Below are 72,089 nucleotides of genomic sequence, written 5' to 3' on the forward strand. Positions count from 1 at the left end.
ATAATCAACCTTAATTTGGTCCACGATCCAAATTCGACATGAATCGGGTCTACGATCCAAATTCGATCAGAATCAGGTCCACAATCCAAATTTTACCAGAATTGGGTCTACGATCCATATTCTATCCAAACCAATTTGTTCGGGTCTATGAGTCATATTTGATACTAACTGGGTCTACGATCCATATTCAACTTCAACAGAATCCATAATCGTCCAATTTACCCTAATTGAGTCCATTATCCATCATTCATCGATCTAAATTGAAACCACTGCTCACAATGGACCCCAATGTGGTCAACCATCATCTGATCGATCATAATCGAATCATCTATCCTTCAATCGACCTCAACCGGGTCTACTACCCACGATTAATCCAAATCGGATCCACCATCTATGATTAACCTCACTTGGGCCAACAATCATCCAATCGACCCCAATCGGGTCTACTATTTACAATCGACTCAATCGGATTAACTATCCACGCTTGATCCCAATGAGGTCAACAATCTTTCGATCGACCATAATCAAGTCTATTATCTCTTATATCAATCCAAATCGAATCTACTATCTCTAAAATTGAGCCTAATTAGGTTTACTACCTTTCAAGTTGAGCCTCGGTAGGTTTACTATCATTTATCAATCCCATTCAAGTTTTCCACCTTTTATCAAATCACAATGGATCCCAATTTGGTCCACAATCGTTCGATCGACCTAAATGAGGTCAACTATCCTTCAGTCGACCCCAAACGATTCACTATCTTTCATCGATCCTAATCGGATTCACGTTCCATGATTAACCCTAATCGAGTCCACTACCATTCGATCGACCATAATTGGATTCATTATCCTTCGATCGACTTTAATGAGGTCAATTATTCTTCAATGGACCCTAACGCGGTCAAATATCATTCATTTGTCTTTAATAGATTCAACTAATTACGATCAACCTCAATCGTGTTCGTCATTATTTGATTAATATTAATCAAGTTCATTATCATTCATCAACCCTGATCGAACTCTCCATTTTTTATAACATTTTTCTTATAAAACACTTTAAAATTTTGAAGAAGTACTTGTAAGGGTCATAAAAACCTGAACACTTCATCCTCCAACTCAATGTTGATGTTAGTGTAGACATGAGATGTTCGCCATGAACCTTAATGTTACATTATTTGGAGTTGCCACCATTCTTTTTTGAAAATGAGTGTGAATTGGTACTCGAAATGATTTTGAAATTATTTTTACATTGTAGTGACTCTCACACATAGAAATGACGTGATCTAGGTAAGGAGGTCCGATTAGAGAATGGGGAAGGTATTAGGCACCCCATCCTCTCCACCATAGGTGATTACCTTGCTTGGCCATTCTTTTTGTAAAAAATTAAGAATATGAATAAAAATACATGAGAATGCATGCTAGAGGTAGTGTGTGCATTGAGTAAAATATTCCCTTAGACAAGGGGTTTTAATTTCAATGTGGCATTAGGGGCATCCTATGGAAAATGATGACCCATATAACTATATTATTTTTATGGACATGAATATTGGTTTTGAGCTATTAGAGAGACTCCATGATGGAGTTCCTTTGAGGTCACAACCTTGATGCATGTATACATGGCTAAAAACTTAGTATTTCACCCCATCAAAAGGGTGACACATTTTTTCATCATTGCCATGCATATATAAGTATGTGCATTGTGTCCAACATGATGCATGAGATTAAGAAAAATATGACCTCACCCCCACCCTTTTAATCGAACCTTAGTTCAACCTACCGAAGGTAGGAGAGGGTGTACATTACATCTTAAGATTTCTACAAAGAAATGAAAGTAGAGGGATAGAAGAAGAAAATGCAAGCTCTAAAAATAAACTACATCTTAACCCACTTTGTCACTTGATGCTTTGGAATGAACTTGATTCTTGAGATGGTTTTGAGAGTGGAGTGCTTGGGTTTAGAGTAGATGGTTAGAGAGAGTAGGATTTTGGTTGGAGGTTGAGGTTGGATGAGGGTTCTTTGAGTTAGAAAGTTGGGTTGAGAGAGAGTTGGAGAAATGAGTAGAAAATTTTGTAAAGTTTGGGGTAGAGGAATAGGGGCTTGAGAGTTTGAATTATTCATAGAAAGTGAGGCTATTCATAGAGTTTTTGAAAAAAATTTGGGGATAAAGTGGTCCAACCCAAAAAATAAAGAGAATGGACATGAGGTTTAGGTTATTTCTTTTAGATTTTTTATTTGTATGAGGGTAAAGATGATATTTGTGAAGAAACCTAAAATCATTTTTTGATATTTGATTTTTTGGTAAATAAAGGTGAAAAAACAAAAAATACTTTTGAGATGGTGAATAGGGGAGTAACATGTGTAAATGTGAAGTGGTACATGAAAAGTAGACATTAGTTCAATTGTAAATAACTCATAAAATAAAAATGAATGTATATTTTTTAAATTGACTAATGGGAGAACAAAAATACTTTTGAGAAGGTGAATAGGGGAGTGATATGTGTAAATGTGAAGAGGTAAGTGAAAAGTAGACCTTGGTTCATTTGTAAATAACTCATAAAACAAAGGGTAGATGTATATTTTTGAAATGAGCTAGTGAGAGAGCCCCATGTATGTATTTGAAGATTCTCACCTTCTGAATGTATGATTGGAAGTTCTCTTAACTTTATGGAATTTTTATCAAAAATCAAATAATCTTTTTGGTTTGACTACATTTTTTGAAAAGTTTATTCTTGGATTTTCACAAGAGGGAGTTGACTCTTCAATTAGATAAAGCATTGGGTATTGGGGGCTTATGGGAGATCAACATATGTCACATTTTGAGGAGATGTGAGAGAGTGGGCTTAGAATGGGCTTAGGGAATGGACTTTTTTTTTTATAGATAATGGGTATTAAGGCTATGGACTTTGTTTATGGATAATGGATTTGGAGATAGGTTAAGGTCTTAGGGTGACTTGGCTTGATTAGGATATGGGCTTTGTGTATAGACTTGGATTAAGGTATGGGTGATGGATATGGATTTAGAGTGGATTAGGGACAAGGTTGAACATATAAAACTATATGACAATATGCATGTATGTATGTATGCATGAGAATGATGTCAAGTGGCAATACGGGCCCGTTGAGAGGCTTAAGTTTTTAATTGAAATCAATTTGAAAAAATTTAGATTTTTCTAACGGGTTCGTGCAAATTGGGGTGTCTATAGTTAGTTCTGTGTTAATGAACTTATTTCTTTTTCAAACTTTTTCAGCTCCATATTGATGCTAACTCTGCAATGATGCAAGCTCCGTGCTGATAAACGTTTTACAACATCTATTTTTACAAGATTTTTCAGCTCTCTACCGATGAACTCGTTTCTTTTTCAAAACTTTTCTAGCTCCGTGCTAATGAACTTTTCACTCTTTAAAACCTTTCTAGCTCGCACCGATACCAATTCTGGACTGATAAACCTCCAACTTCGTGTTGATGCCAACTCTATGTTGATGAACTTATCATTTTTTCAAGCATTCCAATTCTGTGTTGATGCTAGTCCCATGATGATAATCTTTTCACATCCATTCCTAGGAATATTTATTGAATATTCATCCTTAAGAAGGTATTAATTTAGAATGTCCATATTTCAAATAAATAAAAAAGAATTTCAAATTTTTTTAAAAAAAATTAGTCACATCAATTCTTGAGAATATTTATCGGATATTTGTCCTCAGGAAAGTATTCATTTAGAATGACCATCTTTCAAAAAAAAAAAATGCATTCTCTTCTTGGAAATATTTATCAGACATTCGTCATCCAGAAGGTACTAATTTAGAATGTCTATTTTTCAAAAAAAAAATTTTTAAAGATTTCAAAAAAAGAGGATCACATTCTTTCTTGAAAATATTTATCGAACATTCATTTTTAGGAAGGTATTAATTTAGAATGTTCATCTTTAAAAAAAATACATTCCATTCCTAAGAATATTTATCGAACCATTGTCCTCATGAAGGGTATTAATTTAGAAGGTCCATTTAAAAAAATGAAATATATATATATATATATATATATATATATATATATATATAAAATAAAAATATTTGAAAAATATCTTTAAATTATGAGCTTCATGACTATAAAAAGATTTCAAAATCAAAGAATGACATGAGTGTCCAGTTAAAAATTGAAGAGTTAGACTCGATTCGATTAAATAACGAAAGATGACCCAAAAACTTGAAGATTATTTTTATAATCCATTTCAACCCCTTTTTACTCCTGACATGCATGAGCATAAATTGTGAATGACAAAATAGTAAAACTTTTTTTTGTCTAAAGTGGGGCATTTCCTAGATTTCTCAATCACAAGACATTCAAAAATCTTATTCATCCATCAAAAGTCTTCATTTTAAAAGTACTAAATTTGATTTCAACCAACCACTTCTACCTTAATGTTCAATTTTCAAGTATAACTCGCAACTTGAAAAGAAATTCATGTCAACGATGTACTAATTTGTTCTTCCTTGAACACCTTTTTTGCATGACTTATCTAAGAAGAGAATGAAAAATATATGTGCCGATTTGGGGACAAGTCAAAATGAACAATCCCAAGGATCTTTGAAAAGCATATCGAAAAGGATTAACAAGAAAAGAAGAGCGTCAAAAAAATACTGAAAAGAAAAGCAAATCAACGAAAATCCAAAAAAATGGTTCGACCTTTGTTCAAGGAGGTCTTAAGAAAAAATTCCAGTCCAATCACAAAGTACTAGTCACAGCAATTTACAAAGTATTTAATCTTGAACTGAAAAACATCAAATACCGTGGAAGATATTATTTTGAAAAAAATCAAATCTCAAAATGAAGAGATACCTTCTTTCTATTATCTTAACATAGCTACCACTAGTTAACCCACTTGAGCCTTCATCATCCTTAAATTACCTAGAACTGGGGCATGCCACCTCACACTGGGGCAATTTTGAAAAAGTAAAATAAAAAGAAAAAAAAAATCTCATTCACAGTGACTCGAATCAAAGTCAACGAATAGTTAAAAGCATCATTCATCCTAGAATTCATCAAATCTAAGATTCTAAATGAGCCTTGCGCCACGAAATTGAGGAATTTATAAGACAAACCCTATTAGATCTTGTGCTTGGGTAGTCATTTTTCATTAATCACCCAATTTCATCAAATCCAAAATTTCAAACGAGATCCGTGTCACGAAATCAAGGAATTCAATGAGGCTAAACCTTGTCAAATCTCATGCTTAGGAAGTCGTCTTCTAAATCCACCATCCCACTTGACGCTCTAAAACATGCATAAACAAGCTTTTTCTACCTCACACAAAAAGATATGTAGTTTCTCTCTCACAAAAAAACAAAAAAAAAAAAAGAATAAAAGACAAACCTCCGGTTTAATCTACCTATTATATCAAATCCCATTTTCAAATCTATACCATTTTCTAAAAAAGAATTGTGACAACTCCAAATCCAAGTAGAAATTAAGTTTTCAACAAAAATCTCATGTCTACAAGGTCCTTTAAAGTTTTTTGGCGTGTCAATAAAATTTCCCTATTACAAATAGATTAGATTGGGATTTGGACTGGAGTGGGCTGGAAGGCTATGTGGTTAGTGGGCTGACCATGCTATCTATGTGCACTCACAACCATAGGCACATGCACCAGGTGCTCCTAAAGTTATGGGAATATTCACGCAATTTACAATGAAAATGAATGTTTGTGTTGATTGGTATATAAGTAAATGGGGAATGTTATTGTCAAATGTTTAATGGGGAACGTTATAATCCTCTAATACTTTGTTTTTCCAATAAAACCCTTAGTTGTTTTGTTTTTTAGTGATAAAAGTGAGGTTATTTTAATACTTATGTAATGACATTTTTTTGTAAATATCAATGCTATCATTGGTATTTTTATAAAAGTATTTAAAATTATTTAATATGAAAGGATCAAAATATCCTTATCTTTTTTTTCCTTTTTTTTTTAATAAGGAAAACATATATTTAATATCTAAATGATCAAAATATATTTATCTTTGTCACTAAAAACTAAGACTACTAAGAGTATTATGGAAAAAGAAAAGTATTGGAAGTTACTGACACCCCAATGAAGCATTGGATGCTTGTATGTGCATATATATGATTGGGGCGTTATTAGTTGTTATAATGCTTTTTACAATGTTTTGATGCCATCCATTTTACAAGATTCGATGACATCCGACAGTATTGAAAAAATTGGACGGCATTGTAGAAAAACACTATATCAAATAGTTGTCCCTTGATCTTGACACCCACACACAAGCCTTCTCTAACATTTATTTTTTCCCCGAGAAATTGACAATACAATATAACCTTACAATAAAATCATTATTTAAAGGTAATTTATGTATGATACTTTTATAATAATTCCTAAAATATTTATTTAAATTCATAATATTACCAAACTAAATCTCCTTCCCACTAACTATATCTATCCATGTGTCTAATTTTTCTCCATTCCTTAAAAAATGGTTATATTTTGTTTGATTCCTTCAAAACGTCATAATTTTCAATCATTAAGTTGGTCAACATTTTAAATATTATACTTAAAAAGTCATTTTAGGATCTTTATGATTGCACCTACATTTTACTCATAATATTAGAATCTTGGTTAATTATGACCAACAACGATTTATAAAAAAGTAATATATTTAATTTTACCTTTTCATTTACCATTTAATAAATAATTATAATTTTTCCAGCTGTTTGGAAGTGAACTCTATAACTTTCCAAGAAGTTGCCAAATGGGTGTTCAATAATATCCATCATTCAAAAGGCCAAGTTGAGTGTTTGAAGACAATGTTGACCACAAAAAGGGATACTTAGAAGTAGTGGACTGTAAGGAAAGTTTTTATCACCAAAGATTTACTCAATCATTGTACAGTTTCACTAGAAAGATGTAACTTTTTTATACGAAAGATCTTGGCTAGAAAAACCTTATTTTCCTATGAAAACACAAATGAGAAATTAGTAAAGTTACTACATAGCTTGAGACAAACTTTAAGATAATTTTATTTAAAGTCTAAGGGTGTTGTTAACATGTGCCCTAAGGGCACACTTCAAGATGCATTAAATACACCTCAAAAATAAATTTTACTACCTAAAATGCCCTCAAAAACTAAATTTATAATCAAAAAAATATCTTCAAATGGTTATTTCCAAGGTGTATTTAATGCATCTTGTTAACAAAACCCAAAGTCTAATATGTAATTATTGATTATGATTTAAGACAGATCCTATAGATATAAGTATGTATTTTAACATTAGTAGGAATAGATATATAATGTCATTCAACTCATATGTGGTAATGACATTGTTTTTGTTGACCAAAAATAATATCTAGAAGATTTGGCATAAAGGATATGCATGAAGTCTCATATATCTTTTAGATTAAAAAATCACATTGAATTATTCATAAGTTGTCTTGTTTTAATATGCTCAAGAGAAATTCCATTCTTAAGAAGAGAAAATGCTAGAATTAATGTCAATACTATATAGTTGGTAGTTAAACTACGGAAGAAATCACTTCATTATCACCATAACCTTTTTGTGATCTTTTAATGAGAATAAAAAATTTATAATCCTTTTCATTTGTAATGAAGTAATTGCTCATTATTGAATCAGTTGCTTATTTAATGAATTCATTCGCTACTATGTGCTTATCAGTTTTTGCTACACTATCTCGGTTGTGTTGTTTATGTACATAAAAAATAAAAATAAAATACTTGTTTTTATAAGAAAACGATCGCTATAACATTATAGCGACTATTTTAGCTACAGTATCATAGTGATTGCTATCATAACATGCATCTATATCGTCTTCACAAATACACAACTTTCCAACCAATCATTGTATCACCGTTTCTTAAATAAAATTATGCTAAAATCATCAAATCTTTCCCTTCAAAATATATTGTGGGTGCTATTTTATTCCAACGAGATCTAAACATTCCTATGATTTTTTTATTTTTTATTTTTTATTTTAAATATTGGGTTATGTGCTAAGAAATAGGATAAAACCCTTATTTCAAATAAATGGAGCCCACACTTATTTATGATTTTGAAAAATAGCAAAACATTAAAATCCCCTATTATAATATGAGCATGTAATTGAAAACGTTTTTCACAAATAACTAATTCTTATATTTAGGTTGTTGTTTCACAAAGAATACTGTAATTGTTTTTACATGAATAAACATATAAATTATATTATATTTAAAAAATATATCCCATATGAGAGCTTTTTACTAGCATATAACCAACCTAAACACCATTACTTATAACATTTTGAAAACTAAGAAAAAAAATAAAATCTCTCTTTCTTTCAAGAGTGAATAATGAAAGATATTGTTCAAGAGATACTTTGGCACTCTTGAAAATTTAGGTTATTCATGAGATAATTTTAAACCGTATTTCAAAAACGCAAGAATTGAACTAATTTTAAGGCCACAAGTAGTAAAAGTATGTGGACTCGATAGAGTTGCTAAACAAAAGTTGAACTTATACCGACGAAAACCAACTTTATCTAGAGGCTTGAATTTTTTATACCCAAAGAGGCCGTTTGTAAATAATTGATATTAAATAAAGAGAACTTCTATTAATTACCATCCTAAGATGTGAGCTAATTCTTTGGTGATTTACTTATGAATTGAGGTGGCGTTAGCAAAATTTGGTGAGGCAATCGAATCACTCCAAATAAATGGTAGTAGAAGGAAAGGAGGGGAGGGGCATTGGAGTGGTCCCATATAAATATGCCCCATGTGATGGGACAAAGTGAGGGTTGTAGTACTGACCTTATAAAGTTAAGGTAGCGTTCAAAGACAGAAGTCATCACAATACTTAAAAACCTTTTGCAACCGTGTGAAAATGACTGAACTTTGATAAAATTCCACATCTCAGATCCAAACAAAACCTTCTTTCACACACCGATATGGGTTGTTGTGCCACACCATTTTCTTGTACCTTTCGATTTAATTAGAAAAGCTGTGTAGGTGAGTCAAACACAATGGCCCACCACCTTTTTGACCCATCTCTTGTGTTGTTGATAAGATTCTTATAATCATATAATGTGTATGTGGCTTGCATTTATTCCCAACTTTGAAAGAACTCAAATCTGATTCAGTCTTTCAAAATTAATTATGTTTGTAGAATTTACAATGGTAAAATCATTATGGTAGAGATAATTAATGCTGGAATTTTCGGTAAGACACACTTAATTAATTATCTCTCTCTCTCTCTCTCTCTAACTCCCACCATCAATCATTTCTCTTCTTCAACAATTAATTAATTCTCATCGTCAAATAACTAATTACATTTGTGATTGCCAAATATCATTATCTTAATTGATTATTTATTGGGTGACTCATCCAAAAAATAAAAAACACATGAACCTGACCTACATACACAAAATCCAATGGTCAAGACTCAAGATTTACTCTCGAGATATGTATCGCCAAGATATGTTGTGGTTTTACAAGAGTAACTGGAACCTCACCCTAACCCTAACCCTAGATAATTATGCCCGTAATTGATTATGACAATGTTTACCCAATGTCCTCAAACTTGGGAGTTTAAGAACTACTTTTCTCGAAGACCATCAATCAATTTCCACCTTGATTTTATTCATAGTAGTTGTAACAAACTAATGCACAAGTAGAAGTGTTTCTGTTGCAGCTTTAAAACTTGGCATTGTAATCAATCAGTACACATCTGATGGGATTAGGGAATCCTAATAACATTGAATGATCAACCTGAAAAATCTACAAATTTGATAATAAAGATGGATAAGGTTATTAACAGATAGTGGATCCAAAGCTGACCTAATAGCTTATTGGATCATTCTAGTTCGTAATCCCAGGCCCAATGTCTCTTGATCTTTCCACGTGAATAAAAAGCATAGCTTCTTGATGTTTGCTATTTCACAAAAGGTATCTTTGCATGATTTGGCATTCTTCATTAGAACGAACCTATTCTTAGGCTCAATGCAATGTCAAGTCGTTTTTCCCATAAAAATTAATTGTCTTGGACTAAGAATTATTTCTTTTCTCTCATTCATTTATAAAATAAAATAATAGAGAGAAAAAAAAAAAAAACATAGTAATTAATCAACTCGTATGTAGAAGAAGTGGCAATCTTGTCACCATAACCCACGGTTGAAGGGGAAAAAAATCTAGGGCTTTTTGGCAAGAAGATGAAGATGGGAAGTATTTTGGTAATTTAAAGGAGTATGTCTATGAGGTATCTCAAATATTCACCAAAATGTGGAAGGAAAATTACCCATTAACAATTAATAATCATTGCAGATAATAGAGTGAAGGCACACAGCACATCATTCAAATTCTTACATTTCCAGCTGAAGAGATCACAAGAGAATCCTTCCAATTGTCAGATTATTTAGGAAGATCACTGACTCAGACTTTATTAATATTAACCTAATAAAAGGTAAAGATTGCATCACGACTATTTCCGATTTTGATTCAAAATAAATTAATTAATAAAAAAGCACTCACTTTACTAACAAATTCTAGCGCCTCTACAGACCAACCCAAATTAGATGCCAAGGAAACAACATTTTTCTCAGCCAGATCCCCCCCAAGGTAGAACGAGCAACCACTGCAGACCTACTCGGTCATGGTGATACACACCACTGAGGGTAAAGAAATCTTCACTCAAGTTTCCTTCTGACAAGTCCTTTGAAGAAGTCCAAGCTGCATCCAATTTAAAACTGTCATGTAGTCGCTACTGATGAACCAATATACACTGCTAACGTAAACCTAGCGTAGAATATAATTTAATTGTTGTATCCATTAGCCACTAGTTCCTTTCTCCCCTTTTTTCAGGTAAGAATGCTTGATGTAAAGGCACTTCAGACGCTAATAACCCATAAAGATGGTAAAATGGGCAACAGATGCAGACCAAATAGTGTAACCAGGGTACAACTTGGTTCTGGTTTGGGGCCAAACCGAAATCAAACTGAACTGAACAGAACCGAATTTCCCATAGACCAAACTAAACTAAGGTCGGTTTGGTTCATTCAGTTCGGTTCTATGGGTTGCCAATATCCAATAAGCATGCTTGGAAGCAACATATATTTTAATGAAAAAATAATAATAAACATGAAATATTTCATATAATAAGTCATTATTCTATGTCCTAACTTCTAAAAGTAGTAAGCATGATAATAATAATAAAAAACAATCCTCCTCTATCTTCCTTCATGCTCCAATCCATAATAAAATAATATATGTTTTCTTATTTTATAAGGGCTTGGTTCTCAGTTTGGTTTGGTTCTATGCCTTGGACAGAACCGGACTGAACCGAATTGATCAGCTCTACAAGTTTCAACCCAAAACCGAGCTGCAACTTGTTCCAAACCGAACTAAACCAGCCCAAAGCTAAGTTGCACCCCTAATTTGTATCACATTTCTACTGGTTGGAATAATAATTGGAGAAACAAGAAGAGCTACACTCAAGAAAGCCCAATGCAAACCCCTAGAATACCTAGGCACATTTTCTGAATCTCTTATCAGTTTGGGTGACACCCTTTACACAGCAGTCAGGCATGTATGTGTTCTCGTGTGAGAAATAGGATTCTTGTTGCTCACCACCATAACATCTGCCACAAGGCAGACATGATGATGACTTGCTTGGTTTTTTTTAAAAAAATTACAGGCCCTGCTTGCTACACTACAAATCATTTGCATTTGCAAATGACTTGCACTGCAAATGTTTGGCAATGCAAATGTTTGGCAATGAATGGTTTACTATTGCTTGGTAACAATTGGGAAATCTCTTGCGAAATTTTTTTTTGTGATTGGTTGATCTTTGCAACACAAATTTTCATTGTGATTTTGCAAATGATTTACGGTACTTTTTGTGCCGCAAATCATTTGCTGAAATTTCTTAAGAATTTAGGTGATCCATGCAAATTGTTTGCATTGTGTAACCAAGCACCAATAAAATTGATTTCAGAAAATTATACACATATACCAAGCAGGGCCACAGAGTCTGATGTTTTACTTCCATAACCATTGCACTTGTGAAATATTTTCCAAGCTAGATGCCAAAAGCTAACAATTTTTACAAGTGAACTTATTAATATTTGCTGCCACTTGTTCAATGATTTAACAGAAAGATGGTTTGTGGAGAAAGCAATACCTGTTGCCATCAGGATGAAGCTCGTACAATTTATTGTCCTCACCGACAGCCAACAAATAACCTGACGATGTCAAACCCTGCACTTAAAAAAAATAAATTTACAGGAATGACCACTAATTCTAATGCTGAAATAAGGTTAATAATGGTGGTGATGAATGAAAAATTGAACTTCATTTGATCATATATGTCCACTTCACCTGAATTGTAACTGGAACATCTTCCACCAATTGACCCTCGGTCTTCTCCTGTATGACAACCCTCTGCCCACTGCATGCATGCAGATTGCATCACAGAATCATGAATTATTACCAAAGTATTACCCAAAATTAGTATCTTTTCGCACCTGTTTTCGATAGATTAATTGCTCAAATTCAACTTCTTGTATTTGAGCTGCAGATGGTGTATGGTTGGTCAATAAAACAAAATAGGGTATACATTCAAAACTATGGAAGGATACATTAGAAACTGAAGGTTTTAATATAAGTAGGATGTGGATAGAGTGTATACATTGCAACTTTAACAAGGATGAGCCTAATTATGATTGACGGACAATAAATATCCAAAAACACACATCGGTTCTATTATTTAATTTTAATTGTCCATGCAGATGCAAAGATTGGTGAGAATGTGAACCATAGAATAGTGTTGGGTGGGCAAGTGTAAGAGAAAACTTTGTGGTATCAAGTGATTAGCATGAATCTACAGGGAAAATTTTCATAAGACAATAATAAGATGAGCCATGCTTGATGGAAATGAATATTGAACAGTCAAGAAACAGCATGCACGTAACAGAGACACGATGTCAACATGGATGAGTGGAATGACTAGGAAAAAAGATCAGATACCGGTACATTTGACAAATATAATAGGAGACAAAATAAGAGGGAAGTCCATTGAGATGGTTTGGGCATATGTAGCATGGACCAATATCACCCAGTGAGGACTTTGGTTGAACTCCAAGGCTCTAAAAGAATGAGAGGAAGTCCGGGAATAACGTGTAAGTAGTAAAGAAAGATATGAAGACATGCCTTTACTAAGACAAGGCTGACGATAGATGATTCTCTGTATTTGGGAAAAGGCGTGTATGTTGCTGTTTATACTAATGGACATGTGAGGGGTTAATCTAGATGTAAGATTAACAGACCTAAAAAAAGGGATGCAAGATTAATTTTTTGAGACCATATCATGTATCTCAAAGCAATTTAACACACATTTGTTGTGATTATAGGGATCCTGTTCATGATTACTACACATGTAATGCATGCAATGATCTGCTAACAATTAATTTACCAAAATGGCTTGACAAACATATGCAATATGCCATCTCCATGATTAAAGTAATTTTTATTTGTCAAAAAAATAATTATAGTAATATATTAGCAGTTTTATCAAGGTAAGCATTGCAAAGTTCATCTGAAGTTTTGGAAAATAATTTCTGTGAGTTTATACTGCTGCAATGATGTTACTCCAGTTATTGAGAGTTCCATTATGTATGTTTTCTTTTCATGCTTGTACAATGTGATACACTACAACCAACTTATACCAATGTGCAATCACACCAGAAACAACAGTATCATTATATTTCCAAAATGCCATTCATTGTTAGAATGAAAATGAAACCCTCATGGGACATCACAATCATGAGCCCGATTATCATATATGCTTTTATCCCAACTCTTTGGGTCAGCAACTAGAATCTAATTGTGCCATACAACTCCATTTAAAGATATATCTTTTGTCAAAACATTCATCTTGAAGCCTTCTCTTAGTATCTCAATTCACATCATTTCCGGCCTTCCACTTGCCCTTTTAGGGACTCTGATCATGAACAACCACATGGATCGTACTCTTTATCAAAATAAAATACATAAGAAGCATGTGAATATGTACTAACTACAAAGAAGAAAGTGCATCAAGAAGAATTGCATATTACCTATGTAGCCATGCCTTGTAGTATGGTTCCTCAAGAGCTTGAAATCCTGCACGCCGAAGGAGCAAAAGTTTCACACTATGAATAGTAGTTTATGGAGTACTGTGTTAATCGAAGTGAAAAATAGAGGGGGGGAAAAAGGAAAGAGGCTAAAGGCTGCATCTTTCTCTGAATAGGAGACATAAATTAGTGGATCATAGGTAAGAGTAACTTCCTATCTATGACTGTTACTGCGACCATAGTCAAGAAAAACTTCGTTTTGTTTTTAAAAAAAATCTCTTTAAAACATGTTTTGTACCTATAATGATTAAAACAATAAAATAGCTCGGCTTTTTCACAAGTACATGTTTTTACGTTTTAGGCACTTTTTTACATTTTAAACATGTTTTATCAAAAAATAAAAATAAAACTGATAAAAACCCATCTTTTGTAAGCCTGTGGATTATTTCTATTGCCTTACAGTTGTTTGTGATTTTGTTCATAAATGTTGTTTAATGTGGGATTTTATGATGACATCTTGATATGTAATTTTTTTTTAAAAATTTCAGTAGTGTTATTTTGCTCAAAAGATACGTTGATGGTTAGACTTCTTTCTAGAATCATACATGGATATTCAGTAGTGACTAGTGAGTCGCCCCTTCCAACACGTGCCAAGTGTACTAGCCTCTTAAACCACCAGAGGGATGGCCAACAAGGGGTTTTGAAATCAAGGCCTCTCCCTTTTGGAGGGAGGCTCTGGCCACTACACCCAACACTAGTTGTTTAAACTTTGTTCAAGTTCCATGTTAGGCCTATGTGCCGCCAAGTTCCTTCTATATGTCCAGTATGGCCTAAATTGTGCTTGACCAAGAACCTACTTAAAATGGGATCTTAGTCTGTTGCAAGTTTGCAACTAAAGCCCTCAGCATTTTCAAGATAGTTTTGACACAATAGCCATGGCCTAATGGAAGGTCTCATTTCTCTTTCCAATATCTCGTCTCCATCCTTCCACATGAGGTCTTTCAAATACCTCTATTAACTTGCCTTTACTTCCCATCACCGTCTTAGAACCACCACATGCATAATGTAGAAAGAACAAATCAAAGAAATGGGAAAAAGTCAACAAATTGGTTGTTAAGAAAGGGGGGAAGAACAGGTTTACAGATGCGTAGCTCAAAACCAGAGTTGTGCCTCAAAAAGGTGCAGCTGAACTGCCTCATTGCAGGGAGTCCGAGTGATGAAATCAAATCCAGTGCAATTAATGATTATATTTCGCTAAGAAAATGGGGCAAATGGAGTAGATTTAATATTTCTCTCAAATGAATGGAAGAAGTCGTCTCTAAAAGGCTCATTCCTAGAATTACAATAAATAGTAGCAGTATGGGAAAAAAAAATTAATATTTTTCTTTTGTTAATTGCCCCTACAGTCTTTGAATAATCGAAGCTTAAGTTTAGAATGCACCTCAAGCCTCGATGTTTAAGCCTCAATGTCTAACTGAAAAGGGCAGAAAATTATGGTTAAAGGCCCTAAGGTTTAGAACTCATGGGAGACCTACGTATGTAGCTCACTCTCATAAATAATTAGCAATTCAGGTTTCATCAACCTGTATTCCAAGCGAGAATAAACGCATAGTGATCGAGTGCCACTTCATTAGGGATGGAGGGCAATTTATAGTTAGTGTGTTAGCTTTCATGATTGGCTTATGGATGATTTCACATGGTTGCCAGGAGAGGACACCTTACAAAAGTATGTTCCAAGCAAGTCATTAACTTCGTGCTCTAACTAGAGTTATGTTGATATAGTCATCAATAGACTTGGTTTTCTTCAGGTTCAGTAGGATACTTCTGCGGTCTTTTGTTATTCTATTTTCTCATGTTTCATTTGATAATATTTGTACAAAATAATAGGAGGGGAGGTTCAATTTGTTCTTCCTCTAAACCTAGTTTATCAACTCTATACTCTCCCCTGCTCTATCTCAATATTGTCAACTTCACATATTTTTGGCGTAAGTTTTGACAAAAGGTTGATGAACATCAGATAAAAAATATAAATAAACTAGTTGAAGTGATATAAAAAGAAAAGAAAAGAAAAGACAATTATAAAAACCAAAAAAATGTAAGGCATGATATAGGACCTTGATTCACCTTGATTTAAGAAAACATCAAAAAAATTCTCAAATCTCTTGAAAAATGCCGCAAGAATCTCCTCTCTTCGTAGTTTGTGAGCAACGGAAGTCAATTCTCCTAGCACTGCATTCAAACATGTGGTAGGTTTCTCATTATCCACATTCAAGCCTATTCCTGCACGACGTCAAAAACACAACATGCTTCAACAACACAAACAAGTATCTAAGTTCAAATGTTACCTTGTCACTGAATATGTAAAGTGGAACGATATTAATGCAGCTTAAGAGTCCAAAAATTAAGTAACTTGGGTTTAATTCCTATATATGGAACATAGATAATGGTTCATCAAAAGAAAATTTGTTGGGATCATGCAATCAACCTTGCCATGTTAGAACATAGGTAGCTAGAAATGAATTACATGTGATCACCGCAAGGATGAAGTCCTTTTACCAGCACTGATATTGAACTTCTTTGATCTATATGTTGAGGTGCAAAGGATGCCTCCAACTTTAAGTCCGTTTAAGTAGAGATCATTTGGCCACTTTATTTTAATATCGAGATATGGCAAGCCCTGAAATCAGATGATGTTTCCAAATCAATAGCGTAAAAAATATCAAGCCTATTATAAAAACTAAAATGAAGTTCAGTGACAAGCACCAAGAAGCCACGTGGGATAGAAAATATAAGCTTAATGTTTTCAATTTGGAGAAAATTATAAACAATCTTGAATAACAGAAAGAATGTGGTGTTGGGTAATTATTTCACATTAAATTGGTTTTTCCCCAGCTGATATCAATCCATGTTACTCAAATTTTGTAAATTTAATTACTAAATGAAGTGAAGAGTGTGTCTTAAGCTCTCCTTCAATAGCATAAGAGTTTCAGATACAAAATGTGGTACAAATAAGTCACGCCAAAAAATTTGAAGCATTTCTTCTTTACACATATACTTGAACAAAAGATTTAAAAAGTTTGTCAGTCATATCTGAGGTGGTTAGCTATGAGGCGCGACGTAAGCCTTGAGGTGGAATAAGGCATATGCCCCAATAAAAAATAAATATATATAGATGCTTCAAAGATTCTATTAAAAAAATAAAATTAAACTTCGAAAAAATGAATTCATCATATAAATAAAAAATACAAAGTAAAGTAAGCATGTTGGCTCTTTTTTGACCATGAGTTACCTTAACAAGGAATATTTTCAATTTACTTCAACCTCAACCCTATATTTCCCATATGGGGTCTTATCCATTCCCACCATTGCCTTATTGTTTTCCAATTACCAAGGCTATTTTCTAACAAATACCAGAGAAAAAAGTAACAAAACGAGAAAAAAAATTCATGATTTTTTTATAAACCACATAAAGATTTTATTAATTGTTTGCATTTGTTTATTATTAAGGTAATCTCAAAAACGTTGAGTTGAAATATGGCTTTCAAATTCAGTTACAAATTTGTGGATGTTGATGATGATCTTGTCACAAGAAGTCTATACGAAGCAATGAAAATTAATTCCAATGAAAAAAGAGCTCACAAAGCAAAAACAAAGTAGAGAAAACTAGGACCTAAATGTTTAGGGATGAGATATCTATCCAATTTGATGCAACAGATGTTCATAACCTAGACTTTATAATAATTTTTGCAACATAATTGTAGTGTTTAGAAAAAAAAAAAAAAAAATGTTGACTAAGTCAACTAAGGTTGACTCAAGTCAAGTCAACTATGATTGACTCAAGTCAAGTCAAGTCAATTATTGTTGACTAGTCAAACAACTTTGACTAAGTCAAATTAACTAAGATATTTGTAAGAAATTCTAAAAGAATTAGAATTTTGTAATATCTAGATATTTAAAATATCTAGATATTTTTTTTTTTTTTAAATATCAAATAGAGATATTAGCTGATTTTTTTAGTTGTTGTTTCATTTTCTTTACACAAAGAAAGAAGAGAAAAGTAAGAAGAAAAGAAGGAAGAGAAAGAAAGAAGAGAAAGAAAAGAAGGAAAGGAAAAGAAATAAGGTAGGCCCTTACAACTATTTATAATGGTTTTAGTAAAGTATATGTATGTATATATATATGTATATTGCTGATTTTATAGTTATAAAAATTCAATTTGTTTTGTTTTTAAAAAATAATTTTGACTTAGAAATTTTAAAGTTAAAATTGTTTTGTAAATTTTTAACAACATGCATATTATTTATACATATTTATATTATTGTTTTTATGATTTTAAAGCATGCTAGTATTTGGTATTTTGTTTAAAAGGAATTCTTACATGTTTGTAATTGATTTAAACATGTTTATACGTAATTATATATACTAAAAACAAAATACAGCAACTATGAAAGTTGCTATTTTTGTATTAAATTGACACCATGATTGTTGGATAGAATATAAAAAAAAAATGGTTGCTTTATACGTACGTTATACGTGTTTATACGTACGTTATACGTATTTATACGTATTGAAAATAAAATACAGCAGCTTTAAAAGTTGCTGTTTTTATATAATATATTACTATGTTTACTTTAGTTTCATGCTCAAAAATATTTGTTAATTTATACGTATTTTATAAGTACTTAATACGTATTTTATACGTATTTTGTACTTGTCAAAAAGAAAATACAGCAACTATATAAGTTGCTGTTTTTTTTTTACACAATACATATTTTGTTCACATTGTTATAAACATACATGATTTTTGAATAAGTTAAACTGGTGGACAGTTTACTTTAATCATTTTAGTGATGGATTTCCAAGAAATGTTTCTAATTAAAAGTTGGGTAGAAAAGTAATTTATTAAAATAAATATGAGAACGAGTTCTCAATTGAATGTCGTGCTTTTAAAATACCCAGTTAGTGAGATGCTTCGGCGTATGCCGTATAAGACACGAAAAGGAGAGAAAATATGAAGTGATGCTTCAGTCATAGACTGTGTAAGACACGAATGAGTGAAATGCTTCGACTAAGGGTCGTGTAAGACACGAAAGAAAGAAAAAGAAAAGAGAGATAAGACTGTACATTTAAGAGTGGACTGGGTATTTAAAACACGTGTATGTTTTATTTTTCATTACGTTTTGAAAAGAAAATAAATACTTATATGTAGTATTTTAGTGATTTATTAAAGAGATTGTGAAAACCTATAAAGAATAACATGTTGTGATATTTCCGGAATGACGTGTTATTCTAGGATAACAGTTGCGTTGTTTGAGTTCTTATGTATTATGGGATGCATAAGAACACAACATCACAACAGGAATCCGGGAGTTTCTTTTCTATCTTTAATAGAGAACAAGATGTAGATAGTTGTATAATTGATAGAGAATATCGAGGATCACATGCACGCCAGATTGGCATAGATGAAGATGGCTAGTTAATGATCATTAATAGTCTAGAGTAGTCAAGAAAGAATGACCTACTTGATTTGGCCCGTTTCTTAAGGCCTTGGTCAACGGCCAACCTGAGCCGGAAAACAGTTACCCAAATTGTGGCAGAGGCTGGCCATAGAATCAGGAACTAACGGTGGGGTTCCACACTGGTGAAGTATTGGAATAATCGTATTTTGACTGAGATGTTCACATCAGTCGTGACCCTCAACTCTCTATTATAGTACTCTATTATTTGATGTTATATTATGAACAATTGTTTTCTTCAGATTTTTAAGTGTTTTAATTTCCTACTAAGTTTTATGACATCGGAGTTCAATTATTTTTAATTGTGTTGAATATCAAATATGCATGATTTATGAATTCTTAGAATGTTTAAACTGCATATAGGATGCTGTTATTTAGAATTGTAAGATTCCCCTATTGGGTAACTCCCCTGTTACTCACCCCTACGACATCAAATTTCAGGCGCACCTGGTTTAGGTGATCCTTCCGAGGAGGCTCAGTGCCAGGGCCTTATAGATGATCAGTCCAAGCTTCCAGGAGTGGAGCATGGGTATTACTAGTTATAAGTCTTAAACTAGAGTTAGGTTTAAGTCTTTAGCTATCGTTTTTGGTTATGTAATTATGAACACTATAGTATGTCATTACTGTTTTATGTATATATGACAAGTGTTTCTGATGTTTGAGGATACGTGTCTGTTCTGTTGAGCAATGATCAGGTATGACATATAGTTATATTATTTGCCGTTTACGTTTATGAATTGATTATCATGATATGGGTTTTATATCATGCCTCGGGATTCAACTTGGGAATCATGAGGATTCGGGTTGAGTTTTTGGGGCGTGACAACGTGGTATCAGAGCTCACTATTAGTTCCATATCGGGATTACGAGCTCTTCCGTGTCTAGAGTCCATAGAGCCTAGTAAGGATAAAATAGAACTCTAGGTTCGTTCTGTTAGTAATGAAAATGGTATTCATTACTAAATCTCTGCTTAAGATACCGATTAAGTCTTCCATAAGAATGACCTTAGCCTTATGATAATAAATGCATTGTTGTTGATTAACAGAAACGAGATGAGCGGACAAGACAGAGGCAGAGGTCGAAGGAGAGGCCGAAGTTCAGTGGAGGCGGGACATGCATCGGATCAGACCCCCGATCCGATAGCACAGCTAATGTCATTTACGAGACAGATGGCTGAGTCGCAGAGTAAGTTTAGAGAGGAGATGCTAGAGTCACAGGCTAGACTAGCCGTAGAAATGGCTGAATTGAGGGAGCGTCAGGCTTCATCACAAGAGGCCGACCCTATTCCAACCCCAGAGCCACCTCAGGGGCCACGGCCACAGGTTGTACCGTTGAGGGCCGCAAGAACTCCCCCATCCCATGCACAGACAGATCCGGGGATGTGGCTACAGAACTTCCAGCGACTACGTCCACCAAGGTTTGGAGGTTCTTCCGACCCAGCTGTGGTCGAGGAGTGGGTTTTGAGGACCAGAGAGATTTTGATTACCATGCAGTGTCCGAGAGACCAGTGGGTACCGGTGGCTGCATTCCAGTTTGACGGGGATGCCAGCCATTGGTGGCGTTCCGAGAGGAATGTTTTGGGGGATGGACCTTATGAGTGGGCCGACTTTGAGAGGATGTTCCTAGACCGATTCATATCCGAGACGGCCCGAGAGATCAAGCAACAGGAATTTTCAGGAATGGTGCAAGGCAATCTAACTGTTACAGATTACGAGCTGAGGTTCACTAGATTGTCACGATATGCACTCGAGCTCATTCCAACCGATCTACAAAAGGCCCGTAGATTTTTCAGAGGACTGCGACCCTACCTAAGGGCCAAGATGTCAGTGATTGAGACCACCAACTATAGAGACACGGTGAGTCGAGCTCAGAGGGTTGAGCGGGAGGATATGGAGTTGCAGACTTCGAGGAGACTGACTAGTAGACCCCAGGCTTCTTTTCCTCCTAGGGCTGATCCGGCCAAGAGGCCGATGTATTCGAGACCAAGTGCCTCTGTACCCACGTATTCACAGTACCAAACTCCTACACCATCGAGTTATGGACTAGTTGGGGTTCCAGTGAGGCCAACAGGGCCAAGGGGACTAACCAGACAGATTCCGAGATCACCCGCCTCACAAAGACTCATACAGGCAGGACCACTGACATGCTATGGATGCGGTGAAGCGGGACACATGAAGAGGAATTGCCCAAGGTTGGGACAATCAGCAGGGGGATCAGCATCTGCTTCCCAGAGGCCACAAGGTCGAGTTTATGCCTTGACCCATGAAGAATATCAGCCATCTCATGAAGTTATGGAAGGTAACCTGATTTTATCTAATATGCAAGTGCATGTATTAATTGATACAGGTTCTTCCAATTCATTTATTTCTACTAGACTTGCTAGTATGTTAGAACTAGATGTCGAAAACACAGGAAAAATTTTATCTCTTTCAACACCTTTAGGAGACAATACAATTCCTAAGTCTGTATGTAAAAACTGTGTAATACGGTTAGTTGATCAAGAATTATCAACTGACTTGATACTTCTAGAACTCAATGATTTCGATGTAATACTAGGTATGGACTGGTTAGTTAGAAACCATGCCCACGTCGACTGTTATTCTAGAATAGTCACGTTCAAAATACCTGGTAGGCCAATACTGAAATTTATGGGTTTCAAGAACCGAGTTGAAAAATATTTGAAGAGTAAGCTAAACAATTTAACAACGGAGGAGAAAGCAGTACCAGAGTTGGCAGAGATACCGGTGGTTAGAGATTTCAAAAGTTTATTTCCAGAAGAATTGCCGGGTTTGCCACCAATTAGAGCAATAGAATTCTCTATTGATCTTATTCCAGGTACAGCTCCGATATCGATCACTCCGTATCGGATGGCACCAGCAGAAACAAGAGAACTGAAATCTCAGATTGATGAGTTGACGCACCTAGGATTCATTAGACCGAGCTTTTCACCTTGGGGAGCTCCGGTTTTATTCGTGAAGAAGAAAGATGGATCCTTCCGTTTGTGTATCGATTATCGGCGATTAAATCAAGTCACCATCAAGAACAAATACCCTCTTCCACGCATAGAGGACTTGTTCGATCAGCTTCAAGGTGCTCAGTATTTCTCCAAGATCGATCTTAGATCTGGGTACCATCAGTTGAAGATTAAAGAAGATGATATTCCAAAGACTGCTTTTAGGACCAGGCTAGGGCACTACGAGTACCTAGTAATGCCATTTGGTCTTACTAATGCACCAGCCGCGTTCATGGACTTGATGAATCGAGTCTTTTGGGAATATCTAGATAAGTTTGTGATTGTGTTCATCGATGATATTCTTATCTATTCAAAATCAGAGAAGGAGCATGAGGAGCATCTGAAGATCACCTTACAAACATTGCAAGACCACCAATTGTATGCAAAGTTTAGTAAGTGTGAATTCTGGTTGAAAGAAGTTAAATTCCTCGGTCATGTCGTGTCAAGTAAAGGAGTTTCAGTAGACCCATCGAAAATTGAAGCAGTGACTAGTTGGAAACAGCCCACATCAGTTGCAGAGATCAGAAGCTTCTTAGGACTGGCAGGGTATTACCGAAGGTTTGTCGAGGGATTCTCTATGATTGCATCACCCTTGACCCGGTTAACCCAGAAGAATGTCAAATACGAGTGGGATGATAGATGTGAAGCAGCGTTTCAAGAGTTGAAAACTCGTTTGACTACTGCGCCAGTATTGATAGCACCAGTTCCAGGAGAAAGCTTAGTGATATATACAGATGCTTCAGGCATAGGTTTGGGTTGTGTTTTAATGCAGAATGGAAAGGTAATCGCTTATGCTTCCAGAAAGTTGAAAACACACGAGAAGAATTATCCAGCTCACGATCTTGAGTTGGCATCCATTGTTTTCTCCCTGAAAATATGGAGACATTACTTATATGGTGAGAAGTTTGAGCTCTTTTCTGATCATAAGAGCCTCAAATACATATTCTCCCAAAAAGAGCTGAACATGCGGCAAAGACGTTGGATGGAGTATCTAAAAGACTACGATTTTACGCTACATTACCACCCTGGTAAAGCGAACGTAGTAGCTGATGCACTAAGCCGTAGAAAAGAAAGTGTTCTCGCTCAAATGATGTTGAGTGAATGGCACATGTTGGAGTCAGTTATAGAGTTCGTGTTTGATAGCCCGAAGAATGAAGATAGGCAACACAGTTATTTGGCACCATTGAGACTTCATAATACATTAACACAGAGAATTGTCGAGTCTCAGAATTTGGATGCAGATGTTGTGGAGCATTGTTTGAAAGCAGGGGATTCAGAGAATCATGAGTGGAACATTCATGCAGATGGCAGTATCAGGTTCCAAAACAGATTGTGGATACCGACAGATGAACAGTTAAGGAAAGACATATTAGGTGAAGCACATCGATCCCGTTATTCAATTCACCCAGGAGGTACAAAGATGTATAGAGACTTACGAAAACACTTCTGGTGGCCTGGGATGAAGAAACATATCGCTCAGTATGTGAATCGTTGTATGACTTGTCAGCAAGTCAAAGCTGAACATCAAAGACCAGCAGGCCTTCTTCAACCACTTCCTGTAGCTGAATGGAAATGGGAACATGTAACCATGGACTTTGTAACCGGGTTACCTAAGGCTAGTGACGGTCTAGATGCGATCTGGGTGATAGTCGACAGATTGACAAAATCAGCTCATTTCTTACCGATCAAGATGACGCATACAGTTGATAGGTTGAGTAGATTATATATAGCAGAAATTGTAAGGCTACACGGAATACCAGTGTCAATAGTTTCAGATCGAGATCCCCGATTCACTTCACAGTTCTGGAAGAGTTTACAATCAGCTTTAGGTACTCAGTTGAAATTTAGTACTGCATTCCATCCGCAGACTGATGGACAATCAGAGAGGGTAATCCAGATTTTGGAAGATATGCTTCGAGCATGTGTACTAGACTTTGGAGGTCAATGGAAGACTCATCTACCCTTAGTTGAGTTTTCATACAACAATAGCTTCCAGTCCAGTATAGGTATGGCTCCATTTGAAGCACTTTATGGCAGACCATGTCGATCGCCTATATGTTGGACAGAAGTTGGGGATACAATTCTCATGGGACCAGAATTGGTTGAAGAGACTACAGAGAAGATCAGAATGGTTCAGGAAAGGATAAAGGCAGCTCAGAGCAGACAGAAGAACTACGCTGATAAACGGCGGAGACCTTTGGAGTTTGAGGTTGGAGATATGGTATTTTTGAAGATCTCGCCGAAGAGAGGGATATCCAGGTTTGGTTTGAAGGGTAAGCTGAAACCCCGATATGTAGGACCGTTCGAGATTACAGAACGAGTTGGCCAAGTTGCTTACAGGCTAGTCTTACCTTCTCAACTAGCTCAAATTCATAATGTGTTCCATGTATCGATGCTAAGAAAGTATGAACCAGATCCTTCGCATATCTTAGATTGGCAATCTTTACAATTAGAAGAAGATGTATCTTATGAAGAAGGGCCAGTGCAGATCATTGGTAGGAAAGAGAAAATGTTGCGATCACGTGTTATTCCCTTAGTAAAGGTACTTTGGAGACATCATAATGTGGAAGAATCAACGTGGGAAAAGGAATCGGATATACAGACTCGATATCCGGAATTATTCATCGAATAAGGTACATTCTTAATTTCGAGGACGAAATTTTCTTTTTAGGAGGGGAGGTTGTAGTGTTTAAAAAAAAAAAAAAAAAAAATGTTGACTAAGTCAACTAAGGTTGACTCAAGTCAAGTCAACTATGATTGACTCAAGTCAAGTCAAGTCAATTATTGTTGACTAGTCAAACAACTTTGACTAAGTCAAATTAACTAAGATATTTGTAAGAAATTCTAAAAGAATTAGAATTTTGTAATATCTAGATATTTAAAATATCTAGATATTTTTTTTTTTTTTTAAATATCAAATAGAGATATTAGCTGATTTTTTTAATTGTTGTTTCATTTTCTTTACACAAAGAAAGAAGAGAAAAGTAAGAAGAAAAGAAGGAAGAGAAAGAAAGAAAGAAGAGAAAGAAAAGAAGGAAAGGAAAAGAAATAAGGTAGGCCCTTACAACTATTTATAATGGTTTTAGTAAAGTATATGTATGTATATATATATGTATATTGCTGATTTTATAGTTATAAAAATTCAATTTGTTTTGTTTTTAAAAAATAATTTTGACTTAGAAATTTTAAAGTTAAAATTGTTTTGTAAATTTTTAACAACATGCATATTATTTATACATATTTATATTATTGTTTTTATGATTTTAAAGCATGCTAGTATTTGGTATTTTGTTTAAAAGGAATTCTTACATGTTTGTAATTGATTTAAACATGTTTATACGTAATTATATATACTAAAAACAAAATACAGCAACTATGAAAGTTGCTATTTTTGTATTAAATTGACACCATGATTGTTGGATAGAATATAAAAAAAAAATGGTTGCTTTATACGTACGTTATACGTGTTTATACGTACGTTATACGTATTTATACGTATTGAAAATAAAATACAGCAACTTTAAAAGTTGCTGTTTTTATATAATATATTACTATGTTTACTTTAGTTTCATGCTAAAAACATATTTGTTAATTTATACGTATTTTATAAGTACTTAATACGTATTTTATACGTATTTTGTACTTGTCAAAAAGAAAATACAGCAACTATATAAGTTGCTGTTTTTTTTTTACACAATACATATTTTGTTCACATTGTTATAAACATACATGATTTTTGAATAAGTTAAACTGGTGAACAGTTTACTTTAATCATTTTAGTGATGGATTTCCAAGAAATGTTTCTAATTAAAAGTTGGGTAGAAAAGTAATTTATTAAAATAAATATGAGAACGAGTTCTCAATTGAATGTCGTGCTTTTAAAATACCCAGTTAGTGAGATGCTTCGGCGTATGCCGTATAAGACACGAAAAGGAGAGAAAATATGAAGTGATGCTTCAGTCATAGACTGTGTAAGACACGAATGAGTGAAATGCTTCGACTAAGGGTCGTGTAAGACACGAAAGAAAGAAAAAGAAAAGAGAGATAAGACTGTACATTTAAGAGTGGACTGGGTATTTAAAACACGTGTATGTTTTATTTTTCATTACGTTTTGAAAAGAAAATAAATACTTATATGTAGTATTTTAGTGATTTATTAAAGAGATTGTGAAAACCTATAAAGAATAACATGTTGTGATATTTCCGGAATGACGTGTTATTCTAGGATAACAGTTGCGTTGTTTGAGTTCTTATGTATTATGGGATGCATAAGAACACAACATCACAACAGGAATCCGGGAGTTTCTTTTCTATCTTTAATAGAGAACAAGATGTAGATAGTTGTATAATTGATAGAGAATATCGAGGATCACATGCACGCCAGATTGGCATAGATGAAGATGGCTAGTTAATGATCATTAATAGTCTAGAGTAGTCAAGAAAGAATGACCTACTTGATTTGGCCCGTTTCTTAAGGCCTTGGTCAACGGCCAACCTGAGCCGGAAAACAGTTACCCAAATTGTGGCAGAGGCTGGCCATAGAATCAGGAACTAACGGTGGGGTTCCACACTGGTGAAGTATTGGAATAATCGTATTTTGACTGAGATGTTCACATCAGTCGTGACCCTCAACTCTCTATTATAGTACTCTATTATTTGATGTTATATTATGAACAATTGTTTTCTTCAGATTTTTAAGTGTTTTAATTTCCTACTAAGTTTTATGACATCGGAGTTCAATTATTTTTAATTGTGTTGAATATCAAATATGCATGATTTATGAATTCTTAGAATGTTTAAACTGCATATAGGATGCTGTTATTTAGAATTGTAAGATTCCCCTATTGGGTAACTCCCCTGTTACTCACCCCTACGACATCAAATTTCAGGCGCACCTGGTTTAGGTGATCCTTCCGAGGAGGCTCAGTGCCAGGGCCTTATAGATGATCAGTCCAAGCTTCCAGGAGTGGAGCATGGGTATTACTAGTTATAAGTCTTAAACTAGAGTTAGGTTTAAGTCTTTAGCTATCGTTTTTGGTTATGTAATTATGAACACTATAGTATGTCATTACTGTTTTATGTATATATGACAAGTGTTTCTGATGTTTGAGGATACGTGTCTGTTCTGTTGAGCAATGATCAGGTATGACATATAGTTATATTATTTGCCGTTTACGTTTATGAATTGATTATCATGATATGGGTTTTATATCATGCCTCGGGATTCAACTTGGGAATCATGAGGATTCGGGTTGAGTTTTTGGGGCGTGACAATAATTACATTAGGAGGGGAATTTAGGAGATCAAATGAAAAAAAAAATTACAAGATATTTTAACAATTCAGTTAAAACATTTACAGTGTTCAGTCAAGGCTTGAAACTCAGTACAACCTTCTAAGACTCAAACTTTGAGCCTCACCTCAAGAAGTATCTTTTTTAGCCTTGAAAGTCACTTTTATAAACCTTATTATCATTTCAATCACCTATAGCCTAGCACCCCATGCATTCTACACTTTGTTGAATATGGCCCATAGGATAGAGAAAATTGTTAAATTTTTTTTATTGGGAAAACATGGACGACTTGTCCTTGTCTCGTCTTGTTGAGTAAAACATGTTTCCCGAGAATAAGGGTGGTATTCGACCTTAGATTTTAAAGACATGAACGTGACACTTTTTTTAATTAGTATAATATTCATCACCATTATCAAAGCCGTATTCCAGAGATTTTAGGTCGGCTGAATGAATCTCATTCCTTCAACCAATTCCGTCCAAAGCCATGTCTTCTATCATTGAAAGTGTGTTCACATCCGCTTTCACATCACAATCCACATTCTTTTGGATCTTCCTCTTACTCTTTGAGAACCTTCAACTTGCAAATTCCTTCTAATTGGGGATGTAATTGACCTTCGTTGAACACCCCAAACCATCTTAATCAAATTTATCTTGGTTTCTTGCCTATGGGAGTGACTCCTACATTTCACAAAGGCATTCATTTCTAAATTTGTTCTTAGTTCTTCACTCATCCATCTCATCTCTACTAGCTCAATCTAATAATGTGAAGCTCCTTGAACTCCCAACATAGTTGGTCTTACTACTGTCTTATAAAAATTCCTTTGAATTTGATTGGTATGCATTACTCGCATAACACTCGAAAAAAAAAAAAAAAACCTTCATTTCAACTCTGATTATATGGGCAACATCTTCCTCAATCTCTTCATCCTTATCTAAAATTGAACTGAGATAACAAAAATAGTCACTTTGGAGTATTTACAAACCATTAATTTTTATTTGACACTCTCTTTATTGATGTTATAAAATTACACTCCACATACTTAGTCTTGGTTCTTCTTATTCTAAATCCCTTGGACCCCCTATGCATATATCCAAAATTTGAGTTTTGCATTGACTGTTGACTCCCTCTTTACTCTCACCAACTAATATAGTTTTATTTTTAAAGTTCATAGTTAACTAGGATGAGACAGATATGTCACTCAAATGTATGAAAGTGTGCTGCATCATAAGTTAGCCAGTGCCACTGTCAACAATGTGCTCATGTTGAATACAGTGAAGTAAATCAATAGGTCCTAACATTTAGTCATATTATATAGAGGAACACGGTTTAACGTGATCGTAGTTCTAATTATAAATCTAGGCCAGAATATGTAAGTTCTTTTAGGAAGGAAAAGATTTCACTAGAGACAGATACTTATACATGACCACTATGAATTATGATGATTGTGACAAGCTCTATTACTAAAATTTCTTATGGAGAACTTTCATAAGAAGAGACGTCAAAATGCTTTGTCAATAGTCAAGGAACCATGTGTCTAATGCACAGGGTTGCATTAGTGCCTGTTCTAGGGTAGTGTTGAGGTGGACAAGGACTTGTGATGCAGGACAATCTGGATTTGTTTGATTATAAGATTGTTCTACTTTGGGAAGGATGGTGGAAAGGTTAATTAGGTGATGAAGAAGAAAAAAATATAAAAAGTGTTTTAAGAAAAAGATTATGAAATCTCAAATGGCTATATGTTGAAAAAATAATTGCAAAATTACGATATTTGGCAATTAGGGTTTGGGGAAGGTTTAGGGTATTTGGCTCAGGCTGATAATAGAGTACAAGGTAATAGATTTGGGGAAGAGGTTAATGGTATAGGCGTTTATGGTTTAGGAAGGATTTGAAGGGTTCCTTAATGGGGTTAAAGGATTCTTGATGGATTCAACGTTTCTTAAAAATCAAGGAAACATAAAGAAGATAAGGAAGATATAAGATTCAAGGAAGAAGACGATAGATAATTCCTTGATCTCACACCATAATCCAATCACTAGAGAAATTTCAATAGCAGAGTTGTAAAATTTCTTTTATACCATAAATTGTTAAAATCCAATTACAATGCCATATATATGGGCTCTCTCATATTAGACTCAAAACCCTAATTTTAAATGACTTAAATATTGACACTTTTGACCTTGAGAAGTCAATCACGTGTAAAATTGATACTCTATCAGTATTTTAGTCATAATTTTCTCAAAACTAATTGGAATTATGAAATCTTGGGCTCATTGGATAGTTAACTGAACAACCTTTCAAATGACACTAAAATCAACCTAATACGATAATAAGGCCTAAAGAAAAGTGATGTAAAATAACACTTAAACTCATATATGATTCCTTAAATAATCAAAAGACATCTAAAAGTAATCCCAATAAAAGTAAAGTGATAAAAATACTCTAACCCAAATAAGCAACAACGTAAATAATTGTAAAATTGCCATTGGAACTTGTGATTGTTGACTTGTTTTGCATCTCACATTAATTTGGCTCACTTGATGGGAAGGATCATGTAGGAGAAGTCCAACATCGTCCTAAACCATTTTCACAACCATTTGAACATTGTTGCACTAGTTCATTAGGACAAACTCAATGTAGCCTTGTAAGGATTAATGGATGGGTATAAATAGGTCAAGATGAGGGACATTCCAGGTCAACTCAAGAGCTTAGCTAGAGAGACTTGGTGCTTTGTTTCAATGGTCCCCTCGTTGATTGGAGGACCCCATTTATAAAGGGCCCAAGGAGGCCCTTTATTTCCCCTAATTGACAAGTGTCCATGTCATCTTTACCAAGAGTAGCTGAGTGAAGTCGCTTTCATTATGCTTCAACAAAACCTAGTATTGTTGAACCACTGCACCCTCAAGCATACTACGTTGTGTTAGCAATTTGTTATATCACAGGTACTAAGTCCCAGGTCAACTGGTGATGATATCTAACGTTTTCCTACTCCACATGGTTGGTTATGACACATTCAAATGTCTATCATTTTTGGATTGTTCTAATCCCCAAGTCCACCTGGTATAGTCCCCAATTCGCACCTTCTCACACCACCAATAATTTATCTTGGCTTAGTCCCCCTCTAGTTCAAGATTGTCATTTGAGCCTTCACTCCGCCAATGTCTTCAGCGTCATTTGAGATGCAAGCTGGTGCCTTGTGGGTGCTCACTTGAGTGCCAAGCTTCAGCCATTTCTCTGTTATCAGCACTGGCATGCTGCTAATGCTAACAAACTTGGCGGGCATCAACAAGGCTATCGAAGTGCCACGAGGAAATCTTTGGTGACATGGAAGATGCCAAAAGGGATGCCGCTAACTCCCATCTACAGTGCCCAAGGTGACATTTGAAGGAAGACGAGCTTCAAGGATTGTGCAATTCCAGTGGCTCAAGGGCCATTGAAAGATATTCCTTCAAGGTGGTATCTAGGGTAAAGAATGAGGAGGCCCATGGCTACTGAACAATTACATCTAGTAGAGCTAGAAATATTGATTCACTAGCTGAATATCAGTCTCTCTCCTAGTTATATTTTTCCTTATTGGATAGAACGATGATAAATTCGGACTTTCAAAAACCCAATCCTCAATATTTTCCATTTAAAAAAGTAAAAGTGCAATGTACAACGCAAATCCAACAACCAAAAATAAAATATTTATGCCTACCCAAAAAAAATCCAACAATCGAATACAGTTCAAGATCCCATAAAATTATATCTTGATATAAAAGACCACATGCTTCCAATTAATTTCTTGATTAGGTAACAAGCTAATTTATTCAAATAAAACCACTTACATTTGCATGACAAACGTCTTTTACTGCCTCAGTAACAGCAAGGCACACCACATATTGTAAGAGAGGCACAATGCGCCCATTTTCCATCTGTAACGTAAAAGAAAACAGTAGGCAACCCACCGGAGAATCCCACAAATTTTTTGACCTACCTGAAATTCACCCACTTGTGTAGAAACACCAAGAAAAAACTAAATTTCATTGCTTTTTCCTACTTAATAACTACAAACCTCTCCCTTTGAACTGAACATCCGTAACACAAACTGCACCAATAGGAAGCTCGCAGAAATTCCTGTCCAAAAGAACTCAAAGGTAAGGACCAGAGCATCTGAAAGATTAGATGTAACAAAGAAACCATGATGGTCTTGCATGCTTTAGGAGTTGGGGATGCTAATTGTCCATAAGATGTGTTCAATCAGGTTCCAACTTCTCTTCCACTAAATCTAATGATTAATCTTGGAACTAAGTATTAAGAAGAATGCCGCTAGTCTGCTTATCTACGAGTATAGGTTGAGTCTTATATCTTGGGTTAAGACTTGAGACCAAAGTCTAAAAGCTAATTCTGCTAAAAACATAATAATAAGAGTGGGCCATGGTTGATGATTATGGTCGTGTGTCTAGATGCTTTTGGACCAAACCAATAGAGAAATTTCAAGTCAGGCTCCGCTCCAAGTTATCTTGTTTCTTGAAGAATACCAAGAAAATAATTCCTCCAGAAGATTTTTTTTTTTTTTTTTGCTTATTGTGGGTATCCCCACCCTTCGGGTGAGGCTAATCCCATGGTCACATGCACCGCCCCCTCGAAAAATCCTATGAGCAACTGGTTGAGTAAAAGGTCAACCTGACCCTAGATGGTAGCCCCAAGGAGTTCTTATAGCTTCGTGGGGTTTCGAACACTTGACCTACCCTTCCTAAGGAGCTTATCAAGGCTCGGCTTGCCACTAGGACAACCCCTTGGGGTTCCTCCAGGAGATATAAATGCCCCATTTTTATGCTTGACTCAAAGAAGAGTTTTGCATTCACAAAATGCCTGTAACATTGGTAATGACTATTTCTCTCTACAGCCAAATTAACAAGAACTGGGGAAAATTTTGAGAACCAAGGGTTAGCTCGAAGGATCAAAAAACTCAGTTATCCATTCCAAAAAGAAAAGTGGGGGAAAGGGTGAATAGAATGCTTTTCGATCCATTCAACAATGTTTTAATGTAGCCGAAGTTGTAGACTTTAGATGGAGTGGCACCAGCACCAAGTATAAGTGGTCAAATAGAAGTCCGGACACCCAAAAAATTCACACAAAGCTCAAATGTGTTCCCATCTAAGTAGATTTTTGCAAACCTACAATGAATCCCAAGCTAATTTCGTATGCCAGGAATATTTTATGACAAGTCAAAAGACCAAGGATCTGGGCCCTTCAAGTTTCTCAAATATTGCAATAGCCGGATTGCTATCATGTGCATCACAAACTCTTGGGAAGTGCTATACTTGTTTTTGGAAGTCCTCGAAGAGGAAAATTTTCCATTCTACAACAATCTGCTAGGGGATCAGAATATTACTTCCACCGGTGGTAAATAATGTTTGGAAGGTATGGCTGGTGGGGGCGATTGGTGACAATGCGTTGGTTGAAGGCTTTTTAGTTGCTAGATATGCTGGTGGTATTTTAGTGATGTGAGATTTCAAGGTAATGGAGGTAGCAACAGTTCAGTAAGTGAATTTCTAGCTCCACCCTTGGTAAGAATATTGAAGATCAATTTTGGGGGCACTTATTGGATCCCACAGATAAGAAATTTTGAAATTTATTGAGGAAGACTAGACTGTTTAGTTTATTTAGTGTAGAAAAACCAAAAGTAGTGAGATATTTTTGCAGTTCGTCAATAGAAATCAGCTTATGGACCTTCTAATGGGCCGTTCTTACTTTATGGGATCTTACAATCCAGCTAATCCAATAGTGTTGGACAATCAAGAGAATCCAACAATAGTTAGCATAAACAGGTCGCTAATTTCAGTTAATTTGGATACTACTTCAATGTGTCTAAACAAGCTTTCCTTAGACCAGCATTAGACCATGCATCCATTTTGCCTGATAGTGATCGACTCAGTCAGCATCCTTTGTGTAGATTTGAGAATATGCAACTAGAGGTTCCTGATTGGGTCAATCTAGTGGCATCTTGGTGCCAGTCTTCCATGCCTAAAGGAAGAGAAGGGTACGTTTTAATTTTCCAATTAAAGCCACTAAGAAGAAATTGAAAGATTTAAGATGGTGTTTAGTTGAGTAGGGGGAAGGAATAGAATCTCTTCTAAAGTAGATCTCCTCCAAAGCTAGAAAGGAATTGAACCCATATTCTTTGGAAGATCTTAAAGAGGAGGATTGAAGGCCTGAAGCAAAAGAATAGCTACTTAAAAAGGAGAGGATGGGAAATGCAAAGTTGACATAATGATTAGGTGCTTTAAGGAAAAGGATAAAACTCGTTTCATTGGATTACTAACGCTAGCAGGAGTACAATATCCTTCAGCTCAAGGTGGATGATGCTATAATAAAATAAAAGGTTATCCAAGATGAGGTTGTTGATTCGAGATCTAGGAAGATGTTGAAGGTATGAAATGCAATATTCATTCAAAAAGGTCCACAGAGGCAGCATACTTATACCCATACTCTGTAAGGTCTAAGGATAGCACAACATCATTAGAAAAACTTTGACGAAACGAAAAGCGAGCTCAACCTTGGTTACAAAAAGCACTAGGAAGCAGCTTTTTGTTGAAGCAAGAATGTCAACCAAACCCAGAAATTGAACTATTTTGACCGAAAGTGGCAGGGACAACATGTTCGAGTAGAAGATTCCTACTACTAGGTCTTGCCTTTTGAACTATGTCACCCGACATCATTCCCTCTAGATCAAGAGAGACCCCACAACCGTTATAGGTCCAGTTTAAGAAACATCATTACTGATATCTTCATCAGTTGAGATATTGATCTCTATTAGAGTCTCATTATCAACCAAGTCCACTCATTCCATAAAAAATTGATAGTCTGATTGAGCTGCCCTCCAAGAAACCGCTATGCTAGCAGCTAGCTCCACCGGTTTATTCTTCCACTGGAATTGAATTGATTGAGAAAAAGTAAACACGTGGGAATAATAGGGATTTAAATTTCATAAAAGCGAACATGTTGGAAAAATGACTTTGGAGATTCAGACAAGAACCTAACTGTGTAGTAAAAATCTTGAAATAGGAATGCTAGGAATTGAATTACTTTCTCCCAATGGATTTTTTTGATAACCTTCCCTAAAAACACTCCAACGATCAAGTTAGTTTCAAATTTTATACAGCTTAGACTAGAAGAGATAAAGATTTCCTCTTTTTATGTGGAGGGTTACTATTTATGGACTTTCAAGGATTGTTTTCTTAGATTGGTAAGCCTGTTTTTAATGAGTTCAGTAACTTTATGGTGGTGGGATATGAACCCAATCTCTAGTATCATCACTCAAAGACTTTACCGAACCAACCTTAGCTTAGTTGGCTTTCGGGGATTCTTGGCCTACAAACTTGCTTTCATGGTCTTATCACACCTCTCGTGTGCACACTATTATGACATTATTTCTCGGGATTGCTCTTTTGCATGTTCGTGAAAAATGTCGATTCATTTGTTTTGCGCTTATAAAGCTAAACACCTTTCAGATATACTTACCCAATATGGGCCACGTCGTGGTTCATTAGTCCTCGAACTTTATCATAAAGTACTTGAACACTTTTAAGTGGAACATGACATCAGGTCTCGGGATTACTCCCTTGCATGCTCTAACATACAACTTTTTAGTAATGTTGTCAATCAATATGCTCTCATATGATGGTTATCCTCATTTTCGCATATGGGGTAAGTTTATCTTTTGTGATTGGTGTTGACACATGTCAAATAACATCCAACTAATTATTTTGGTCATTCAGCAATTTCATGTGCATGCCTCGATTTCTCTGTTGCCTTATTGCTAGGTTTTGGGATTGAAATGACTTGGGACAAGTAGGAGAATTGACTTAATTGTGTTACCCAGGTCCCTTTTTATAGATTTGAGTTACAGCTAAATGTTCCCAACTCTTCCGTTCTTACCTTTCCAATTGTCCTCCTTTGAGATTCAAAAGTTGATAGAAGCCTCAATAGAGTTCACGAACGATGGGGGAAAAAAAGAATGGGAGTATGGCAAAGGTAAAGAGATTAACCTTTTGTTCCCTCACCCCTAAATTTTTTTCCCTCACCCTTATATATAAACCCTCAATAAAAAGGGTTGATCGATAAAAACCTTGCGCGAACCCCCAAGTTACACCATAAAGGATGTAATCATGACAAAACACAATATAACAACTGGATGACTTGATCCATGAGTTGGCAGCATGTATCATTAACGCCAGATCGTTTGCTACCTGTGCAATTTCCATGACATATTCTACTAACACTAACAAAGCCACGTCACTTCTAGAAGATGTCAATACTCTGTTAAAAATAGTACTCAGCTCTTGATTCCTAATAAAGAGCAATTGTAAGGGTAGGAACTAATAAGTTGGGAATCGAATCCATAGGGAAGCGATCACTGAAAACACGGTCAAATTAAATCCCTTCCATATCTCGAGTCGTTTCAATCCCAACACCTAGCAGTCGACAAACAAAGTATTCCTTTCATTGTTCCTCTATGTTGTTTACAGAATATGGTTCTTTTGATGGTTGTTTCTCAATGCCATCTCTACTTTCGAACCGAACATGAGACTTTCTTCTCTCTTAGCTCCTCGTGAATGAAACGATTCAATAATATTAAAGATATACAAAGGCCAAAACATATACATGAATGACCAACCAACTAAAAAACATCAATTAGATACCATCTAGAATGCATCAACACACAAATGGGCATCAATCTCAAAAGATGAACTCACACCATATACGTAAATGAATATAACCACTGTACAAGAGCACTTGGACTGGCAACATACTATAAAACCAAACATGCAGAGAAATAATCCCAAAATCTGATATCATTTTCCATCCAAAAATGCCTAAGAGCTTCTGTGGTAAAACTTGAGAACCAATGAATCTCCTATACCGATTGAGCACAGCCAAAAGACGAACTTTTACTAATGTTAAATAGATGAAGACCAATGACGTTCTATCATGAGCATACGAATGACCAATCCTGAGGAGTGACGTCATGACACATGCTCATAAGCGGTATGGTACAACCAATGAAGTTATCATTTAGACCAAAAATCACCAAAAGTTCATAAATAACAGCCTTTAGCATCAAATAGTAGACGAAATTTCCATCCTTTCAAGACTAAACTATGTCTAATTCAAAACTAACTTGATCGTCGAAGTGTTTTCAAGGGAGACTACCAAAGAATCTAAAGAAAGGAATCAATTTAATTCCCAGCATTCCTAATTCAAGACTTTTACCCACATACTAACTATTTTTGGAGGGGAGTAAAATACGACAAGTAAAGAAGCATGAATTTTGGCAAGGAGAGTGAGATGGTAAAGTGGTCTTATGCATGTAAGATTGGGCTAGGTATTTAGAATATGTTGTTAGAATTTAAGACACATTAGTTTCAAAACTAAATAAGGAAACATGATATGGGTTTGGGAAGTTGGTGTAGAGACACCCCATTGATAGCCTAGTACTTGATTTGTACTATATTCAAATAAGAAAATGCTAGCCATTCAGAATTTCATGATATAGGAAGGTAATGAGATTTATTGGAACTTTGGTTTTGAGAGGAATTTCAACGATCTGGTATAAATTAGATAATTTCCTTATTATTTTTTATTTTGCTTTCTTTTACTCCACAATTGGCATTACAAGATTTTCATTCTTTACTCCACAATAGGCATTACAAGATTTTCATTTTCAAAGGGAGAATCTTGTACAGTTTGACTTTGTTATATATAATAGTGCCTTTTGCACTATTATCTATAACCAATAAACTAAAAAAATGTAATAAGTTTCCTATCATGTTAAAGACAGATGATTAGAAAAAAAAAAGGGTCATGGATAAAAATATATTTGATAAAGTTCTAACTAGATTTGAAGGCAAGCATAATACAATTTTTTCAAGAATGGTGGGATATCCACGCATTTAAGGAATATTGTTGTAGGTTAGGACGCCTCAATCAAGGGCATGGGCTACAATACCGATTCTTCAGTTCTATAAATCACAAAAAGCCAAAGCATCGAAGCTTTCAAGAAACCGCTATGCTAGCAACTAGCTCCACCAATTTGTTCTTCTTCTAGAATTGAAATGATCGATAAAAATCAAACACATAAGAATAATGGGAATTCAAATTTTTCTTAAATGCGCCCATGTTGGAAAAAGAACTTAACTCTGTGGTAAAAATCTTGAAATAAGAATCTTAGGAATTGAATTCCTTACTCCCCCTAAATTTCTTTGGTAACCGCTCGTAAAAACACTCCAACAATCAAGTCAGTTTTGAATTTGATAGAGTTTAAGCTAAAAAAGACAAAGATTTCCTCTCTTCTTTCATGCATAGGACTGTTATTTATGAATTTTTGGGATCTCTGATCTAAACACTTGCTTTCCTAACCTTACCCATCTCCCATGTGCACGTTACTAAAACGCCATTTCTCAAGATTGCTCATTCATATGTTCATGACAATATCGATCATTTATTTAGCGCTTGTAAAGTTAAAACACTTTTCGGACATGCCTACTAGATAAGGGCCACAAGGCAATTCATTGGTCATCAAACTTTACAAAAGTACTTTGAAGCTTTTAGGTGGAACATGACATCAGGTCTCGAGATTACTCCCTTGCATGTTGTAACACATGTACCTTTTGTATTAAGTTGTTAGTCAATACACTCTGCTACGATGGTTATCATCGTTTTCGCATGTTAGGTGAACTTAACTTTCGGGGTTAATACTCATTGACACGTGCTAGGTAGCATATAACCATGATTTTGGTCATTTGGCAATTCCATGTACATGTCTCGACTTCTCTGTTGGTCTATTACTAGATATTGGGACTGAAATGACTTGGAACAAATAGTAAAATTGACTTGATTGTGTTGCCTAAATCCATTTTCTATGAATTTGAGTTACAACTAGTTGTTCCCAACTCGTCTGTTCTTACCTTACAAGTGTTCCTTCTTTGGATTCAGAAGGTGATTGAAGCATAGACAAAATTCACGAATGATGAGGGAACAAGAGAACGAGAGGATAGCAAAAGCAAAAAGATGTAACCTTTCGTTCCCCTTTCCCGGTATATAAACCCTCAATGAAAAGGGTCAAGTGATAAAAATCTTGCACGAGCCCCCAAGCAACACCATAAAGGATGTAAACATGACAGAGCACAATGCGACAATCGGACACCTTGATCCACAAGTTGGTAGCGTATGCCATTGACTCCAAACCATTTGAATCATGTGCAATTACCATAACATACTCCACTAATGCTAATAAAGCCATGTCACCTTTATCAGACGTCGATACTCCATTATCATTTCTCTAGCCTCAAGAACACTCAACTCCCGAGTCCTAATAAAGGAAAATTGTAAAGGTAAGAACTGGTGTGTTGGGAATTGAGAGTTGTATCTTGAATCCATAGAGAAACGAACCCTAAAAACACAGTTAAGTTAAATCTCTTTATCCCAAGTCGTCTCAGTACCAACACCTATCAATCGATAAACAAAGAAGCCAAACACACAAATAAATAACTACCAACTAAAAATCACCCATCAGATGCCATCTAGCATGTGTCCACACATCAATAGACATAAATCCCAAAAGATGAGGTCACACCATATATACAAATGAAGATAGTCATTGTAAGAGAGCGTTTGGACTGGCAACGTGACATAAAACCAATATGTGTCATAACATGTAGAAAAATTATCCCAAGACCTGACACCATATTCCACCTCGAAACACCGAAGAGCTTCTTTGGTAAAATTTGAAATAGTGAATCTCCTATACTGAGTGGGCATAATCAAAAGGCACTCAATTTTACAAATGCCAAACAAATGAAGATCAACTATTCCTATCATGAAGCATGCGAAGGAACAATCATGAGAAGTGACGTCGTAACACGTGTACACATTTGAGGTATGATACGACCAATGAAGTCAACGTTTAAACCAAAAATCTCCAAAAGCTTATAAATAATAACATTATCCATCAAAGAATGGATAAAATTTTCATCTCTTCAAGTTTAAATTATGTCTAATTCAAAACTAACTTGATCATTGAAGTGTTTTCAAAAATTACAGGACAATCTAAAGAGAAGAATCAATTTAGTTCCTAGCATTCCTAATTCAAGATTTTTACCCACAAACCAACCATTTTGGAGAGGAATAAAATACGATAAGTACAGGAGGAAGACCGTTCGATGGGAAAGTGGGGCAGCAAAGTAGTCATATAGGTGTGAGATTTGGTTAGGTATTTAGAATATCTTGTTAGAATCTAAGACACATTAGTTTCAAAACTATATAAGGAAACATGATATAGATTTTGGAGGTTGGCGCAAATTCTCCCCATTGATGACCTAGTTCCTGCTTCGTACTTTATTCAAATAAGAAAATGCTAGTCATTCATAATTTCATGATATAGGAAGGTATTATGATTTATTGGAACTTTAGCTTTGAGAGGAATTTCAACGATTTGGTATAAATTGGATCCTTCCGCTTTTTGTGCTTTCTTTACTCTATGATTGGCATTCCATGGTTTTCATATTTAAAAGCCAAATCTTGTAGTGTTTGATTTTTGTATAGATAGTATTTTTTTTTTTTTTTTCTTTTGGAAGTAGTGCCTTTTGCACTAGTTTTTTTAATAGATAGTAGAGTATTTTGTACTACTATCTATAACCGATAAGTTGAAATAAATGTAATATGTTTCCCATCATGTTAAAGACAAAAATGATTAGGAAAAATAATATTAAGGCCACGGATAAAAGTGATATTTGATGAAGTTCTAGAAGTGAGGGCAAGCAAAAAAGGCAAGACATCCTCGCATTTAAGGAATATTGTTGCAATTTAGGAAGCCTCAAGGGACATGGGCTCCAATATTGATGCTTCAATCCTATAAATCAGATAAAGTCAAAGCATCAAAGCTTTCTCTACACTTCGCTGAGAAGATCAAACTTTTCTAATTAAGCACTAAAACTATGAATTCAAATAGCTGCAAAAAAATTACTAGAGACATCTCAATACAAAGAGATTTTCTCCTAGCAGCCCATTGTATCAAAGATATTGAAACTCGATTGGGGTCTCATGGATAGGTAAGCTCAGTATTTGAGCATTCATTTCTCAATTGACCAATGATTTTGTTTTTGATGATTACGATAGCTAAGGCGTTGAACTAATAAAAAAAGAAAATTGAAGGTGAGTATCGTTGATGTCTATATCACATTTGGTCTGAAATCAATTGTAATGTTCATTCCACAAGAGTATACAAGAGTAAGATGTCATAGTAGGCAAACAGAATGAGAACTTGATATACCACTACTGAAGAACACCCCTTTGACTCAAAACTTCACCCATTTTTTAATTATAGAAACAAGAACTTTACATGAGAGTGTAACCGCCAAAAGGGGAATTGGGAATTTTTCGGATAATAGATTAACGTGTTTTCCCCGAGATGGAAAAAATTTCAATCAAGTTTTAACAATTAGCAAATTTTCCTCCGCTAGTTAAAAGAATGAAATTGGTTGATATTATGATGATAGTAGGTAGTATAAATATCATTATGGATTCATATTATGATGTGCATGAGCAGATATATATTGGGTTATCAAAGGGAAATTTTCTTTATTTATTTATTTTTCTATTTTGACAGGTATAGGATTAGTGGTTAGCAAATGAAGTTCGGTTCAAGGGGGTTTGAACCTAGGACGTGGGAACAACACTCCACACATGTTACCACTTAGGTAAGTTGGCACTTCATATCTTCTTTAAATATGCATGTCGTTACCTTTTCGAAATTGATGAAGAATTAAATTTCTTGGAGAAGAAATGCACGGGAGACACAAACCTTAAATCAGGATGCAAGATTATGATGAGCACATGCAGATATACATGCAATTATTTGAGGGATATATCTTCTTTAAATATGCATTGTATTACCATTTCAACATCAAAGAAGAATTAAATTATTTGCACAAAAACACAGAGGAGACACAATCCACCACAAATGAATAAGGAGTCAAGACGCAAGATCATGATGAGCATGAGCAAGATATACATTGGGCAATTTAAGGGACTTATCTTCCTGAACTATGCATTGTATTACCATTTTGAAATCAACTAAGAATTACATTATTTGCAAGAAAAATGCATAAGAGCACTCCCGCTATGAATCAGGACGCAAGATTATGATAAGGATGAGAAGGATATATATTGGGTTATTTTAAGGAATTTATCTTCTTTAAAAATATGCATGCTATTCACATTTCAAAATCAACGAATTAAATCTTTTTGCGAAAAAAAACATAGGGACACAATGTTTTGATCTTCATAATCAACAAATTTATCTTCAAAATGGTCGTCTAATCCCTTAGGTTTAAAATCCAATATTTTAAACGTATTGGTCTTGGCAGATACATTCCAATATTTTGAACCATTCCCTTCGCCCTCTGTTTACTTGATTTCTATGATTCACATCCATGAACTATATGACAAAAAATTTAACCAAATAAAATTCAAGAACCTCAAACAGCTCCCTAATCATCTTGAAAATATCATAAATTAAGGATACAACACATTCACACATTCGTATTTGATCAATCAAAAAAGAAATTCAGAAAAAAAAATTAAATAAATACTCACTGAGAAACAAGATCCTGCGTAGAAGACAACCTCGGAGACCACATGAGAAATCTTCCAAAGCGATCAGTCGAAAGATTATTCATGTATAATTCCATCTTAAACGACTCCTCAAAATCGCAAGGTTTCTCAGTCTCCGAAGAATGGAGAAAAATAGAAACTCCAAGATCGTGTTCAGGGAGCTTCAAAACCTCGTTGTTCTTCAGAGATTTCGCGAAGTCGATCTCCAAAGATGATTTTCCGCATAAAATCAGACGAGATGATGGAGTCTCCATGATTTTGTTGCAGAAAGGGTGAAAGAGATAGGGTTTTAGTGGAGAGAGAAGAAAATGGCGAGATTTTTTATGGAAAGGTATCGATGAGAGTGAAGCAAAGAGGACGGAACATTGGGGACTTGTCCATAGCATGCTTTCACCTACTACTATGTTTTAGAGGAAATCATGGTTTTAAAGCTCGTCCGATATCGAGATGACTCGGGTGAGATGGTCAATGTAAATCGTGGACTCGTCCGATTTATGAAAATTTCGTTGAATCAACTGGATTTTGTGTTTTTTATATATAAAATAAAATTAATTTTTTATTGATTTACATGTTTATTATCTATATAAAATATGAATTTTGTGATTAAACATTTGCTAATAAATCTTATTATAAGAAAAGTTGTAGTTTTTTAAATGATGTGACATCGTACGAGTCAACTCGGAGATAAGATACCTGGTTGTAAATGATGTGACTTACACGCGTCTACTTAAGTTTTGGCCTGCTGACAAAAAGCATGGCCGGCTCGGGTGTCAGCAATTCAGTTGCATGTAGTGGACAGCTGTCCATTGGATCCAAATAACAAATCTGCTCATATTCATTGAATTTTTTATTAGAGTTTAGCAGTGCCCGAAAGATGGGGAGGATAGAAAACTTAGACTGGGGAATAATTGAAAAAAGTTGGAGGAAGAAAGACAATGAAGTTAATCATAAAACATGTCGATAGTGCGACTAAGTTGGTTAACGATTATAAAAATAGTTGGTTCAGGTTGATCAATTCGGATTGGTGATTAAAATTTGTAAACCTTTTTCTCTCTATGATTCCATAAATAAAGGGGGGAGGAAACTAAAAAGTCTAGAGATACATAAAATAAAATAATACAAAGTATCCATTATTATAAAAGAAGGAGAAGAAAGAAGTGAACTCAGATATGAAAATCTCTCTCTCCAGATCTGAGAAGAATTCATTAAAGATCATAAAAGGAAATTTTATAAAGTTGAAATATTTTTCTTATCAATGGAAAAGAAGAAAGAAGAATTTATTCAAACTTAATGGAAGATTCTCGTCTTTGCTTGGTTTTCATCTCATGATCTCTATTTCTTATTCTTTTTTTTTTCTTCATTTCAGATTTAACTGTAAATTTATATTTTCGATCTCAAATTATTTATTTCTGATTTTATTTCATTTATCAAAACAAATTTTCATGATTAATTGATTTATTATTTTGTTAATTGATCTTGATTCTTCACTACGAATCTTTATTTTTCAATTTTAATAAATTTCCTAGCCAAATTTGATTAAAACGTTGTTAATTTTAATGTTTTTCGAGCTTTATAATTATAGAAAACCTACAAATCAAATTCAATCTAAAGTCAATCACCTTATTGTATTGCAAGGTTGGATTCTCGACCTTCTTCTTTGCGGTGGGGATGAGATCAACCAAGAACTCATAAGTATCTCTCTTTATTGTATCCTGATCTAAATCTAAAAATTATTTACACATCGTTTCAAGTCAAAAAAAAAGTTTTTGAGGAAATATTTTCATATATTTCTCTCCAATTTGATTGGTATAAATAGTTGTTGTATACATTTTAGATCCTATAGCTTAGGAAGGTAATTGACTAATATAAAAAAAACTATAATTACTGAGATACAATCAAATATTTACAGGGATTCTAATGATTCTATTCAATCTGTATAGCTAGTAGTAGAGGCAAATCAAGAGCAATATAGCTAAATTAGGAGCTTGAATGACGGAGACCAACTTGGAGATAATTACTCTCAATTGTCAACACTCCCCCTCGAGTTGGTGTGTAAATGTTGCTCGTGCTTAGTTTCTCGAGACAGTTGTTAAACGCTTGGTTTGACACTACTTTGGTCAGCACATCAGCAAGTTGGTTTTTAGATCGAACAAGAAGAACTTCAATCAACTTTGCTTACAATTTCTCTTTGATAAAATGCCTATCAACCTCTACATGCTTAGTTCGATCATGTTGAATGGATTATGGGCCATATAACATGTTGCCTTGTTATCACAGTATAACTCCATAGGTCTAACTTGCTTAATATGTAAATCTTGCATCAGATTTCTGATCCACTACAATTCACATATTGCATTAGCCATTCCTCTGTATTCGGCCTTAGCACTGGTTCTAGCAACCACTTCTTGTTTTTTACTTTGCCAAGTAACCAAATTTCCTCCAACAAACGTGAAATAGTTGAATGTAGAACATCTATCCTCAATTGACCCAACCCAATCAACATCTTTATAGCCTTTAATATCCAAACTATCTCCTTTCATGGATAAAATTCCCTTTCCTGAAGATAACTTCAAGTAGCGTAAGATACGGATGACAGCATTCATATGTTCTTCGCTTGGGGGGTGCATGAATTGACTAACAACACTTAGCGCATAAGCTAAATCATGCCTAGCATGTGCAAGATACATTAATCTTCTAACCAATTTCTGATAACGTTCCTTGTTAGCAGGACCTTGATTTGGATGCACACCTAGTTTCAAATTTTCTTCCATAGGAGTGCTAGCTAGACTACATGTTGTCATACCAGTTTCCTTCAATAAATCTAAGGCATTTTTCCATTGTGACAGAAAAATACTTTTATTTGATCTTGACACTTCAATTTGCCAAGGTCCTTCATTTCAAACTCATGGGCAAGATACTCCTACAATGCTTTCCTTTCTTCATGATCATTTCCAGTTACTATTATATCATCAACGTACACAATAAGAGTTGAGATTTGTTTTTCATTATGTTTTAAGAAGAAAGTGTGATCTGAGTTACTTTGTTTGTAACCAAAAGACCTCATAAAGCTCGTGAACCTTCCAAACCACGTTTTAGGAGACTGCTTCAACCTATATAGAGATTTTCCCAACCTACAGACCTGTTTATTGCCTTTAGTTTGCAGATTGTAACTAGGAGGTAACTCCATAGATACTTCTTCTTGGAAATCTCCATGCAGAAATGCATTATTTACATCGAATTGGTGCAAAGGCCAGTTAAGATTCACCGTTAGAGATAGTAGAATACGAACAGTATTAATTTTAGCCACTGACATGAATGTCTCCATATAATCAATTCCGTAAGTTTGAGTATATCCATTGGCAACAAGTCTTGCTTTGAACCGTTTGATGGTTCCATCAGCTTTGTATTTAATGGTAAAGACCCACCTACATCCAATAGGTGTTTTCCCTTCAGGCAAGTCAACAACTTCCCACGTTGAATTCTTTTGAAGGGACTTCATTTCTTCATTCATTGCCTCCCTCCATCTAGGATCTTTAAAAGCTTCCTACACACTATTAGGAATAGTTGCAACAGATAATTGATTCACAAATGCCTTATTTTCCTTTGACAATCTATTGTAGGATACATAGTTGCTCATGGGATACTTAGATTTGGAGTTGAGAACAAGTTCATAGCTAACTTTGGGTTTCCCTCTTGTGACTCGATCAGGTAACACATTTAGATGAGGTTCAGATTCAGAATTTACCTGAGATTCAAGCATGGAATCGATTGGAAAGGACAATTGGTTAGCTGGTACATTGTGAGAAGAGGAAGATGCTTGAGACACTGATGGCATTTCCATTGGATCCTGAACTTTCATCTGATCCTGATTCTCATCCTTCAACAAATGTTGCCCATCTGGATAATCTCCCCTATTATCCACAGTATCACCATCATTTGGACATTAATTATTAATTTTCAAATTATCAGCACTGATAAGATCCAAGTTGTCCAAAGGATGATGCAAAGTTTGCACTTCATCTCTATTCTCCCCCTGAAATGGAGGCTTGGAGGCAGAATAATATATATCATCTTCATGAAACACCACATTAAGGGTAACATAAAGCATTCGAGAAGGGGGGTGATAACACCGATACCCTTTTTGATGCAAGGCATAGCCAACAAATACACATCGAAGAGCATAAGGTTCCAACTTATTTCTAAAGGGTTTATGAACATGTACAAAGGCTACACACCCAAAAACTTTAGGATACAGATTTGGTATGGTAGGAGCACTAACAGTATTATGGAGGACAACAAAGGGAGTTTGAAATTAGAGGGAACTAAAAGGTACACGATTGATGAGATATGCTGCAGTAGTGATGGATTATCCCCAATAACTGATAGGTATGTGAGCTCCAAACAAGGAAGCACAAACAACTTCAAGAAGGTGACGATTTTTCGCTTTGTTACCCCGTTCTGTTGAGGGGAGTAAGGGGCAAGTCATTTGATGAACAATGCCATGTAAATTCAAGTACTATTTTAAGTCTTGATTAATAAATTCGCCACCATTATTAATACGAAGAACATGGATATTAGATTGATATTGAGTGGCTATTATTTTGAGAAATTACTGAAATCAGGAATTAACTTTACTCTTTGATTTCATTAAACAAATCCAAGTCATGCGAGTATGATCATCAATAAACGAAACAAATAAACGTGCTCCACTCAAAGAAGAGGTATTTGCAAGACCCCATACATTAGAGTGAATAACCATAAAAGGTACAAGACTCTAATTCATACTAATGGAAAATGGAACATGATGACTTTTAGCCAGTTCACAAATGTCACACTTAAAATCCGAAACAGTTAATTGAGAAAAAAGCTTTGGAAACAATTTCTGTAAATATCCAAAAGATGCATGACCTAAACATTTGTGCCACAATCAGATTTCTAAATTTTGAAGTTAATTAGACGTATCAACTAAAAAAACTTGAGCTAACTAATTTAAGCTTGCCGGCATTAGATCAAGATAGTAGAGCTTCCCTCTCCTAGTACCATAACCAATTGTCTTCCGAGTCCGGATATCCTTAAAAACACAAAGGTTAGGCCAAAAAATCATAATATAGTTCAAAGCAAGGGTTATTTGAACGACATATAATAAGTTATGATTAAGAAAAGGAACAACTAGAATAGAATCCAAATTAAAAATTTTGGTAAGAGGAATTGAACATTCTCCAATTATAGGAGAGGAAGTACCATTGGCTGTGGACACTATATGTTGGTTTGAGGATTTCATGGTTTGAATATGATTACTGTCAAAAGTCATGTGGTCTATGGCACCCGAATCAATTATCCATTTACTATGACTAATAAATGTAGAAGTATAAAAAACCTTACCAACGTTTCTAGAAGTAGTAATGAAAGAAGAGGCTTCCTCAGGAGTTGCAGTGTTGGTGTTGGTAGAGATTTGACCACAACAACAGAAGCATGGTTATTTGAATTTCGTTTGCGAGGTGCCTTGGTAGGATCCCATTCATAGCACCATGACTTAATATGTCTGGTTTCACCACAATGAGTACACACACGTTCTGGTTGTGCAACTCCTATTTCATAGCTACGATTCTGTGATCCAAACGATCGATTTTGGTCAGTAGTATAATTCAGTGAACCAGATCTTCGATCTAGTTTTGGATGTGTTTGTGATTGTTTAGGCTTGACTCGACGAGCCGCCATAGCAAATGACTCAAAGTGTTCAGGTTCATCATTCAGTGCAACTCGACGAACATACACATAAGTTTCTTCAAGATCAAGTGCAGGATCCTTCCTAAGAATCTCACTTTGAATTTGTTCAAATTCTGTATTTAGACCATTCAAGAAGACATGTACCTGCAGTTTCTCAACTAATTTTTTATAGGCGACAATATATTTGAGATCCTTCATGACAATCCTATCACGATGATCTAACTCTTGAAAGATTTCTACCAGATCACCATAATAGGTGAAAAGAGGGCGACCAACCTGTTTGGCAGAGAATGCTCGTTGATTCAGTGCAAAGAGTTACGATTCATCTAACCCATCATAGAAAGCTTCGGCAAGGACAGTCCAGATTTCACGTGCAGTAGGTAGTTTAAAATTGCGCTTCATAATCTTCGGTCACATAGAAGTCAGCAACCATCCTTTGACCTTTTGTTTTTCAACATACCACTTCGCATAGGAAGCATTGGTAACCTCAGGAGGTGTTATATTCGTAAAATATTCAAGCTTCTCTCGTTTTGCAATCTGTATTTCCATGATTTGGGACTAGACATCATAATTGACTTTAGTAAGAATGACACTGGGTGTGAAGCCGTGATTTTCTGATTGAACATGGATAATTAGGACAGAGGATGATTCGAGTTTGTCATTAGTCATGGTGCGAGGAGTATATTGTGAGTATACAAGAGTTTAGGTTTATGATGATATAGAAAGAAGAATGAGAACTTTGCTCTGATACCAAGTCAAAAAGAAATTTTTAAGGAAATGCTTTCATATATTTCTCTTCAACTTGATCGGTATAAATAGCCGCTGTATACATTTTAGATCCTATAGTTTAAGACAGTAATTAACTAATATAAGGAAACTATAACTACTAAGATATAATTGAATATTTACAAGGATTCTAATGATTCTAGTCAATCTGCATAGCTAGCAATAGAGGCAAATCAGGAGCAATAAAGATAAATCAGGAGCTTGAATGATAAATACCAACTTAGAGACAATTACTCCCAATTGTCAACACATTTCACCTATAGAGGGAAAAATAAAATGATGCTTTCATTGAGATAGATCTTGGTTGTGATTAGCTTTATTTTCTATTTTGTTAATTTTCTTTAGTTCCTTATATTTTGAATCAGATTTAACAATTTTTCTTACTTGATTTTGATTTTTGAATTTATTCCTAATTTTGACTATTTTATAATCATTTTTTGACTTTTATTGATGTAAACATTTGTTATTTTATTTATTTTTATTAACATATTGATTTATTTTAATTTGTTTTATCACTTTTACTTATTTTTATATTTTGTTTTTCACTTGATTTTCTTGTTGATTTGTTATCGTTGACTTTAATTTCTTTTAACGATTTTGGTTTCTTTAAAGGTTTCTTCTTCTCGAAAAATGTGTTAAAACACTTTAATTTCACCAAATTTTTTGTTACATAGTGATTTCACGATCACGTTCCAACAATTTTTGGTAAAAAGTTGTTTTTCTAACTAATTTTTTTTTTAATTTTCCTATTTTTCATCATGGGATAAAATCGATCTATATTAGTTGCCAATATCACTTTATATTGGTTGCCAATATCTTCCTATGTTGGTTATTAATATTGGTTTATGTATACTTCTACCACATCATTAAAATCACTATATATATATTGAAGTTGCTTTATAAGTGATTTTCGTGTTGTTTTCTCTTTTGATTCTTGTTTTGTTTTATTTGTTGGTTTGAGGATTGTGTAACACCCTACATTTTTTTTGAAAGATTATTTTTATGCATTATTGTAAGGCGTTATATTGCCTAATTTTTCTCAGCCAAAGTTCTTGTAAATATTTTTTTCTACTTAGAATTTCAATATAGATTTTCTACTATGTAAACTTCATGTTGTCATTATTTTGACTTATTATTTAGCCTAATCATTTTACAATATGCTACTATTCTACCATGTAATTCATTATTCTGACTTGTTCAATGTCTTTGGAATATATGGATTATTGACTAGTCATTCTTTACATGATGAATTATCATGATATATTTTCATTCTCTTTATTATAGTTGTAGTATTTTTGTGATAATATTGTATTTCCCTTAATAATTTTCTTTCTAATATTTTTCAGTGTTATTGTAGATTTGTACAAATTTCATAAGATTCAAAATTCAAAATTCTTCCTTTTTTTAAAGTGTTTTTGTAAAAATGTATATACATTTTCACCTACTAAAGGAATTTTCTTAGAATAACATTTGGTCTATCTCACCATGGGATTTTATTTTTCTAAATTTTAAAATTATAATAAAAAGTATACAAATTGATTTTTGATGTTTTCAATAAAAAAATAAAATGTGGATAACAAAAAAAATCTTTTAAAACCCTGAGTTTTCGATTCATATTTCAAGGAAAAATAAATAATACAATTGTGAGAAAATCTTGAAAGTGTGACTTAGGGGTAAAATTTTAGGATGTTTCTGATCATTTTTAATGGAATCTGACATCATCATTAGATTTAAAATGATCGAAAAATATACTTTAACCTGTAAGCATGCTCAAATGCGAGTTCAAACAGAAAAATTACAAAATCCTTGATTACCGAGTCGAACAAGGATAAAATAATGACTTTTTACTAGATCAATAATCTTTAAGATTTGATCATATCATTGGGTTCGTAACAAAAATTATTGAACATGGACTATTTACTTGTCATTTTTGGAGCCCAAAAAGTCGAATTATCGTCAAAAACGAAAATGACGCCAATTTTAAGGTCACATTAGGCTAAAAATGTAAATTTTTATTAGAGATAGAATTTATAGAAATTAACCATACCATTAAATCTGTAATAAAAAATTAGACAAAATAGAGTATTCATTCGTCACTTTTGGAGTCCAAATGGTCAAGTTGTCGTTGATCGAAACAATAGGCAAACTACCGATTCTGTCCAAAAACTTTATATAAATAATTTTTATTTTTATTTTTTTTACTATTCATCATCATTCAATTTCGTTAAAAAAATCAGCCAACAAATTTAAGAAAAAAATGATTTTCTTCCCAATTTTCAAACTCCGATTCGTAGCGAACGGTCCATCTTCGACCGTCGACACAGAGGGGAGAAACGTCCATAGCCTCGTTCTCTACAAAACCCACCCAAATTCCTTCCATTTTCTCACCTTTTTCACCCCGTATCGTCAAAAATCAGTTGTATATATATATATAGGGAGCGGTTCGACGGCCCTAATATCTACCCAGCATCTTACCAAGTTTTCTGTACCGTTTTATATGACGAGATTTGACGGATGAGATTTACTCAGACAACTGTAAAGCATTTTTTTTTTACTTTTTTACTTTAAAAAGATCGAAATTAAGAACAAAACCCTTTAAAAAGTTTACTTTTTACCAACCCCCTTTTCTCTTTTACCTTCACACGCATTGAATCTCTCTCACATTCACTCTCTCTCGTCTGATCGTCTTCTAGAAAACACCGCAGATCTCGCTCTCTCATTTTCTATAGAACACCACAGATTCTCTCTTGAAACTCTTGTGTGAAGATCACTTTTAATGGAAGAACCAAATTTTGTTCAATCGAAAAAGTTCTCATGAAAGTTTCTATGATTTCTTACTCGAAGGCATCGACCATCGCAATGGTAGAAGATCTCTCTTTACTGTACCCACTCTCTTAAACCCTAACTCTCTCTCTCTATCTACCTCAACTCCAACACACTTCTATCTCATTTTTTTAAGGGTTTTTTTTAACTCACTCTGATTAGCAGATAACCAACTTATACTAAAGCATTGTGATATTCTACATGTATTAAAGCATTTTTATAAGGACTTTATCTCTATTCTGATTAGCAAATTTTTGTAAAATTTGAAATTTATGATGAATAGATGTGTGGGCATTGAAATGTGACAGATACATGTTTATAGTGATTGTAGACACGTGATTTCGTCATTACGACGACCACATCTACAATGGTTTGGAGTCGCCACCATTCATTTTTGTAAGTGGGTATGAATGGTCAGCCGATGTGCATTTTTTAGAAAATGTGACATTTTTGGCGTTTAGTGACTCTCGATGGATAAGAACTAATCGAACATTGAGATTCGGGGTAAGCGGCTCGGTTGGAGAAAAGGGAAGGTGTTAGGCACCATTTTCTCCCCACTAAATAGTGGTAACATCAACTCAACTCGGTCATTTTAATCGAAAATAAAAGAATAAAAACGAAAGTGCCACGTGTTGATAATGTGTACCCTAAGTAGGGATTTATTTTTGGCTCGATCAAAGGATCATCTCATTGAAAGAGATGATCCTAATGAATCATTTGCCTTGAGATCCACTCATCTTAAATCCATTTAAAATAAATGAAGAGGAGGGGGGATAATAGAAGAAAGAGGATGAGAGGGTAGAGAGAGAGGGGGGGATTGCCTTGAACCCACCTTGTATCTTCAATTTCCTTCTTCTTCTTCTTAAAGTCTTTTGAGTCCTTAGTAATGTAAAAAGATGTGATTATTTTTTTTTGTAGAGGATTAGTATGAGATTAGAGAAAAGATGAGGAGAGAAGATAGATTTTTTTGTTTTCTTTTTTTTTGTAAGACTTGGCGTAGAGCTAGTAAGGGAGAACTGATGAGAGAGAATAGGTAATAGTGGTTAGTAGTGAGAGTTGGGGAGATAATTTTTGAAGTAAAAAGTTGAAGATATTTTGGGAAGAGGATGAGGGTATTTATAGATGTTGAGGGATTAGTTTAGGGATATAATGGGGTGAAATGAAGAAAAATGATAGAATGGTTATAAGTTTGAGAAAGAAGTGGGTGTAATTTAGAGGAGATTGGAGGGTATTTAGGGAAGGGAGTTAAATAGGTGAGTTTTGACCCAAATGGTTTGGATCCTACCCAACCCATTTGGGTGGAGTGTTTGGTGAGGTGAGTTTAAGATGGTGGTTGTGATTAAATGATTTTTGATTTAAGAGAATGGAAGATTTAAAGAGGTGGTTGATGATATTTTGAGAGAGTGAGAGAGATGATGCCATGTGTCAAAGTGGGTGAAAATGAAGGATTGAGATAAGTTGATGGAAGAGGTTGAGTGTTTGACTTGAGAGGATGGGTGTAGGTTTAGGTTGTAGATGTGGGTTTTGTAGGGAATGATGAGGGTAGATTAGGGGAGGTATAGGTTAGGGGTGTGGGTAGATGTGTTTGATTTGAGAGAAAAGGTGATGGGTTGATGTGTGGGTAGATGAGATTTTAAGAAAATTAATGGGGGTAGGTAGTTGGATGAGGGAGGTGAGATGGGGTGATGACATGTGTCACCTTTTGATGATAAAAATAGTGATTAGTTGATGTGGGTAGTGGTTTGTGGGTTAGGATTATGAGTTGGATAATGAATTGGGTATGGATAGTGGTTTGTGAGCTTTTAGTGTATTGGGCTTGGGTTTTCGGAGGGTTGTGGGTTATTTTGACTTGGATGAGATTTGTTTTGGGTTGGATTTTTGGGGGTAGGTTCATTTTAGGGTTTAGGTGATATGGGATCTATTTTAGGTTGAGGGTAAGGTGAGAATTTAATTTGAGAAAGGGTTGAGGGCTTGTGGGTTTTGAATGGGCTTAAGGTGTTTGCGGATTCGGAGGCGGAGCGGTGGTAGTAGAGGAGGGTTAGGTATCCCAAGTTTCATATTTTTTAATTTATTAAATTTTTTGGGATTTTTGACATTATTAAATTAATGAAAATGCCACGTGTTGGCAACTCGGGCTTTTTAGGCCCGTTGGTGAACTTTATCGAAAATTTGGCGTTTTTGATTTTGGAAACGGAGCGGTGAATATTGAAAAAGCGTAAGGTGGGCCGAGTCCTTTTGGTGGACCCCCTAGACCCTCAGGGGGTCTTGAGGGCCTTGATTCGATCAAAATGTCATTTTTTAATGACTTGGGCCGTTGAGGCCCGTTGGCAATTTTTATTGAAAAATCTATATTTTTGGGCCCTTTCGAGTATGGGCCCGTTCAAATTGGAGTGTCTACAGCTGCCCTTCTTTGCAGGAATTACGTGCAAAGAACTGCAAAGAATATACTAAACCCCTATTTGCACGGGCAAGAGAACTTTGTAAAACACGACTTCGAATTTCGGATTAAATTGATGAATTTTGTGGAAAATGGCACCTCAAGCACGGGGTCTAACAGAGTTTTGTCTTATTAATTCATTGATCTCGATGCCGCGGAGCTCGTGTGAGATCTTGAATTTGATGAAAATCTGAGGAGTTTTGAAATCCGACTATTTCTTCGATCATGTTTTGACAAATCAGAGTTGAGTGCAACTCGAAAGGTTTTTGAAATTCTTTTGATTTTTTTGATTTTTGATTTTTGATTTTTTTGATTTATTTTGATTTTGATTTTGATTTATTTATTTTTTTGATTTTTTTGATTTTTTTTATTTGATTTGATTTTTTTATTTCCTCTTCATTGCCTTCTTTTGTTGATCTTGCTCTGTTTCTATCATAAGCTAACCCTCTCAATTCATGCATTGTCCCTTGATACCTTTGATCCTTTCAACGGTACAAGCACTGAGGTTGTTAGCAGTCGCCACAAATCCAAGAGAGAGTTTTGCAGTTGGAATCGAGTCAACCAAGATCTGGAATGCGACAGTCCATTGGGATCCACCAGACCCAACTTCAGTAATTCTACCTCTATTTATTGTTAGCCCATCGGGGAGTATAGCAAAACCAGAGGAATGAGTGCTACACAGTCTAGGTCTCCCCCATTTAGAACCACGTTCATTGCACCAATATCAACAGGAGCATAAATTACAAAAGAGCCCGTTGTATCGGTGTTACTATCAACATGTTGCTCTGGCTGGAATTTGGAGTATTAACTCGCAATAGAGAGACACAGTTACCAAGATCTCTGTCATTATCAATATGTGTTATTTCTTGAACAACACAGCCATTAGAAAGAATGTCCCATTCACTTCGAAAGTTCTCATCGCGAAAGAAATTGAAAACTCTCTTTGGTGGGACTTGAAATTCTGCGGTCATCACTTGAAAGGCTCCTTTATAGTTTTCTGCTAGCCTGTTGATACGACCTCAAGAGTTGTTGCTTTTGAAACAATGTTAGAAAATACGGTGGACCACTGATTCACATCCGTAAGGATCTCAACAAGGTTAATGTGATTCATGATAACAACGGCCGTTTCTCGAGAAGCTTCTGATTTCAATCAAAATAGTTTTGGTCCAATTCCCCTCGTGAATGTTTGTATGTACTCATCTTCACTTAGAATCTCATAAGTATCGTCAAGGCTACGCATCCATAAGGGTTTACCTAGTTGGGTCATTCTTATAAAGTCTTCCATTGCTACAACTGCAAGTTCGATGATCAATTGTTTATCTACCTCAATAGGCCTCGAGAGTGATCTCAGGAGGAGCTTGCTTGGGGTCCCTGCTTCGATGCCTTCACATCTTGTCTAGTGAGTCGTAATGCTTCGGACGTTGGAAAAGTGATGATGAGTCATGCTGCCCGGATCCGTGCTTTGGAGGAACGCCTTGACTCCTTTTTTCATGATGTTTGATTGACTGCGTTGTATTAACTCTTTTTGTATTTTCTTTTCATTGCAAAATATTGAAAGATTAAATGCAAAGAAAATAGGTTTTGTAATTACTTGGCCTCAGGTGTATCTAATGCTTTGAAAACTTGAAGTTTGAATAAGTCCTAAAATCTTCATGATCGGTCAAAATAGTAGTTTTTCTTTTTTGAAATTTTACGCAATATCTTTATCAAATGAGTACGATAAATTCAGAGTTTGTAAAATCTTTAGTTGCGACGATCTTGGTGTTTTTGCCAACTACAGAGGATACAAATGTCAATTGTTCTTTTGGTTCCTTTAGAGTCATTCCCAGTACCCTGGTATTGGAAGACTATTATCTGTTTGGGTCTCAGGATTTTGAAAAGATTTTGTCGTTCACAGTTTATACTCTTGCGGGCCAGGAGTTTTTTTTTGTTAACCTTTATTGCCTCTGATGCCAATTATGGTTTTCATCAGACCCGGTTTCCACATTTTTACACATCGACGTCCCTTTTGGGATTTTCATCGTGCTAGTGGCTTTGATCTTGCCATAGTCTGATTCTTTTACTCATAGCGTCCTTTCAGGTTTTCACTATGTCCTTTCAGACTATGCTTGTATTTTTCTAGATTTTTTATTACAATTCTGCTTGGAGTCTCTGTGTCTTTGTGGCTTGTGACTTAAGTTGAGCTACGAGATCGACGACTCTACTCTTGTAGTGGCACTTTTTATTGAGTAATAGATCTAGATTTACCTCTCAAGTTTGCTGATGACTATTCGTGGTTCGACAACTCAAGTTGAGCTGCGAGATTGGCTACTCTATACTTCTAGTATTATTTTTTTTTTGAATATCCGATCTGGATTCCCCTCTTGAGTCTTCCAACGACTAACAAGGCTTTGAGGTTCGGACCAAGTTGCAAGATCATTGGTGTTACCACTGTCATTATATTGCCCTAGAACATTTCTTGATCAAAAAGGACTTTAAGTAGGACGAAACGTTGGCTTAGGCTTATGGTAGTGGAATGTTACAAAAAGGTTAAGGTCTAGGTTTATCTAGAGTGGGTTAGACTTGGGATTTGTATATTTTTGCTTCGAAAAGGTGATCTATGTCTCCTCCCAGCGTCTCTCGAACTTGTTTAGGCTGGAGATTTGGGTCGAGCTTAGATCAAATGTGCGAGTTTTTGACTTTTTTGATTTTTTTTGTATTTTTAACCGTTCATAGTTTATCCTCATGCGGGCCAGGAATAATTTGATGCTTTGATCTTTCTGATTTTCTTTCCTTTTGTCTCTTTTTTTTGTATCATTTCGTAGTTGTTGACTTGCCCCAATCTTAGGTTAAGAAATGAATGTGATGGCTCAAAAGGGTTGACTAAGGTTGATAGTTGGTTTAGAATAGCGAAGATGGCATTTCGTCGTCTCAGGATCAGTTTTAGGCATAGTATTTCTTGATAGTGTCAGCATTGATTGGTTGTGGGAAGACTTGTCCGTCCTTTTCTGTGAGAATCAGGGCTCCTCCCGTCATTACCTTCTGTACAATGAATGGTCCCTTATAATTTGGTCTGAACTTTCCTCTGACGTCTTCTTGGATTGGCATAATCTTCTTTAAGACCAGGTCTCCTTGCAAGAAATTCCTAGGCTTAACTTTCTTGTTATAAGCACGAGCTATTAGTCGTTGATAGATCTGTCCATGACAAATGGCTGCAAGGCGTTTCTCTTCAATCAGATTCAACTGATCAAACCGAGCTTGATTCCATTTAGTTTCATCTAACTCTGCTTCTTTTAAGATTCGGAGGGAGGGAATCTCAACCTCTACGGGTAAGACTGCTTCCATTCCGTAAATCAATGAATACGGAGTTGCCCTATTCGAAGTTCCGAACGAGGTTCGATAGGTATGTAGTGCAAAGGGCAACATGTCATACCAATATTTGTATGTAACTACCATTTTCTCGATTATTTTCTTGATGTTCTTGTTGGTTGTCTCGACTGCTCCATTCATCTTAGGTCTGTAGGGTACAGAGTTGTGATGAGTGATCTGGAAGCCTTCGCACATTTTGATCATATCTTTGTTCTTGAAGTTTTTAGCATTGTCAGTTACCAATCCGTTGAAAAGTCCATACCAGCAGATGATGTTATTTTGACAAACTTCAAGACATTGCTTTTGGTGACATTAGCATAGGACGCCGCTTCTACCCATTTGGTGAAGTAGTCGATGGCAACTAGAATGAAACGGTGCCCATTAGCAGCTTTTGGCGAAATCTGACCGATGATGTCCATGCCCCAGAGCGAGAAAGGCCAAGGAGTGGTTATGTTATGCAGTTCTGAAGGTGGAACGTTGATCTTGTTGGCATAAATTTGGCATAGATGACATTTGCGGACATGCTGATAGCAGTCACTCTCCATTGTCGACCAATAGTATCCCATCCTCATGATATTCTTGGCCAGCATGTGACCATTCATGTGGGGCCCACAGACTCTCCCATGTACAATCTCAATTAGTCATTTCGCTTCTATTTCTGCCACACACCTAAGTAAGATCTCATGGTGCTACTTTTTGTACAGAATACCGTTGCTCAAGAAAAATTGTCCTACTAGCTTCTGAATGGTCCTTCTATCATTTGGCGTTGCATCTGAGGGGAGCTTTCGATCTTCAAGATATACCTTGATGTTAGAATACCATGGTTTTTCTTCAGATTCTTCTACTTCAACGGGTAAGCAATAAGCTGGCTCATTTTGAATTCCAATCTCAATAAGATCGATGATTAGGTCTTCCGAGATGTTGATCATAGAGGCAAGTATAGCTAGTGCATCTGCAAACTGATTCTTAGCTCTTGGCATGTTCGTAAATGAAATCCTATCAAAGCACGAGCTTAGTTCTTCAAGATACTCATGGTAGGGGACCAGTCTCTGTTCTCGGGTCTTCCATTCTCCAGTCGTCTGATAGACTACTAAGCTTGAATCTCCGAAAACATCGATCTCATCTACCTTGAGATCCAGTGCTGCCTTCAACCTTGCTATGCATGCTTCGTATTCAGCCTCATTGTTGGAACATTGGAAGTTTAGTCTGATTGCGATTGGCACGTGGGATCCATCTGGCTTGATCAGATCTGCCTCTATTCCGTTTCCTTTCTGATTGGCTGCTCCGTCGAAGTACATTTTCCAGCCTAGTTCATCATTATCGTCTTCAACCTCAGTGATCAGTATGGCTTCATCAGGAAAGTTTGTTTTTAATGGTTCGTAGTCAGGCAACGGGTGCTCGGCTAGGTGGTCGACTATTGCTTGCCCTTTGATGGCTTTTTGAGTGACATAGGTGATGTCAAACTCAGGTAACAATAGTTGCCATTTTGTAGTGCGACCTATTAATGCTGGTTTCTCGAATAGGTATTTCAGGGGGTCCATCCTTGCTATTAGCATAGTCGAGTAACTCAGCAAATAGTGACGTAGTCGTTGAGATGCCCAGACTAATGCTCAGCAAGTCTTCTCAAGCATTGAATATTTTGCTTCGTACTCAGTAAATTTTTTGCTGAGATAGTAGATGGCCTGTTCTTTCCATCCTGATTCATCGTGTTGCCCTAGCACACACCCCATTGACGTTTCTTGCACCGAGATGTATATCAGCAAAGGTCGCCCTAGAGTAGGAGGGACTAGGACTGGTGGATTGAGCAGATATTGCTTAATCTTGTCGAACGCTTCCTGACAGTCCTTGTTCCACTTCTTTGGCGTGTCTTTTCTCAGTAGCTTGAAGACTGGCTCACAGATAGGCGTAAGCTGAGCAATGAAACGGCTAATATATTGTATTCTCCCCAAGAATGCCCGAACATCTCTCTCTAAAACGGGTGCTTTCATCTCGAGGATATACTTGGTTTTTGCCGGATCTATCTCGATGCCTCTTCTGCTGACGATGAAACCCAGTAGTTTGCCCGATGTTGCCCCGAATACACATTTTGCAGGATTTAATCTTAAACTGTATTTCCTTAGCCTGTCGAACAGTTTTTTGAGATTTTCCAGATGATCTTCTTCTATACCCGATTTAGCGATCATATCATCTACGTAGACTTCCATTTCCTTGTGGATCATGTCGTGGAATAAAACTGTCATTGCACGTTGATAAGTTGCCCCTGCGTTTTTAAGCCCGAATGGCATGACTTTGTAATGAAAAGTGCCCTAGGGTGTAATGAATGCTGTCTTCTCTTGGTCTTCTTCTGCCATTTTTATCTGATTGTACCCAGAGAAACCATCCATGAATGAGAACATGCTGTGTCCTGCTGTACTATCAACTAGCGTGTCGATGTGTGGAAGTGGAAAGTCATCCTTAGGACTGGCTTTGTTCAAGTCTCGGTAGTCAACACACCTGCGTACTTTTCCGTCTTTCTTGGGTACTGGGACGACATTAGCCAGCCACTCAAGATACGTAGAGACCACAAGAAATCTTGCTTTGAATTGCTTCATGACCTCGTCCTTGACCTTGAGGGTCCATTCTAACTTTAATCTCCTCAATTTCTGCTTGATCGACTTGCTTCCCGAAGCAATTGGTAGCTTGTGTGCAACAAGATCTGTGTCCAACCCAAGCATATCCCTGCATGACCATGCGAAGATATCTTGATAATCTTGTAAGAGTTTGATCATTTCTTCCTTTTGTTGTGACATTAATAAGGCTCCGATCTTGACGATTTGTGGGTCATCTTCGGTACCAAGATTGTTTGAATCTGTATCCTCAATGTTTGGCTGAATACCTCTCTCATGACGTTCTACCAAGTATTTGATTTCTTTGGGTGGGTACTCCACTTCGTCCTCAGACTCTTCTTCGATCCCCATGAGGTCAAGGTCGAGTTCAAGATCGAAATCATACTCGTCCTTTTCAAATTCTATTTTATCTGGGTACTTATTTGATGGAGACAGATCCCTTGAAAACTCTTTTTTAGGTTTTTGAAAAATATCTATTTTTTTTATAATTTTGAAAGCTTTTTTATTTTTTTATCTTTTGAGAAATTTTTGATTTTTTTGCTTTTTGAGGAATATTTGTTTTTTTTTTATTGTTTTTCGAATACCTGAAATAGGAATAACAATCATGCAAATTTGTTAATAAAGATAGGGAGCCCTCAAAATAGTTTTTACCCAAGGATGAGGGCTCGTTATGATCCTCGGGAAAATTGATGTCGTCTAACGACGTTTTTTTTTTAGGCCTCGACAGCCTCAAGAGTTAATGGGAATTCTTCCCAATTGTTCAGAACTTCCCCTTCTCTGAGGGGGCGGATGAGAGGTGAAGGTGATTCGTTGGATGATTTGATTAGTGGTTCGGAGATGACCATGATCTCCGATTGATTGTTGTCTGATTGGGGCATAGTCCCTCCCAAACTCGGTGGGATGACGACTAATGCCCAGTCAATGCCTGTTGGAAATGGTGAGTCTTCCTTTGGGTCGGTAGTGATTTCCACGTTAGTGGATTTTAGAGCGGTCTCAGATAGACTTTCGTTGGAATGCCCATTGAATAAAACATCAATGCCTTCTACGAAGTATGACTGTGACTCAACAACTGAGTCTTCTTGAATGTGCACCGGTGCGAAATTTACCATTTTTTGCTTTTTCGCTGGTGGTGGTTCTGATAAGCTATCGGGTATGATATGGGACTTTGGGAAACTAACACTGATGTGAGGGACTCGGCCTAGATTCCAGACGTTCGGTTCACAATTTTGCGTTCTTGCTAGTCGAAGCTCTTTTTTCTTATCATTCATTTCTACAATATCCCTTTTTGTAGGCTTAAACCCCAGACCAAAATAATGAGTATGCTTTCTTGCTTCGATCGGTGTAGCTCTTCCTCTTCCTCTCGATCCCAACCCTTGCTTGGGTCGGTAACCTGCCCTTTTCATAACCCGACCAATCATCAGATTTATTCTTGATAGCTTTGCCCTTACCTTCTCTTTCCCCTTCTCGATATGATTGACAGCCGCGAATTGATAAGAGTGATAGAGTGCCTTATCTTTTGTCATTTCGATATTGATGAACGGCACATCTGAAGCTCTCCCAGCTGGAATAAGATTTTCTACTAGCACGGATATTATCTTTTGCCCCATGATAAATTTGACTCTCTGGTGCAATGAGGATGGTACTGCTCCAGCTATATGGATCCATGGTCTGCCCAGTAGCAAATTAAAGGTTGTCGGTATTTCCATGACTTCAAATGTTACTTCGAATGTACATGGGCCTATTGTGACAGGTAGATCCACTTCTCCTAGAGAATCCCTTCTCGAACTATCAAAACCTCGAACGACCTTATTGTTGGGCTTGACATGTGACCAATCAGCGTTAAGCTTTCAGAAGGTTTCAAGTGGATAAACATTAAGCGCTGAGCCGTTATCAATCAGCATCCTAGCAACCATCATGCCCTTGCATATGACCATGATGTTTAGTGGCTCGATGTGCCCCGTTCCTCCAGGCACAAATTCATCTTCAGTGAAAATAATGGGATTGGGGGCCATTATCTGGACAATCGTTTGTTCTAGTTGCGCGGGTGAGGTAGTTGCAGGTACATGTGATTTTCCTAAAACTCTCAATAATGCCTCTTAGTATTCTTCTGACTTTTGCATCAGACCCAAGATACTGATTTGAGCTGGCTATTTGTTCAATCTATCCACTATATTATGCTCGCTCTTGAGAATGAGTTTAATGAAGTCTGCAGCTTCCTTATCCGTCACTTTCGCCTTCTCTTCTTTCTGTTCACTCTCACTCATTTTGTCCTTTCCTTTTACTTTTCTTTTCTCTTCATCTGTCATGCCTTTTATTGTTTCTTCGGTCTCTTCCTTGATGCTTACCCCCTTTTTTGATATTTTTTGTATCTCCCGCCCTTGTCATATGACCGATATCAGCCACCATCGCTTTCTTCATGGTCTCAACTCCTGAGGTTGTGATAATGGTGGTCTCATAGCTCCAGGGAACTGTCTGGTCGGAGCTATAGGGGAATGGTTTAGGTGAGCGTATGGTCATGGGAGGTAGATCGGGTTTCACATTGAGAATGAGGGGTGGTGGTTGTATTTTGGATGTTGTGGTGATGGGATAAGTTGCTTGAGGGACTGGTGAAGTATAAGGAATAACTAATGGTGGTCGTGGAGTGTAAGGTATATGAAGGGGTGGTCGAGTCATATATTGAGAACCTTGCGATGCATATGGTATAATGAGAGGCGGTCGAATATCAGTATTGGGAGTTTGATGAGTGGGATGGATGGTGAGGTCAGATAATCTGAGAGGTGGTAGTGAATTTTGGGATGAGTTTGTTGTGTGGTGGTTGACTGTGTTAACCGCCGGTGCTTTTGATTCCTTTGTTAAGTGGACCCTAATTTTTGCTCTGATAGGCGCTATTAAATCTGAGGGATTGAAGTCGAGTTCTCCACAGACAACATTTACCCTGTGCCCACTCCCCTCTCCATTGTGAGTAGGTAGGGGGTTTTGGTTGATGTTCTGCTGCTGAGTGGGATTTGCTGGTCCATCCAGTATGAGTGCTTTTTTATCTGTTAAAATTTGCACCTGGTGCTTGAGTTGCAGCACTGATCAGTAGAGTGCCCCGGTGCACCCATATGAAATTCACAAAATAAGCTGGGGTTATACCCTGGTCCTTTCGCAGCCTCTGGATTTGGTGGTCGTTTCGTGAGGTACTCTCCCCTAAACAAGAGCGGAAGTAATTCTGTCAGCGTCATAGGCAATCTGGTGAATACTCTGTTTACCCTGTTGGGTCGTGTTTGTTGATTTTGCCCATACTGTGGTACTGGTTGTGCTTGCGGAGGAACTGTCTGAAAGGGATTTTGCGGTGCTGGAACCCAAGCAGCTCGAGGTACTGGCGTCTAAGGGACTTGTGGTACCTGCGGCCTCTGAACTGGTGCCTGAATGAAAAGAGGTTGGCTGGGTTGTACATTGTTGATTTGAGTTTCCTCTTTCTTTTTGAAAAAAGTCACTAACTTCCTTTGTGTCGATGTCCCTGCTACTACACTCAAGGCTGTAAAATCGAATATTAGACCAGTTCAGATCCCGTCCTCGACCCGGTTTGCCACTTGAACTAAATTTGAGAAAGTGCTTGTGGTGTGTCCAACCAGATGAGTATAAAAGGCATGCCCTAGTGTTGAGATGAACGTGGTGTTTATCTCTTGTTCAGTCATTGCAGGCCTCACTTGTGAAGCAGACTCCCGCCATCTTGGGCATACTCTTTTATTGTTTCCCTCTGTTTTCTCACCATCTTAGCCATGTCGTTTCGATCTAGTCCCATATCTGTATTGAACCGATAGTTGTGCCAGAAAATCTCAGCTAGGTCCTGCCAATTCTTGATGAGTGTATGGTGCAATCCGGAGAACCACTTGAGGGCCGGGCCTGTTAAACTTCTCTGGAATAATTGTACTAACAGCCTGTCGTCCTCACCATATTGGCACATAGACCCATAATACAACTTTAGATGTGACAGTGGACACCCTACCCCTATTGTATTTTTCAAATTCTGGACATTGGAACTTGGCCGGTAATTGAGCATTGGGGTAGAAACAGAGGTCCTTGAACCGAGTTCCACTCGTAGTGTTGATGCCCTTCATCCTCTTCATTTCTTCCTGCAAAGACTCGATTTGCTGAGCTAATTTTTCATTTGTAGCACTTTTGGCCTCTGTGGCCTTATACTTGCATTTGTCATCAGGAATGACCACAGGGGGTGGTCGATTCTGCGAAATATAGAGCGGGGCCCCTGGTATTCAGGCACTGTAGGAGGCATGGTGGTATGTGGTCCTTGTGGATGTTGTTCGGGTAGATCCTGATTTGATCCGGCCGCATGTTGCTGTATTGTTTAGGCTTGCATGATGCTGGCGTTGGCTAACACGGCACTTACCATTTTTTCTTGTCTCTCAATTATTTTCAATAGTGTTGCTATCTGTGGATCGATACCTGACGTTTCAACTACTGGGGGTTGTGCTAGTTCGGAAGAACTCATGATGACGGTGGAAGATCTGAGAAAATACGGAGGTTCCTCTGGTTGCTTATATTTCTTTCGTTTGGCCACCTTTGTGTATAGAAGACCAAGCATTACTATCTTGTTTACAAAAGGAAAAATGCATGACATTTTATTAGGTCGGGTAAAGTTATTTATTTTAAAGTAAACGAGTTTTAAAGAAAAGAGTTCTTCGGCTCGAAGTCGACATTAACACGGGACTGGCAAAACATTTTGAAAAAAGAATTACATCAGCCGGAGTTGGCATCGACACAGAGCCGGTAAAAAAGATTTTGAAAAAGAATTACATCAGCCGGAGCTGGCATCGACACGGAGTCGGTAAAATTAAAAAATATTTCATCAGCACGGAGCTGGCGGTAAAATTAAAAAAGATTTCATCAGCACGGAGCTGGAATCGACATTGAGTCGATAAAATTTAAAAACGATTACATCAGCACGGAGCTGGCATCGACATGGAGCTGGTAAAATTTAAAATGATTTCATCAGCATGGAGTTGGCATCGACACGGAGTCGGTAAAAATTAAAAAATGATTTCATCAGCACAGAGCTGGCATCGACACGGAGTCGGTAAAATTTAAAAACGATTTTATCAGCACGGGACTGGCATCGACACGGAGTCAATAAAATTTAAAAATGATTATATCAGCACAGAGCTGGCATCGACATGGAGTCGGTAAATTAAAAAGATTTCATCAGCATGGAGCTGGCATCGACACGGAGCCGGTAAAATTTAAAAACGATTTCATCAGCACGGAGTTGGCATCGACACGGAGTCGGTAAAATTTAAAAAATGATTACATCAGCACGGAGCTGGCATCGACACGGAGTCGGTAAAATTACAAAGATTTCATCAGCATGGAGCTGGCATCGACATTGAGTCGGTAAGACATTTTGAAAAGGAAGATTACATTTTGAATTTTGTACACCAACCCATTAAACAATTCATTTATGCAATGATTATCCATAAAGAAACTAAAAGAAATTTTATTGAACTATTGAAAATTGTTTAACAAATAGGATTTTCATTGAATAATAGCTTTCAATAACTCTGACTTAGACTTTTTTACATGGACGCTTAGATTTGTTTTGATCGTCATCAAGATTGCTAGGACAATTAGGCTTGCTTCTTTTGGTTATAACAACTGGCTCCTTGAACTCTGCTGGTCCATCTGGATACCTTAAGGTGCGCTTGTTCCAAGCCTTCTCAATGAGATGCACTAACTTTTCGGTCAATGATTCGGGAAAAAAGAATTGTTTGTGTTGAGGTAGCGAAAACTCTATAGGTACTCCGTACTTTCTGGGATCAAAGTAGGTTGGTAAAAAGATGTCTCCTCCAGTCCAATCAAACGGTCGTAATAGGATCCTTTAGTACCTAAAACAGGGTAGTCCGTCATCCACCAAGGGTATCTCAAACCAATATGACGGGCAAGGCGAGAATCCAACCATTTGCTCCAAGCCTTAACTGAGTTGTGACGCACTAACATGTTTCTCTTGGAAAAGTGCTCTGGCCTATACTCGAGGGTTGAAGGAATGTCCATAATTTTAAGACGATCGCAAAGTCACATATAAAGTAGGTGAGGGCTTCCTTTGAAATCCCTTCCCTCACCATTTTTTATGGCATCCAAACTTGAGAAGGTTTTCAGCTAGAATTAGAGGTACATGATTGGCTTTTCTAGAGAGTTGGGAAGCTATGTCTATGAAATACTCAGGAACAGTTTGACCCTCACTTTTGGAGGTCAGTATGTATTGGGCTAAGATTCCTAAACACAATCGATAGTCTCTAGTGGCTCTCCAAGCTTCTGGTTTTACATTGATGGGATGACTATGAGAGTGGTATGGACTCAATAAGGGTACTAAATCCAATCTCCTGTTACGGACTAAAGCCTTGGCTTCTTCCTTTGAAATGTTTAGGCCTGTGACGAGGTCACCAGAATATCCTATCTTCAGTGATGGCCTGAAGTAGATATCCACATGATGCCACAATAGTCTTCATGAGTAGGACACAAGTGCATATGCCCAATGTGGAAGATGTGAAGATAAGGATTCCAACGCTTAGCCATAGCGTGCAAAAGTTCCAATCTATCTCAAACTCGTGGAAGTACATAGCATATCTCAACATGAATTTTTCAAAGTTGAATTTCTCTACGGTGTGCATCCTCGTGATGGTTGTTTTAACCAATTGGTCGATTGGGTTATTACCTGCAGCCAGCATTCTGAGTTGACACAAAAGAATAGTTTAGTACATTTCCAAGGTCCATGTAAAATTACTTTTCTTTTGAAATTTTTTGTTCTTATGGAAAACACTTTCTTGAAAACACTTTTCTTTTTTTCAAAACATTCTTTTCTAGAGAATACTCCTTTTGGAAAACCTACTTTCTGGAAAATATTTCTCTTTTGTAAATCGCTTTTCTTTTTTGAAAATTTATTTAAATGGCTCGGCCTATCATGATTATTGGATCGAGATGGACTGGGTCATTATTGAATTTTTGCAAGAAATGGATTCTTTATTGGGTCGGTGCACCCATTTTAATTTCTGAAAACAAAATTTTGATCCTTGAGGACAATCATAAACTCTGATCTCATCATTCACATACATCAATCATCAGGTTTCATTCAATGAACAACCCGGGAACACCCACGATAAGTTCGAGTCATGACTTACAGGGAAGGTTTCTAGACTCTAAGCTTACTACATGCAATGCATTTTTATCTGGCCACCCTTGCCCAAGCACACCTATATACCTTTCAAGTGTACTCAATCAGACGGTACGTGGTGACTTGGTTTGATATACCGTATAGGTGATAATTTAAAACTTCAATTCACTTCTCTGAAGTCAAAAACAGCTAGTTTGATCCCCAATTGAGAGGTGGCGCACAATGCTGAGCAAGGGCCCACTTAAGTACCTCTCGTTTAGAATAGACGTAGTCTATCCCCTTCGTATAGTAGGGTACAGCGGGGCAGGATCTTGCTTAGGCACTGGTTTTGACTAAGAAGTGCAATTGATGTATTTGGATTATCTTTTATGTACCTACAGGTACGAGTCAAGAGTTGTAGCTTTCATAAATGGTTTTCGCATCCCACGAGGGGACCGACCACGTACTAGTACTACGTTGGCAATCGGGACATGTGACCGTGCGGCTTACAATAGGACAAAGGCTCAGGTCGCTCCAACATGGGTGTATCAATATACCTTTCAGAATCACCTGATCAAATGGTATTGATGCCCCAGTTTTATATACCTTACGGTACGTAATTGGAGTTGTGATTTTCATGAATGACGTCGTATCTCCAAGGAGACCGGGCCACGCACTAGTGTCACGTTGGCTATTAGGGACATGCAAGCGTGCAATACAGTAAATTAAACGTGCTAGTGGTGTGTGCAAATATGATAGGGTGTGCCCGGGGCATTTTCTGAATGAGTGGGCCCGTTGGCCAGATCAAAGAGACCATAACTTTTTAGATAATTAGTCCATAAGGGTTGCACATTCATAGTTAAGCATCAACCAATCGAATTTTTTTTTCATCTTTTTTTTTTCAATTTTACGAATGAACTAATTTTATTTTTATTTTTTTATGGTCCAACTGATGATCGCTTTGAATTTTCATTTTGATCAATCAAAAAGTGGCGAGCGGTATGCCCTGAGTTTAAAAAAGATGATTCGTTTGATCTTTTGAAAAGCTTTAAAACTTAAAATAAAAATAAATTCCAAGAGAAAAATTTTCAAGACTGATGTAAGGAACAAGCTGAGCAAATTTTTTTTTTAATTAATTTTTGTGTGTGCTCATTTTAAGGCACATTGCCTCTGGTTTTTGGCTTGGGCCAAATTTTTTCTTTTTTATGCTATTTTTTCACTCATTTTGTATCTCGACGAGACGTCAAACAGAAATGATAGCGTAACCGATAGTAAACGAGCTCAAAAATCAATTCTGACTTGACAAAATGTTGCTGCCATTGTCACATTTGAAGAAAATTTTGTTCTACCCCAAATCGATATGCACTAATAGCTAATCGGAGATCGGACGAGAAAATTACAATCAGTTTAAGTTCAACTGTCCATTCGACCAAAAAAAAGAGAAAAACGACTTTTTTTATTTTTTTATTTTTTTATACCCATTTTGAGGCACATAGCCTCTGGCTTTTGGCTTGGGCCAAAAGAGAAATTTTTTTTTTTTCATTTTTTTGATGATATGCATGCTTAAAAGGACATATAATAAGATAAACAAAGTAAAAATAAATTTTTTATTTTTTTTCCAATTGAGTAAATAAATAAAAAGACCTACCTAAAAAATAAATACAACAAATACAACAAGTAATGTTAGCTTGCAAATAAATTTTTTTGAAATCTTTTTTTTTTTTTTTTTCAAAATGACCGAGTTGACACAAGGGTTGAGCCTTTACTCCTTAGTGGAGTCGCTAAGCTATAGACACGTGATTTCGTTATTATGACGACCACATCTACGATGGTTTGGAGTCGCCACCATTCATTTTTGTAAGTGGGTGTGAATGGTCACCCGATGTGCATTTTTTAGAAAATGTGATATTTTTGGCGTTTAGTGACTCTCGATGGATAGGAACTAATCGAACATTGAGATTCGGGGTAAGCGGCTCGATTCGAGAAAAGGAAAGTGTTAGGCACCCTTTTCTCCCCACTAAATAGTGGTAACATCAACTCAACTCGGTCATTTTAATCGAAAATACAAGAATAAAAATGAAAGCGCCACGTGTTGATAATGTGTACCCTAAGTAGGGATTTATTTTTAGCTCGATCATAGGATCATCTCATTGAAAGAGATGATCCTAATGGATCATTTGCCTTGAGATCCACTCATCTTAAATCCATTTAAAATAAATGAAGAGGAGGGAGAATAATAGAAGATGGAGGAGGAAAGGGTAGAGAGAGAGGGGGGGATTGCCTTGAACCCACCTTGTATCTTCAATTTCCTTCTTCTTCTTCTTAAAGTCTTTTGAGTCCTTAGTGATGTAAAAAGATGTGATTATTTTTTTTTGTAGAGGATTAGTATGAGATTGGAGAAAAGGTGAGGAGAGATGATGGGTTTTTTTATTTTTTTATTTTTTTTGTAAGACTTGGTGTAGAGCTAATAAGGGAGAATTGGTGAGAGAGAATAGGTAATAATGGTTAGTAGTGAGAGTCGGGGGGATAATTTTTGTAGTGAAAAGTTGGGGATTTTTTGGGAAAAGGATGAGGGTATTTATAGATGTTGAGGGATTAGTTTAGGGATATAATGGGGTGAAATGAAGAAAAATGATAGAATGATTATAAGTTTGAGAAAGAAGTGGGTGTAATTTAGAGGAGATTGGATGGTATTTAGGGAAGGGAGTTAAATAGGTGAGTTTTGATCCAAATGGTTTGGATCCTACCCAACCTATTTGGGTGGAGTGTTTGGTGAGGTGAGTTTAAGATGGTGGTTGTGATTAAATGATTTTTGGTTTAAGAGAATGGAGGATTTAAAGAGGTGGTTGATGATATTTTGAGAGAGTGAGAGAGATGATGCCATGTGTCAAAGTGGGTGAAAATGAAGGATTGAGATAAGTTGATGGAAGAGGTTGAGTGTTTGACTTGAGAGGATGGGTGTAGGTTTAGGTTGTAGATGTGGGTTTTGTAAGGAATGATGAGGGTAGATTATGGGAGGTATAGGTTAGGGGTGTGGGTAGATGTGTTTGATTTGAGAGAAAATGTGATGGGTTGATGTGTGGGTAGATGAGGTTTTAAGAAAATTAATGGGGGTAGGTAGTTGGATGAGGGAGGTGAGATGGGGTGATGACATGTGTCACCTTTTGATGATAAAAATAGTGATTAATTGATGTGGGTAGTGGTTTGTGGGTTAGGATTATGGGTTGGATAATGAATTGGGTATGGATAGTGGTTTGTGAGCTTTTAGTGTATTGGGCTTGGGTTTTCGGAGGGTTGTGGGTTATTTTGGCTTGGATGAGATTTGTTTTGGATTGGATTTTTGGGGGTAGGTTCATTTTAGGGTTTAGGTGATATGGGATCGATTTTAGGTTGAGGGTAAGGTGATAATTTAATTTGAGAAAGGGTTGAGGGCTTGTGGGTTTTGAATGGGCTTAAGGTGTTTGCGGATTCGGAGGCGGAGCGGTGGTAGTAGAGGAGGGTTAGGTATCCCAAGTCTCACATTTTTTAATTTATTAAATTTTTTGGGATTTTTGACATTATTAAATTAATGAAAATGCCACGTGTTGGCAACTTGGGCTTTTTAGGCCCGTTGGTGAACTTTATCGAAAATTTGACATTTTTGGTTTTGGAAGCGAAGCGGTGAATATTGGGAAAGCGTAAGGTGGGCCGAGTCCTTTTGGTGGACCCCGTAGACCCTTAGGGGGTCTTGAGGGCTTTGATTCGATCAAAATGTCATTTTTTAATGACTTGGGCCGTTGAGGCCCGTTGGCAATTTTTATTGAAAAATCTGTATTTTTGGGCCCTTTCGAGTATGGGCCCGTTCAAATTGGGGTTTCTTCAGTGATGATTATAATATTCTTGATCTTGAGTACACTAATCTTTAGAATGTCTAGCTTTTGGACAAAGCATGTACTTGGTAATTATGGAATGATCCATAGATATTTTCCAGACACTAATTATGTCACACTATGTGAAATGTACTAGCTGGGAAGATCTCTTATTCTAGTACTTGTAATGATTTGGTGATTGCAATTTTTTGATCTATAGATTTTTATTTTTTCCTTTTGGAACATCAATAATTGTTATTGGCTATCCAAAAGCTTCCGACAAGTCAAGTGATTTTTCTTATGAGTTGTGTTCCCCCTTTCCAATAAATTGAGGTTGCAACTCTATCACATGCTTAAATGATGTTTAAAAATGTAGAGAATGAAACTTAAAAAAGTTAGATTCAAATTAATGTTGTTGGTAAATTTGGGAAAAGAAATGAAGTAATTAGCCTAATAGAGTTTTAGGTTTAATGAGGAAAAGCAATTCATGTGGCTGCATGCACGTTTGATATGTTTTTTTTTTATTGCTGCCCTGTTTATATTGGTCAGATTAATAATCTTCCTAAGATTTTTGCCTTGCTAGTTAATGACCTACTAGATTTCATGATTGTTTTATGTCACCTAAGATGTCTTCTTCCCATTTTGTGAAGTTGTGGTGTAGTCATATGCTTATACTAATACATATCATCAATACTAGTTGAGGCTTTAGTCTAACTTGTGCTTATGAAAATATTTCCTTCAATAACAACTTATACATTAGTTTAAAACTAAGTTAGTATTGTCATTTAGCCA

General features: G+C 36.1%; 1 protein-coding gene and 1 long non-coding RNA gene across 5 annotated transcripts; one reads left to right on the forward strand and one right to left on the reverse strand.

The window, feature by feature from the left end:
• Positions 1–10,274: 10,274 nt before the first annotated feature.
• LOC147401678 (biotin--protein ligase 2-like) lies at positions 10,275–42,976 on the reverse strand. 4 transcript variants are annotated; one of them, XM_086443040.1, is made up of 9 exons: positions 42,561–42,974; positions 31,975–32,036; positions 31,748–31,896; positions 16,659–16,779; positions 16,227–16,382; positions 14,106–14,151; positions 12,370–12,439; positions 12,173–12,249; positions 10,275–10,722 (listed from the first exon to the last, which is right to left on the reverse strand). In XM_086443040.1, exons 1-9 carry the CDS (start codon positions 42,962–42,964, stop codon positions 10,680–10,682), a joined length of 1,128 nt encoding a protein of 375 aa, XP_086299166.1. In that variant the 5' UTR covers positions 42,965–42,974; the 3' UTR covers positions 10,275–10,679. The 4 variants fall into 4 exon arrangements, 1 of the variants encoding a protein (XP_086299166.1); XR_015178635.1 differs by lacking the exon at positions 10,275–10,722 and adding an exon at positions 12,516–12,562 and having other exon boundaries at positions 12,212–12,249; positions 42,561–42,976; XR_015178636.1 differs by lacking the exon at positions 10,275–10,722 and having other exon boundaries at positions 12,180–12,249; positions 16,217–16,382; positions 42,561–42,976.
• Positions 25,541–27,795, forward strand: LOC147401679 (uncharacterized). Its single transcript, XR_015178638.1, has 2 exons — positions 25,541–25,684; positions 27,521–27,795. It is a non-coding gene; the product is annotated as an uncharacterized LOC147401679 (long non-coding RNA).
• Positions 42,977–72,089: the final 29,113 nt, after the last annotated feature.

Source organism: Akebia trifoliata, chromosome 5 (assembly GCF_017979445.1).
Source record: "Akebia trifoliata isolate Shusen 1 chromosome 5, ASM1797944v1, whole genome shotgun sequence".
NCBI lineage: Eukaryota > Viridiplantae > Streptophyta > Magnoliopsida > Ranunculales > Lardizabalaceae > Akebia > Akebia trifoliata.

Coding starts and splice junctions, on each gene's coding strand:
- LOC147401678 (XM_086443040.1), bottom strand. CDS start 42,964: ATGCTATGGACAAGTCCCCAATGTTCCGTCCTCTTTGCTTCACTCTCA. Junction 16,383..16,658: donor GAAGTTCAATATCAGTGCTG/GTAAAAGGACTT, acceptor GACGTCGTGCAG/GAATAGGCTTGAATGTGGAT. Junction 14,152..16,226: donor TGATGTTTTCTTAAATCAAG/GTGAATCAAGGT, acceptor TTCGGCGTGCAG/GATTTCAAGCTCTTGAGGAA.